This window comes from Neofelis nebulosa, chromosome 1 (genome assembly GCF_028018385.1).
Source record: "Neofelis nebulosa isolate mNeoNeb1 chromosome 1, mNeoNeb1.pri, whole genome shotgun sequence".
Classification (NCBI taxonomy): Eukaryota; Metazoa; Chordata; class Mammalia; order Carnivora; family Felidae; genus Neofelis; species Neofelis nebulosa.
The window spans coordinates 38182756-38254844 of NC_080782.1; positions in this window are offsets into that span (position 1 = coordinate 38182756).

Here is a 72089-nt window from a genome sequence, read left to right on the forward strand (position 1 = left end):
AGCATGTGTCTGTGCTGTGAGTCTAGAGTCCTTAGCCACACTCTTCCTCTTCAAGCTCAGAAGAAAATTTTGGACATTCTAGAAATTTTTGCATTTTAGCAAAGGATCCAGAAAAGCCAGTCAAATCTAAATTCACATTTTAATCCAGGAAAGCACTTTAAGGATGGCATTTCTCCGTACTGATCTGTCTCCTTCCCCTCCTCACATGACTTGTGTATCAGATTTGATGTGCTAATTCATTAAATGTATGATTTTTCTGGAATCCTATGTGAATCATTTGGTTTAAGAAATTTGTTATGGCTCAGTGGGTTAGGTGTCTGACTCTTGATCTCGGCTCAGGTCATGATCTCATGGTCCTGGGATCGAGCCTTGCATCAGGCTCTGTGCTGGGTGTGGAACCTGCTTGGGATTCTTTCTCTCCCTATCTCTCTGACCCTCACAAGTTTGTGTGTGCACACGTGCCTGCTATCTCTCTCAAAATAAATAAACTTTTTTAAGAATGTAAGAAATTTGCTTTCATTGAGATGTTGTTAACATACAATATTGTACAAGTTTAAGGTATACAATGTGTTGATTTGAAACATTTATAATTTGCAATAGGATTACCACTGCCACAGCATGGTTACCTTTTCTGGTTTCATGGTTATCTTAAAATCATTTCCTTCTCTTGGGTTGTTTGTGTATTTCACTCCCTCTTAAATATACAGCAAGAGGCATTTATACTTTGTTTTGTTTTTAGCCAAAATTTTCATAGTTTGACATATGTTGATCAAATACATTAAAGGAAAATATTCCCATTAAGATTAGCCCTATTTATATTTTCTTTACACTATTTAAATTTACAACTAGAGAAGAAAAAAGAATTATCAAGTGCATTCATTGTCTGCTCTTCGGTTTAATTCTTGTTTGATTTTCATATGAAATTTCCAAATTCTACATTGAAAAAATTAACGATTTAATGAAATGCATTTGAGTAACTGCTAAAACATTAAAAATGATAACAAGAAAGTCATGGAATAGATAAATATTATGCTTTTAAAATTAGCAAGAACTAAAAAGTATTCTGTTATATAATTTATCAAATAAGAATTATTAGACTTATTGCAAAAATAATTAGAATAACATAAGCCAAATATAACTGAATTGTACAGTTACAACTTTTAATCTATTTTCAGGTTATTGCTGATTTTAAGTTATATTAAACATATGAAAAATTAAAAGTGAAATTTCCTAATAGAAACTGAAAGTAAGCATAATTTTGTAAAATTTCATCTTTTAGTATTTATTTTTATTTTCTTATTTTTCTCTGAAAATATCAACATTAAAGAACAACACAAAACTGTTCAAACTTGTTTCTTAAATTACATGGGAGGCATATTTTGTAGTGAATAACATGCAATTAACTTTTGAGTTCTATAAATATTTGCTCACTAATATCAAAATATGTTTAGATGTGGATATACTATAATTCACTGTATTTACTGTTAATTTAATGGCAAAATGATCAAAACATTGTCTTGAAAATCTTCGTTACCATTTTAAAAGTCCTAACGTCAAGAAATAAAAATCTGCCATTGATGCTGACCGCTTCCATTATTTGAAAATACTGAATTAAATCCCGCACATATTGTGAATTGTTTCTGCTTCTTCTTTTTAGGATAGTTGTTAAAAGTAAAATAACCAGGCAGCCTTATCTTAGGTAAGACTGTTTCGGTTTGGAAATAAACAAAGCTCTCTCTCGATGAGCTAGGTTCATTTCATATTTGTGTAATACCCTGGAAGAAATTAGGTTTCAATAAAGTCCATTTTTGTCACTGCATGTAGCAATGAATATCACACCCAGCAGGGCACAGTGGCACCTGGCTGTCCAGACCCCAGTGGAGCACAAACCATCTGGGGGTAATTACAACAAGGTATTCTTTAAGGACCAGATGGGACCAAGGAACAGAAGCCCCTACCCCTCCCAGTCATTTACAACATAATTCCTTTCAATGATATACTTAATCCTCCCACCAGCTATGCTTTTCAGCTTGCTGTTGTCACTGTTCCTTTATGTTAATTCAGTTGCAAGACCGAGAAAAAGAGGGGGAGAGAGTGAGAGTGTGCGAGAAAAAAAGGGAGAGGGGGAGAGAGAGAGAGGCACCGCGCCTCTAGGGACCAAAAGAAATTATTCATCCCTAAATTGTTTCCACCACAGCAAGTACAGTAACAAATTTTTTTTTTAAGAGGGCTGAAATTATCCTAAAGAAGGTCAACGCGACAGCCCTGTGTGGCACCAGCTGAGGTTTACTCAGCCACCTGTTAGCTAGAAAGCTCTCTGCGCACGCTTATGATGCATTTAACCAGTTTAAAGGGTCTTTATTGACAGGCCAGCCACCTCCATTCAGCGGGCCTGAGCCATAGACCTGCTTTGTGGTCATATGTGGCACACAAGCTTTAATTCAATTACGCTGTAAGCCTATCCAATCTGCATCACTGGCCTTTCACTTTTGTGCCGTTTGTCTTGTATGTTGTAAAGAATTTTATTTTGAAGAGGGAAAGGCACCCTACAACCCAGTTGTCTTTATTTTTCATTTAAGGTTAGTGGCGCAGGTGCGCTGCCACCTTTCAACTCGCAAAGTGTATTCATCTCTAAGTGATATTTTGGATGGAAGCGTTATTTATTGTTTGGTGACAAGGCTTTTCTGGTGTTGCTGAGTTTTATTTTTTTTTAATTAGGTGTATGTTCAAACTCTCTGCCAGACCAACAGATAGCCTCCAAACTTGGGAGTTGAAAATCCCAAAGAAGGAAAACAGAAGGAAAAGTATAAATGATAGATGAAGATGACAATTAGCTTCGTTCTACGATTTGTTTTTATTTAAAAAGAAATCTATTTCTTGGAATGAGCAAATGTTAAATTTCAAATTTTTGATTTTCCTGAAGAGTTTGACTTACTGAATATATCGGTTTATATGAATGAGACTCAGTGAAGCTATGTTGCTTGAAAAATTTTAAGTTCCAGATGCGAATATTAAATGTATTAAGTCTATTCATTTGTTTTATATTCTGCTGCTTCCAAATTTCCTTGGCCTTGGAGCAGCGCATATCTTTGTCAAATACTTGACATTTTCATACTGATTTACGGACAATGAAAACAGATTTCTCAAAATCAGGGACTCTGATGTTTTCAAAATCATATTTTTTTTAAATGGAAAGTTTGTCTCTTTTAAACACGTTTTCCACTGCATTCTCATAACCAACTAAATCCTACCCCCCGGGGTTCAGTGTCCAAATGAAGTGTATGGACATTTCAAATCAACGTCCCCCCAAATCATTAAATGACTTGTCATGGGAGTTGAAAAGAACCAGAAGGAGGGAGAAAAGCGCCTTCTTGGCTATTTCATATCTATTTTCCACCCAAGTCAAGGAAAGGACAGTTGTGCTAAGTTACCACTGTTGCTCAATATGTATCAATTGTCATCATAGCTGCCTGTTTCTTTTTAATGAAAATTCACCTCTCGTTTACTGAATCAAAATCACAAATTTGAAGCTTGCAAAAGACACCAAAGCATTTTCAGTGGCAAAAAAAAAAAAAAAAAAACCAAAGAGATTTGTACCTAATCTTCAAAATAAATTGGATTTTAGAAACTACTTGTATACATACATGTAAATTAAATGTATGTGTTATTCAACAATTTCCTGCCCATTTCCTTTGTGTTTTCCCATACGTTCCCATTTTATTTTATTTTATTTTATTTTATTTTATTTTATTTTATTTTACTGTGTTTTGTTTTATTTTGTTTTGTTCTGCTCTGTTTTTTAGTAGGCTCTATGCCCAATGTGGGGCTCAAACTCCCAACTCCAAGACCAAGAGTATATAAATGACAAAAACTAAGGGTTAACAGAGAGGCTAAGTGGCTTGCCTAAGAGGTCAAAATTCTGATTTCCAACTGAAGATTCTTTCCATTACATCACAAAGGCTTTGCATGACCATTTTATAAACGTCATGATTCGACCCATCTGCACAGTTATCAGCACCCCTTGTCAATATTCTGTGCAGTGGGAATAACAATCGAACTTATAAAAGTCTAGAGCCACAACAAAACAATGAGAAAAAAATGACCTGGTCTTGTTACACTGAAAAAGCACTGCTAAGATATAGTCATTTGTTTTAGCCATTTTTAAACTCTTTCATAGAATTTTGAAGAAAAAACAAGCAATGAAGTCCAGTTTCACAATCTTCTATGTGAATCACTTCGCCTTTTTGTATTTTGTATCTCTATATTATAATAAAAAATATTTGACACTTCATTTTTTAAGGATTTTGGCATTTTGAAATTCAGGTTAAAATATCTAAAGGTATCTTTGATGTGAAATGTAAGAATCCAACTATGTAGGCTTTAAAACATTTTAGAAGAGAAGAAATATGGAAAGTTAGTTTCATTTTAGACACTTATTTTTTTTATCAGCATTTTACCATTTAAAGTATTTTTCCAAATTTCACGCATATCATATTCCTTTGAAATAATGGCATCTGTAATAACCCCATGCAAAAATTCACTATTATATATCAAAAGGATATCTATTAAAATTTAACTGTCCATTATACTTTTATTGGTAGCTCACGTCACACAATAAGATGGAATTATACAGGATTTATTTTGGATTCCTAGTTTCCAGTAAAAATCATGCACATAACATTTTCTAAAAATACTTATTTAAGGAAATGCTGAAGCGAAAAAATAAAACAATTTAGAAAAACCAAAATAATAATAACTAATAGTCAAAACTATAACACTGTGTGTGTATGTGTGTGTGTGTATATATGTATATTTTTTATATATACATATTTCAGAATCCAAACTTAATATGGCTCACCATCCAAAGGACTAAAGAATAATTTTCAATATGTGTTGTTCAGCTGCTAATATTCACAAAAAAATATTCAAAGCTGAAACTTGAAAATAGGTCATAAACAACACCAAATTTATAATACAGGAATTTTATTTATTACTTATAATCTCCTATATAAGGATAGTTATCAGGAAAAAAAAAACTCAAATGATAGGAAACTGGTGACCTTCACACTACTGTGAAACATGATTTCAGCTTTGCCTGCAAATTCTGTTCAATACGATGGTGCCTCCTGAGATTCAAATGTGCTTTGGAGAAAACCATGACTTCGTACCCAGGTCCTGCTCACGCAAACTTCCCTTGCCTTTCAATGGGATTTTCAAGCACACTTCACGGCCATGAAATGGGGCATATGTGAACCGCTCTAAGCCAATTATGCAGCTTGAGTTCAAATAAAATACTCCTTTACCAGATTTTTCTGGTTTCTAAACATGCATGAAACTCTTTGTCCATCTTGAGTTTCCAAAATTTGTCTAGAAAATTCATGAGATTTGTGTCTGTGTTATTTTGCCAGAGCAAGTCCAATATTTAGAAATGTCATCATGATGCCACTGTGTCCACAGGAAGTGAAAGCTTGTGTCAGCTGGCTTATTCAGTGTGCAGAATACCCAATCAGTGATTCGTGTGATTTTTTTTCTTCCTGAATTCACCACTGAAATATTATTTGGCAAAGTTACATTAACATTTTTGTTGCTGTGGCCAACACTTTTCATTGTGATATGGTAGCTAGAAACAGTAAATAATGTGTGGATTTCTTGGCTGGAGAATGAAGACAAGTAAATCCTATCAAATCCAAAGGGAGATGAAAATACTAGAATGAAAGGTAGAAATAATCTCAGTTACCTTTCATTTTCACTTCCCTTCCACCCCAGACACACAATGATCCTAGTTACCTGAGACAGAAAATGATGGGTCAATAATAAGTTTTCATCTTCAGAAAAAAGCTCCTGGGGATCCCCCTATTCATCCCTAAAGTGAGTTGTAAATGTGTTTTGGTTCAGCCTTCAGCTCTATAACAATTTTCTTGATTAATATTTGGTTTTGAAATTATACCTGAAGGCAGCCAGCATTGAATGTGCTCATGTTTCTTTGAGGTGCAGTAAATACAAATAAATAAATGTAAGAGTATGAAGCAAGGCTTGTGAGACGGTGCCCTTACTGGTTTGGACACGGGAGTATTTGTGGATGTTGAGTGTATGCCTGTGCGTCAGAAATGCACAGGCATCCACATGATGCAGGAGAAATTAGCACTAATAGGTTAATTCCAGATTTCAATGACATATTTACTCACTACACCAAAAAACCCCCACTGTATATTGAGAACTATTTGAGTAAAATCATTCAATCCCTGACAACCTGGAGCTTCACTAAATAAATGAGGGAACTGAACTTAGGAAACCAAGTAATTTATCCAGGGTCACATTGTAAATAAGAGTGAAAGCTAGAGTTTGAATCCAAGAATGTCTGAGTCCCGAGCCTGTGTTGTCAATCACTGTATTACACACTTATATCGAAAACCTCACAAATGCCAAGAATTAAACGTATGGTGGTAATAACTGTATGACATGTCTACTGTGCTGATATATTTACAAGTTCTCTTTCTTATCCTGTTATTCTGCCCATCATTAGTAGTCATGAAATTTGGAAATTATTACCGGGGTCACACCTGGGTACAAGAGGAGTAAATGATTATCTGTAGTTCTAGAAGCTTCCCGACATCTCTCTCTCACACTCTCTGAAATGCTACCTAACATAAATAATTAATTGGCCACCTCTTTTGAAATAGAAATATCTGTTAGAGTAAGGCTCTCGATTTCATCTAAGTATCTCTATGCCTGGAACAAATATAGAGTCTTCATAAATATTTGAATAAATGTTTAGTGAATGAATGAGTAAATAGTTAATTTAATTAGGGGCACCTGGGTGGCTCAGTCAGTTAAGCGACCAACTTCAGCTCAGGTCATGATCTTACCGTTTGTGGGTTCAAGCCCTGCATTGGGCTCTGGTGACAGCTCAGAGCCTGGAACCTGCTTCAGATTCTGTGTCTCCCTTTCTCCCTGTCCTTCTCCTGCTAGCACTCTGTCTCTGTCTCTCTCTAAAAAATAAATAAAACATTAAATCTTTTTAAAAATAGTTAATTTAATTATATAGTGCTCTTCACTAATTCTGGGTGAATTTACCCCCCTGAAAGAATGGAGTTTCAATTAGATTTTTCAGAGAAGGGGGCAGAGAAGGGAGCAGAGGTAAGAAATTTGGGGTGCTGGTTCAAGTGGAATGCCAGAGTAGGGAATTTAGGATGAAATTCCTGAAAAAAAGGGGTGGGTGCACGCAGGAAGTTGCAGGTGATCACAGTTTAAAAGAGAACAAGAGAATGCCAATGATCATACACACACACACACACACACACACACACACACACACTGCAATTTTGCAAAGGTTCTGTGGCCTTGAATGCACCTCTGATAATCTTACCTAGTTATAAATTCCAGAAAGGACATCAGTTTCCGGTTCTAAGAGTGAACTTGCGTAACCAAGCTGTCAACAAACAGAACAGACTGCCGTACAGACTTCTCTCTATGTCTCTATCTTTATTGTCCTCTCTTCTTGATGAAGTCAAGAAACATTCTGCTCTTTGTCTAAATTCCAGTTTTAGTATATTTTTCCCATATTGTTGCCACCCATGTGCAAAATGGGAGAGAGATGATACGTTATTAGGTCAACAATACCGACAACTAACAGATGTTGCAATGCTCCTCCTGTGCCAAATACCTTCATGTTTTATCTTCCAAGAAACCTAGAGGAGATTTTGTTATTATGTCCGTCTGACAGATAAAGAAGCTGAGGTTGAGATAATTGACCCAAGTCACACATGTAGAAAGTAGCACAACTGGAATTTGACTTCAAAGAGTCTGACTCAAGCATCATTGTAACCAGGGTACCAGACTCTCCCCATACGCTCCTATTAATAAACTAATTGACTCATCAAAACTCATTAAGCACTCGGTAGGTTCTTGGAATTATGCTAAGTCCTGGACAATACAAAACTGAATAGAACAATAGCTTCGGTCACACAGAGAAAATAACCGCCTGTTTTTATCTCTGCTAGTCTGGACATCTTCACCGAGAATGTAACCACGTGAATTTTGAAAAATGAATTAAGAGAGAAATGAGGGAAGTGTGGGAGTGGGAGACACAAATGGAGGCAGGTACAATGTCACACAAAAGAAACAGGGGAGAGAACACTCTATCTGGCCTACCTCAGGCCTTTCCTTGTACAGATGTGCCCTTTCCTCTGCTTCTGTCAGCTGAAACTATTCATCCTTTAAGACTCATCTAAAACTCGTCCCTTTCCTGAGGTCTTTGAGATTCTCACTGCTGAGCTGGATCCACTCTCCTTGGATTCGTTCTGGCCCTTACTTTAAATTTTTTTTTTTTCAACGTTTTTTATTTATTTTTGGGACAGAGAGAGACAGAGCATGAACGGGGGAGGGGCAGAGAGAGAGGGAGACACAGAATCGGAAACAGGCTCCAGGCTCCGAGCCATCAGCCCAGAGCCTGACGCGGGGCTCCAACTCACGGACCGCGAGATCGTGACCTGGCTGAAGTCGGACGCTTAACCGACTGCGCCACCCAGGCGCCCCTCTGGCCCTTACTTTAATGCAACTGATATTCTGATTACTTCTGGACCTGTTTTATTCTGTGTCCCAAGCAGGCGGAAGCATCAGACAGAACCTTTCTCATTGCCCTTCCTCGCTACAGGTCACAATTCCTCTGCTTGGCCTTCAACCCCAGATACTCCCCCTGCCCGATAATCCACTTCTTCCCTGAGCTCCTTTTTCTTATCACTTAAGTTCTTCTTTTAAAAAATCATTTCCTCCTGTGAGACTTGTTTAATTCTGTTAGATTCTGCTAGATGCCCCTCCTATGTGCTCCCATAGTACCTACAGCATGGAGCACACTGTATCTTGGCCTGTTCGCTATGCTGTCTGCTCAGTGAGGGTTAGAACCGCATCTGTCACGTTCAGGTAGAATGCGCTTAATGGGTATTTGCTGAACAAAACAAAGGAAGGGATTGACTTGTTGAAGCGGACTGCTCTCTTCTTCAAGTAGGGAGGCCGGAGTGGAGGATGGGAATGGTGGAGGCACGGTAATGGAGCAGAGGTACTATCAGATTGCAGAGACTATCACATTAAGCAATTCCACCACATTGATATCTTATCATGTGTCTTCTGTTCAAGACTATTTTAACCCTGATATTTAAGGAGACCAGCCAGGACCCTGACAAATAAGGTATTTCCCGGGTACCTGTCAGCATTCCCAGACTGAATTTCCCATCCTGAGATTTCAGTTCTGGCCTCTCCTTTTGCTGGGGAAGTGCTTATAAGGCATCTGTCTAGTCACTGGGAAGATGCGGTGTCCTGGTCTAGTGGTCAAATGACTGGTTCCAATTCTCCCTGGTTTGAGTATCCTGCAGAATGAGCAATATCTTTAAATTGCAAAGCTTGTCACTCAATTGGTACATAAAAATGTCCTCACTTACCATAGCCTGGTTTTATTATCTCTGCAGTACGGTGGACATCTGTTATTTTTGCCTATCTAATTTCTTCTCAGAACGTCCCCTCCTTGTCTAAAGTCAGGAACATCACCCAAATTAGGTCCTCTGCATCAATCTGGAGGAAAGTGTCACAAAAATGAAAACCTTTTAAAATGCAGTAATTTTAAATGCACCGTGGCACCCTGAAGGTAGCAGTGAGACTTTGGGCAGTTACTTAAGCTCTCTGTGCCTCAACTTCCTCATCTAGTAAAATAGTAACAAAAATAATAGTACCAAGCTTATTACCTTGTGGTGTGGGTTGCAGATACTGACATGTGTAGAACAGGGCCAGAGAAGGTGCTTAATAAGTATTATCTATTTCAGCATAGCTGGTAGAATTTTGAAGTTGCTCTGTTTCTGTCTCTTAGGAAGCCTGACTGAATGATTTTTTCCTTAGGCTTCTAGGTTACTCCAATTCCTTTCCCAAAAAAAAAATTTAGCTTAAATTGGCCTCAGCCAGTTTGCATCGCTTCTGCCAGAAAGCTCTAATGGCCACTCCTCTCACATACTGTAGGCCTTTTCTCCCCAAAGTGTTTATTAAACCCCAGAGGGCAGTAACTATATATTATGAATCACTACATCATCCAGAACACCAAAAGTAGTGCTTTGTATGTAAAAATATTCATTTTAGTGACTGGAAGACCAAATACATGAATAATACCATTGACCCCTTTCTTTGGGGCTTTATTGCGATTTTTCTTAGCAATAAAAATCAGGACTAAGAGCATCCTGATCTCCTTCTGAACTCTAAAAGTGGCCACCACCCAATATTTAACTTCCCAGGGAGGCAGCTGGTGCAAAGGAAAGAAAGATAGAGTCTAGTTCCCACCCACCACCACATACCTTCGCGAACTGAAGTGAATCAGTAAGGCTCTGAGTCTCCATTTCATCATGTATAAAACTGAGATAATCAAATGGAACCCACAGGGACTTAGAAACCAACAGAACAGATTATTCGGCCTGCAATGGATACTGTATTCAGCTACTTGTCTAGTTCGTCAACAGAAGAAAAGGAAATTAAACTTTTGATGAAAATAAGTCACTTATAGGAATATGTAATGTATTCCATAACTGAATGTAATCAATTCCTGCTAGTTAAAGGAAAACACTACATAAAGGGAACAGGAAAACTGTAAGATCATTGGCTTGGGACCTTAAAATGATGCTGTTTTACCATAAATGCAGAATTAAATGCATGGTCATTTTTACTATTGTTACTGATTCAGCACCTAGCAAATTCTATTTTCGTGCTGTTCTGTTTTGTATCATACTCATTTAATAAGCAACTTACCTAAAAATTATTATAGAATGACCAGTTTTGTCAAGAACCCAACTCTGAATAGTTTTATGGCCATATTTTAAGAATGGCATTCTGCTTGAAACTTTTTATCTTTTTCTGTTCGTTGTTTTCTGCTCAAAAATAATTTATTTATTTCATAATAAAGAATTAAATGATTGCATCCTAATGATACTATGTGTGAAATAAATTTTGTATTGTTATGCTTTTTCTTGTTGGAAATATGACTCTTATATTTTTCTCATTTACTTTTACTGATCTTCCTATTAAAATTATGTTTACAGTACGTTAGTGAATAGCTACCTCAGTGTCCCTATAAGTATAGAGAGCGATACATCCATAACCTATTGTAAAAATAATAAGTGCTATTTTTTAAGAGTGTCAAGAAAGAGCTTAAACTTCTTTAGAAGATCTCAATCCAACTGCTCTACATTAATAAATTACATTTAAACAGCAATGGCCCATGTAGAACCATGGCTGAAAATCCCCATTTAGCAATTATTAAGGTAGGAAAACTTGTCAGTTTTGTTGAAATTTGGGTTAAGCACAATCTGTTTATTAAAAATTGATTTGGCAAGTTAAACACATAATTAGTTCGAAGCAAAGGTTAGTATAAGGATAGGACTCTTAATTTTATTTTCGTTTTTAGTATTTTATGTCTTTCAGAAAACAATTCCATTACTATGTGTCTGAATTTCCATTAGAATACACTAATTACAAGATTTACATTGAGTTCCTTAAAATTGGGATGAAGCATTAAAATAGAAAATACTAAATATCTAAAATAGAAACAGGGGTGCCTGGGTGGTTCAGTTGGTTAAGTGCCCAACTTCGGCTTGGGTCATGATCTTGTGGTTTGTGAGTTCGAGCCCCGCATCAGGCTCTGTGCTGACAGCTTGGAGCCTGTAGCCTGCTTTCAATTCTGTGTCTCCCTCTCTCTCTGCCCCTTCCCCACTCATGCTCTCTCTCTCTCTCTTTCCCTTTCTCTCTCAAAAATAAATAAACATTAAAAAATAAAATAGAAACAAACTAATTCTTCATAGGATTGATTTAGATCTTAGAAAGTTCAGTCTTTTTTTTTTTTAAGTTTTATTATTTATTTTTGGGAGAGACAGAGACAGCACGAGTCAGGGAAGGGCAGAGAGAGGGGGAGAGAGAGAATCCCAAGCAAGCTCCGAGCTGCCACTGCAGAACCTGATGTGGGACTTGAACTCACGAAACTGTGAAATCATGACCTGAGCCAAAATTGAGTCAAACACTTAACCCACTGAGCCACCCAGGTGCCCCAAAAGCTCAGTCTTTTTAAACAAACTAGTATTTACATAGACTAAATTCAGGAAACTGGTGGGCAAAAATATTATCGAAGCATTGAAAATTGGACAGCTGGTTTGCATAGAAAGAATAAAAGATAGAAATACAGATTCGTTATAAACTACCACTAGGAGAGTTTGATTTTCATAGTTCCAGAATGAAAGGTTAACACTTGACTTTGTATTTATATGCCATATGGTTATTACTTTAGAGAACTGTAAGATCATGACCTGAAGTGAAGTGAGATCATGACCTGAGGGAAATTGAGTCCCAGGTTTACTGACTGAGCTACCCAGGAACCATGACACTAGATTCTCAGAATCATCTGAATGATTTCAATGCAGTCTTTACTGCTTTCAGGCCTCTCTCAAGTCCTTACTGCATACACTCCCCCCTACCCGCCCCCCTCCCCCAGCTGTGCTGGATTATACTCTCCCATGGTGCATCTCTAGTCACTTCCCTCTCCTGCACAAAATTCTTTCCAGTTTCTCTGTGGCATATTAAATTAGGAGCATTCATGAGAAGCATAAATTAGGCCCATCACAGTCTGGGCTCAGAATCTTTCCTGCCTTCTACTTAGTACCCTGTTCACATAGCTTACATTCCAATTAGACTAGACTAGTAGTCTCTAACTTTGTGATGGATTTTCTACATTTGGATTTTTTGTTTGTTTGCTTTTATTGTTGATCCCTTTGCTCGTTATGCTGTTCTCTACTACCCACATCTCTATCTCTTGAAATCCTACCTTTTAATCAAGGCCCATCTGAAAAGCCATTTATTTTCTCCTTGAGTTTGTTTCTGAAATTCTCAACAAGATGTGAGATTCCTCTCCCTTGACTCTTAGTGCATGTTTAGTTCATCATTAAGACACTTTTATTTGGCACTGTAAGATATTTATGTGCCTATTCTGTGTTCATATTTGTCTTTCTCCACTATAGCATCTGACAATACTATGATCACAGTAATATTTTTAAAATTTATATTGAATTCCAGTTAAAATTTAGAACCACTGAAATCTCTACAGATCATCTCAAAATATTAAATATTACATTTTTTTTGGTTTTCTTAGACACAGTAGAAAAAGTGGAGTGAAAAAGAACCCTAAAGCAAATAAATTTTAAAAATGTTAATTTTGTCTGTAGTGTCCCTCCATAGAACTGGAATTCATGGTGGAGTTACTTAAGTATTGATGTTTAATTATCCATATTAGGTGTCATGCTTTCATTCTAATGCTTCAAGATTCTCTCTATGAAGAACTGTATTAAGAATAAAATGTTGTTGTTATTATTCAAGAGAATCCTTTGTAAGCAGGACATTATTTTTCCAGTAGTGGAAAACACACACACACACACACACACACACACACACACACACACACTCAGTTCTCTGACATCAGAAGGGCAATGTTAACAGTATTTCAGAAACACACACACACACACACACACACACACACAGAAGATATGTTTTTAAAATATTAAATACAGTGATCATGTGATGAGTCAAATTATTATGACAAAATCTTTCACAGATTGGCCCAGAAAATGCTTTTTATCCGCCCCCCCCCCAAAAGCTGATTAATTCTGAAATACATACAACTAGGAAAGATTAATGTAGCATGAATATGTACACATTGCTCACAATGTCAACAAACTTCTCTTTGTCATATATATATATTTTTTGTCATATTTATATATATATATATTTTTTTTCCAATTCCAAAAATATTAGATTTACATAAAGTGTGTTCTGATTTCCTGTGGATATAAACGTACTTTTAATTATCTTTCCAAATAGAAAACAGTTGGAACTGTGAGTCTATTCATGTGTTCCTTCCTTTGGTGCACTTCTCTCATCACTGATTTGCTCATTCTTTCAATTGCTATGTATTGCACCCTTGCTAGATACTCTGCACCATGCTAGTTAGTAAATGGCATATAAAAATGAATAAGACACTATCCTGCCACTGTAAGTATGGCAGAAATGCAGCCCAAGACCCATTATGTTTGACAGTAAGCTTTGATGCAAGGTAATCATAAAGCCATGTTCTTAAAATTGGTAATATGCAATTCAGTAGGCATAAAATCATATTTCTGTATATTTGGGAATATGTGGGGAACTTTATTCATTAAGCCATGTTCTTTCATAGTAGGTAATATATGCAGAATAAAACTTAGCTGTGTTTATTTACCTTGACTTACTACGTACTGTGAGGTACTGTTAATTGTCGTCTGAGAAGTCCGACTGCCCCTTTCACGCAAAGAGGTTTTGGCCAGGATAACTCTTCAAAATATGCCAACACTGTGATCAAAGTCTTTATTCCGCTTACATTTTAATCCACTCACAATTGCCATTTTTGTTTATTCATCCTATCTTTTTGGATTCTTTCTGTCTTGGACAATATAGGTCATTCTTTCACTTTTGTCTTCTGAGGGTGCCCGATTGAGGCCACGCATAGAGAACAACTCCATCTTCTGTTTGCTGTCCTTTCTTAACATGTTCTGTTTGCCAGCTGATTAAAGACTGCACTTCTAGGCAACTCTCCACGAACAGTTGGTAGAAAACAGTGGATGCTGCTTTGTTCACAATCTGGAAAAACCTTTGTATGTTCACAAGTACCCATCCTGGAAGAACTACAGAAGTTCCCCTCGCTTACATCAAGTGCTTTTAACAATGGTGGTGTTGGCTCTTTAGTTTGCACACATGTGTGATATTGAGGAATAAGCCGAATCATGGTAGAACCACGTTTGTTCAAATAAACAAACACCATTATAAAATGGAATAAAACATTGAGAGAATCACAAAACCCGAAAGATTGTAATGATACATTTTATGTCCATGCATAAATGAGTGTGTAAAACTCCACAAACAGAAAACATCAATATGCATCTTTTAGTAAAGCTTGTTTGCTGTCCTTATTATTACCTGCTTCAGAAGCCCTGAGGACATCCCTTCCAAAATAGGAAAAGTGCAATCTGTATGCTAGGAAAACTACAAAGAAGCAATAAATTATTGCTGTAATGACATGCTAATTAAAATTTTGCTTGTAACTCATGTAAGTGTTTGAAGCCCAGCAAATTTCTCTTTTCATTTGTGAAGTGTGAAGGTAAATTGCCCAGTGACAGTGGGACATCGCTAACGAGTACAAATTGAATAACACGCTATCTTGCTCTATTAGCCCTGACTCGCATGTCTGAATTAGATATTCAGCACACTCCCCATTGAAGGCCTGATTGATAAATGCTAAGGAGAATTTGTCAAAACAACAGGGGCTACACCCAGTGGGACATCAATATGCTCCATTTAGTCACCCACACAGCACTTCCTACATAGGATTGTCACATAAAATTAAGACTAGCCGCTAACCAGCCATCAAGCTTGTAGCAGACGTCAGGCAGCCTGTGTTCTGTATGCATATTAGTCACATGCTTAACAATTTGGGCTGTCAGGACAGAAGCATGCAGTGACCTCTGGAGCAGAGGTTGAGTTTTCCAACTATACGGAAACATCATGCTCAGCTGTTCAAGATTTTAGGCCATTTCCTGCCAGATCTGTGCGCAGATGCAGTGCCCTAAGCTATAATCTGTGGCCGCGTCCAAATGACAAATGGCACTGAGGAGGATTATTGCATTATATATTGAGTACCACAAGTCTGTAAATTATAAGTAAACTACTGTTCAGACTGTCTCCTCCAGCTTTCAGGATACTTTCCATCTCCATTCTTTTTTAAATAAACCTAATAAATATTGGGGGAACCAAGAGATCAAAGCCCAGCGCTTGAATTAGCCATCTCCATTGCTAATTAGCTGCCTGAATATCAAACAGTTTTGGACCAGCTGTAATTTAATAAGCCATGATTGAGGTTGGTTTGATTTGGTTTCTCCATTGAAAATTCTTCTCAGGCGCAAGTTTGTATGAGTTTAGCATTCTTGGTGATAAGCTGTTTTTGGCACTTTCCTTGTAAACATAATTAGCTATAAATACAGAGTAACAATAATAAAAATCATTACATTCTAACAGAATCTTTAATTGTATCTGTTATCTTATTTCTGTTGCATTATATTTAAGCTCTATATATGAAGTTATCTGCACATAGAATAAAGAACTGAAAAATGGAGTCAATAGTTTGAAATAAAATGTACTTTCTGCAAAATTGACAAGCTTGTCATTTTCTAGTTTATATCCCACCATCAGGCATGGAAGCTAGGGTAACAATTTAAAAATAAATTGCTTAAGCTTCCCTGTACAAATGGTCTAAAAAATGTATTCGTAAGACGTATTAAAGAGGATATATCAAATAATTTTTGGTTTTGAAAATCGTATATCTGTTGACCCCCACAGAAAGCTATTCTAACCTGAATTTCTAAACACTTAACACTGAGTGCTGTTCTCCACATATTTTGGAATTCTTGCTTTGGTGCTGAGACCCGAAGCAGAATTACCCAATGAAACATCAGAAATATATTTCTTATGGCATATCCATATCATATAATCACAAGAAATAGAACATGATAAAAAATCACTTTTATACTTCCATAGTTATTTCTTCTTTCTAGGACATAAAGGCAAAGTATTTCTTTTTTCTAGGATGTAAAGGCAATCTGCTACTCGTATTCTGTATTTCCCATTTCAGAGAGAACACATGAGTGAAATCTTGACTATTGATACTTCTGGATTTTATATACCCTATTTCCACTTTTTTTGGTTTTTGGATACCTCTCACTGGTAGTACTGTTTATAATTATATGGGAATCTAATCAGAGGATTCTTTCTGTAAAATAATGATTTTCCACGAAAATAAAAGACATCGGGTTCATTAGCATATATAAAATCAACATTTAATCTCAAAAAAATTGGTAAGCTCAAATGTGCTCATTCGTTTATATTAAACTACATTAAGATTAAGCAAGAGGGCTGTGTCTCGAACCCGAAACAAAAATTGCACGATTGGTTCAAGTGACAACCAAAAGTGTAGCAATAGTCTAACCAATGGCTCGATACCATGCCATCGCGGGGGATTATTTTGATGGCATCCTGTGGCACGGAGGAAATAGCTGATCATTTAGTCGTGTTAAGCTGAGGGCTTTCTGTAAGCAGATATAAACCCTCTCTCTTCAAATATTTCTCTTTAGTTGACAGCTATCCCAGTGTTACAGGATATCTCACATTTATTAAAGATAGAAGCAGCAGCCAATTCTGTTTTTAAAAACGATCACTTTTAAATTCTTCTGCAGCAATTTTTCACTTAAAAATGTTGCTATTATGAATTTTATAAATTCCTTTTTCTCACCCCCCCCCCCCAACCTCCCCTAGATCTGCCAGTAGGAAGAGAAAACAAAGGACAACAGAGGCCTTTGCCTCAGGCAACTGTCTGCTGATGGATATTGTAGCAGCTGAATCGCTCCCCATTCACATTCTAAACCCTCTCTCCTAATTGTCATCAGTATCATCAATGTCACTGACAGAGACCACTGCACAATTCTACAGCCCTTCAGAGCAATATTGCCTTTGGCTTTTTCTCCTGGGGCTTGCTCCTTGCTTGGTGCAATCTGTGAAACCACTTAGCATAGGATCTACCCTGACTTCTAACAGGTACCAGATGATGCATCCAGACCTCTCGTCTAGTTTTATGCCCTTATGCCTGGTGCGCCTGCCACTGATGTGTATGTGTCCAGATGTCAGGGAATAGATGATGCTTTTGCTGCCATTTTCACGAAGAAGCTTTAGGTTGGTGGGAGTGAACTCAATAGTACATGAAAATACCTGGTGTGTAAAATAGTATTCTTTTTTTTTTTTTTTTTTTTTGCCAAGCACTTACACATTTTATTTCATTTAACAATCACAATAATGCTTTATGGTCCTTATTATAAAATAGTGTTCTTATTCATGACTTTGTGCATTCTTTTTTAAATCTAGTCCAAAATTCTCATGAAGCATGTTTGTATGCCTATGTTGCTGTGATGCTTGAGGAAATAAGATGGAAGGGTCTCTTCCCATTGATGTCCTTGATCTTCAAATACTATCCTTGTCCTCACAATTTATAAAAATAAGAAAATTTTTCATATTAACAAGTTATCTATAAGGATTTGGAAAGAAACTACTCTCAAGTAGCTTTTATAACAACTTTCATTAATAATACTATTATTCTTTCAATGAGAAAAAAATAATTTCTTTTTCCATGAATTCATACTGAATATTTCTTTCTAAGGGTCAAATTTGTATTAAATTAAAATTCATCCATAAACATACAGAAACAAACGCAACTGGAGGAAAATTGTATTATCTATGTAATTGTTATATTTCTCTTTCAAACGAATAGATTATAGATATGCAGACATATAATAGCATTCACTTTTCCATGTGGTGTGGATATAACTTCATAGAATAAATCGGCAGTTAAAACAATTGTGTAAAACATTTTCTGCATTTACATTTTTTATAGCTGAAGTTTCATCATTTCAGCTCTCAATTATGTTTTTACTGAGATTATTTTATTAATTACTGTCTTCCACGCGATTGTAAACTCCATGAGAGAAGGGATCGTGTCTCCTTTTTATTCATCTTATTATCCAAAAATAATAACAAAAAAGTGTCTGGCTTGTTGTAAGAGTGTCATGAATATTGGTTGAATGAATTACTATGTGAGCGAATGACTAATGAATGAATGAGTGGATGAATAAATATATAAAATTATAGGAATTAGCAGGGCATTTTTAGTACTTGAAATATAAGCATTGAACAGGCAGTCTAACATGAATGTAGTGAATTCTAGCGTTGGTTGGTTCACAGTGCTGTTCTAATTGGGATATCAGATAGCCTCCTGTATCCTCTGAATCTTTTAGCAGATCCAAATCTTGGGTCTTATCAATTTCAGAGAAAACTCTTACTTTAGGTGAACTGTTGAACCTTAAAACAAAATAAGGAAATCCCCAGGATAACTTACTCTTCAAGAGAGATTCTGATAACCTACTCTTTCCTTGTACCTAGGGAATGCCACTTCCTTTGGACTATCTTTTAAGAATTGGGCTTCTATATTTATTCTCTCAAAATACAGAAGGAAACAGGGCATTTTGAATAAAGAGAATACAGTGAAATTGAGTTAGACAGTAGTTCCTATATTTTTAGACAGAATATTACCAGGAATGTGTTTGCTTTCTTTTCTACATCTTGGCCTAGGAGGAGGCCATTTTTCTCTCTTGCTGGTTCTATGATGATTTGCTATACAGATTGGATTACAGCAGTACTTTTTGCCTACGGTTTCCCCAGAGGACCACCCAAGAGCTTTCCCTGCTACAAAAGGTAACAGCCTGTGACTTTAGTGGGTTGTTTGCCTAAAGCGTAGACTGCCTATAAAATACAAGGGACCTCTGTCCTGTAGTTCATATGGTATAAAATAAATCATTTGAAAATTATTTCCAAAGCTTTCTGGACAAGTTAGTTCAGTATAATCCTTTTGACTGATAATCAACAATGGTTGATCTTAAATCTATGTCAGTGTGTGTGTGTGTGTGTGTGCGCGTGCGCGCGTGTGTGTGTGTGTGTGTTAAAAGTCTTTAACACTAGAATACCTTTATTTATGCAATCAGTGTCCATTATGGTCATCTTACTGTGAAAAGCAACATAACTGGTTAATCTATTTTTCTTTTCTGTATATTAGAAGAGAATTTTCTAGGGTAATGAATCTAAATGTGTTACTGTAATAATACATCTTAAACACTAATCCTTTTTTGTAAGTACAAATTTAAAATAGTTTTAACCTTGAGTCAATAAATGCTCTGCAGAGTTAAAAACAATGTAATATGCCAGCAGAAATGGTTATTTTTGTGATGTTTACTATATACTAAGTTAATTTTCAGTTAGAATACATATCAAAAATGAAAAGAAAACATATACTTATGACTTAAGTTATACTTTCAATGCAAAAATTACACACATACACACATACAAATTGACTCTGTATGTGAAAGCATAATGGGTAAATAACTGAGAATGATGGCTTCTGCTACAGACAACAAATTAAATAATTTAATTCCAAAACCATAATTAAAAATTGAAATCCACATTAGATTTTCACATTGGTCAAAATAATGAGGCAATTATCCCAAAAGCACTTCACTTCATGGGCGTGGATTGATTTGACTATGATAAAGAAAACTTCCTGTGTTCCCCAATATCACTTTTAAGTCGCCATGCCTAAAATAAAAACTGAGGTTTTAAAAAACGTTTTTCTTCTTCTGACTTTTTTATTTTATTCAATATTGTTACTGTGATTTTCAATCACCCTAACAGCCCCCTCCCCTAATAGTTAATTTTGGAAGCCCCCTCCGTCATAGGCTCTAGGACTTGATAAAAATCAGTTACTTAGAAGTGCTGAAGATAATTTTTTTTTTATTTTTAAAAATATTTATTCACTTTTGGGGAGCCTGGGTGGCTCAGTCAGTTGAGCGTCTGACTTCGCTCAGGTCATGATCTCACAGTTCGTGAGCCCCGCGTCAGGCTCTGTGCTGACAGCTCAGAGCTTGGAGCCTGCTTTGGATTTTGTGTCTCCTCGTCTCTCTGCCCCTCCCATGCTCATGCTCTGTCTCTGTCTGTGTCTCAATAATAAATAAATGTTAAAAAAAATTAAGAAAACATACTTATTAACTTTTGAGAGAAAGAGAAAGAGACAGATCGTGGTGGGGGAGGGGCAGAGACAGAGGGAGACAGAATCCGAAGCAGGTTCCAGACTCTGAGCTGTCAGCACAGGCAAGCCAGGAGATCATGACCTGAGCCAAAGTGGGACGCTTAACCCACTGAGCCACCCAGTGCCCCTAATAAAGCGCTGAAGATAACTCTTACACAACTGCTCTCATGCTCCTCTCTTCTGGGCAGCTCCTACTGTCACTACTCTATTCCAAGTCCTTATACCTTCCCATCTCAATTCCTCTTTCAGAAGCCTCCTAACTTCCTTTTGAGTTCACACCTCCCACACTCACATCTCTACGCATAGACACTAGGTTAATCTTTTTAAAAAAATTCATTTTATTACTAATCTCATCCGAAGGAGGTGTTGGCTGCACAGAGCTCATAGGGTAATTCTGTAACTGCTCTGCTACAATTCAGGGTTTTTGGTCATCCTGTTTCAACCTCACTTTCTGTCATTATCTCCCACTCATCACTCAAGGTGGACCACTCTACTTGAAGTGCTCTGAATATTCTTACTTCGTTATTTCTGCCTAAACCATCATTATTTCTCATACTCGAAAAGACTTCCCTTCCAACCACACGGGAAACTGCCTCAGTCCACCTGCCTGATTTCCTCAACTGTAGGTGTTTCTTCCTCATCCCTGACACCCTGCTTTTCGGTGATCATTAGCCCCTGCACTGTGTTTCATTGTATTATCATCATGTTTGTGATTACATGTGTTTTATCCACCAGTTAGTCTCATGGCTTTAAGAGCAGGGTTTCTATTTCCTCTTTCTTTACAGGGCACACCATAAGGGTAGATTCCCCAAACTATTCACTGATATAAGAAACTTCACACAAGGGTTAAAGTATTTTAACTCTAGAAAAAACTTACTTGATGGAACCAAACACTTTCTGGCCCATTAGAAAAGTAAAATGATCATACTAAGCAGATGTTGTGTATAAAGTATGTTTCTTTTGATGCTGAGCATATGAAATTTCAGTAAAATTAGGAAAACTGAAATTTAACCCTAATCAAAACTTATCTTTATCTTTGAGAAACACCCACATATATCTCTCATAAATACTCATGTTATTTGACAGCAGAGAAATTTTAAAGATTATATTTAAAGGCACCTGGGTGGCTGAGTTGGTTAAACATCTGACTCTTGATTTCTGCTCAGGTCATGAACTCATGGTGGTGAGATTGAACCCCGCATCGGGATCCACACTGGGCGTGGAGGCTGCTTGAGATTCTCTCTCTCCCTCTGCAACTCTCCCCTCATGCACGTGCACTCTCAAAATAAATAAACACTTTAAAACTTATATTTACATATATATGAAAATTATTAAGAAATGCAACTGAGGGGAACTTCATTCATATATTTTACTCAGAAACCAGCAGAGTAGCCTGCACATAAGATAGGTTCAACATTATACGTACCAGGAAATAAAGTGAAATATAAATGACCAACACCTCACAAACCTATAGTCAGAAGCTTGTCCAGATTCACTATGAATAAGTCAGCTCCTTCCAAAACAATATAATGGTATTTTAAAAGCCATAGCCAACATAATACTATGAGTTTAAAAATTTAAGGATCATATTTGCTTTCATATGTGACATTCTGCAAGAAACTTTATCTCCCAAAACTCCTCCTACCCAAAGCTCAGAATCTATAGGAAGGTATATATATTTAGGGTTTTGTCTTTGACGTTTCCAATAATTCTTAAAGATCTGAAGTGTTTTTTTCAAATTTGTGCTGAGAAGTACTAATCATTTAGTAGAAAATCACTAGAAAATTTACATTTGCATAAGGAGGGACACCGGGGATAATACATTCCTTTCCATGACTTGAACAAATCATTTTATGGAATTTACTATTCTGTCACTACGGAGTTGTAACATCATTTTTAAAGCAAGCTCTACACTCAGTGTGGGGCTTGAACTCATGACCCTGAGATCGAGAGTAGCATGCTGTACCGACTGAGCCAGCCAAGCACCCGAACTTGTGACACTATTGGGTAAATAAATTTTTTTTTAGTTACTTTTCAATTTCTAAAATCTTCCGGCAAAGCTGATTAGATCAGTTAGTTAGTGTGTGACCAAAATAAGAAGCCTGTTCCCCTAAATCATTAGATAGAGTTCCTCTGTTACATAATCACAAGTAAACTTGTCATCCATTTAACTTCTTAGTATGTGCTTTCAGTCAGAATAGGATGGAGAATTACTACTTGATCTATCCTGATCATTGGATAGAAAAAGTAAATCAATCTTTTAATGATTGAATATTTATCAAATTATTGATTTAATGAGAGGTGCCAACACCAACTTTAATTAAAAGGAAAAGAGCAAAATTGGGGCACCTGGGTGGCTCAGTCGGTTGAGCGTCCAACTTTGGCTCAGGTCATGATCTCACGGTTCGTGAGTTTGAGCCCCACGTCGGGCTCTGTGCTGACAGCTCAGAGCCTGCAGCCTGCTTCGGGTTTTGTGTCTCCCTCTCTCTCTGCCCCTCCCCCGCTCATGCTCTGTTTCTCTCTCTCTCAAAAATAAATAAACATTCAAAAAAAAATTTTTAAAAAGGAACAGAGCAATATATATATATATATATATATATATATATATATGTATATATATATGTATGTATAAATATATATATGTATATATAAACAGTAGAACCTTGGTTTGTGAGCATAAGTTGTTTCATAAACATGTTTGTAATCCAAAGCACTTGTATTTCAAAGCAAATTTCAAAAACCTGTTGTCTCAGTTGTGATCATGTGATGTTTGGTGTCATGTATTGGAAGAAAACACTCATTTCTCAAGTTAAAATTTCTTAGAAATGTTTTCTTGTCTTGCAGAACACTTGCAGAACAAGTTACTCATAATCCAAGGTTTTACTGTATATGAAAATAAGTTAATATCTAGAGATTATTATTAAGTACAATACTACGCAGAATTATATATTATGTTTATGTATAATATTAATTAAGCATATAACCTACGTATGCATGCTTTTGTATATTATATGTTATACATATGTAAATATATGATGTACATGCATATATATCTATTATATATCCACATTTACATCTGTCTATATATTTGATAATTCTCTATTATTGAGCTGAAATAACAGCACAGGTGATCCAAGTATGAGTTATTTTTTATTTAGGATTAAGACAAATACACTTTTGTTAACAGACTTACCCTTACCTTTCTGACACATGCCAGAACACATAATTTGCTTCCTGAGTAAAATTTTACAAGATAAATTGATGTACTGTTCTACAGTTCCTCTTGTCAATTTTATTCTCTTTAGCATTATCTAGATAGTTCATATACCCAGTCACCATATTACATCTGAAGGACATTTGGCTTTTATTGACAATAAAATACATTTTTGGAGAATCAAGTTTCAACATTATTGAGAATAATCAAAACAGGAATTCCAAAAATATTTGACACCTGATTGTATCACTATTAGAATAAGTATTTCTCCTCCAAAGAGCAACTCCCTCACATCCTTGTCAAGATGGACATGCTTACTGGAAATCATCTGCCATATGTGTGTGTGTGTGTATGTGTGTGTGTGTGTATGTACATAAGAGAAATCCAAAACTACTTAATTTTTTACAAGGCTAATAGTACTACCTACATTTTATGTTTTTGTGGATAAGAGTTCTAATTTTATACCATTATTTGGTAATTAGCTGTCATAAAAGATACTGGGTGTTGTATAAAATAATGGTGTTTTTCTCAAGCTATGTGTAAAAATCTATTTATTTTACAATCTATCCCTCACATGTTCTTGGTAATCCAAGTGATATGAAACATGATCTACACTGAGCTCAAACTTATATTAGCTATAAGCCCTTGAGCAAGTCTTTGAGATAGTTTACTCATTTGCAAAATGGGTAATATCTTGTTACATGATTTTTTAAAACTATAAAAACTAGTTATTAGTGAATATTCTTATAAAGTAAAAGTACTATATGAAAATATATGATCTAAAAGTAATGAAATTCAAGAGCAGAAATTAAATATCCAGTAATTAAATTTTCACTGATGGTGACAATAAAATCTGAAAGTTCTTTCCATTTCTAAAGTGTGCTATTCCATTGGTTAAGAAAATATTTTAAGACATATTTTTGTCCTGATCATGACATTAACATACAGAATAATATTCAAATATGTCTTGTTTGTTAATACTACAGAAGGAGATCTACTGTGGTGGATGGAAATTTAACTAAAACTAATGAAGGGTCATATCTTTAAAAGACATATTGCCATTGAAAAATATGGTCGAATCACACTGGTTGACTTTTTCTGTAAATGGGTTAAAATTTACACACCACTGGAGATCTGTTTAAGAGCATGTGGGTTAAACACACTGAATCTCCATCCCAAACACAGTAAGGCAGCTACAAGTCAAACATAATGACAGTGCTGATTAATTAGATACTCCTACCCCCAGTACTTCAGAGTGATTTATGGAGACACATCTCTAGCCTGATCCATTGTGCTGACTGGATTAATGGAGTGAGCTAGAAAAATTCACTGGCAACAGTATCTGGAAGCCCAGCAAACATTAACCCTTGGAGTTTTCTTATCTACCCTATTGACAGAATATTAATTATGACAAAACATACATGTCTCACCTAATTATCTTTTGATAACTTGGTTTATATTTGGTATATAAATATAGATGTATGTATTTTATGCTGAATATTTGTATATATTGAAATTCCTTGCATTAGAAAGAAATTACACATAAACATTTAAGAGAACAGAATTAGATGAAGTAGTGTTTCCATTATGGAAACGACACTATGTAAGCATATCTTTTTCTTCTTAACCATATGCTCAGAGACACAGAAATTTGTTACAGGGTAAAAAGAACATAAAAATTCTTTTCAAACAAAAAACATTCCCATTACATTAAGAAATTATCAGGTGTAGGTTGCCTGGTAGTAGTGAATTTTGGAATAAAGAGAAATTCTGCTTGGGGGAAAAAAGACATCATTGATATATAAGCAATTAAATTAGAAATATTCTGAAGTGTGCTTAATCAGAAGTGAGTATATCAGCACATAAATTGTTTTTGGTACATATAAAAGTAAGTAAGTATAAAAGTGTATATACTTATAAATAAGTATCATATCCGAATCTCAAAATTAAAAAACTTTTTGTAGCTATTTCTGCACCATATTTAAAGCTATGTAACACTGAAATTGAACCTTTCCTAAAGAAACAATTATGAGATATATCAGTAGGTTCAGCTTTAGCTACTTTTGTGGTATTAGATCCATCCCAGTAACGTTTGCTGTATACGTATTATGTTAAACATCTGAAAACACAGTTTTTAAGTAGACTTGTTTTAAAGTTCTCTGGGTAAAAAATATGTCGTTCGGTTAGGAACAAAAGCTAGAACCAAGTAATAAACTCCTAATCAAGCAGCTCTACCTTGCAGAGACCAAATAAATAAGTTAATTAATTAAAATATTTGTAAAAGCTGTGTTAGCATAACACTACAGTAAGGATAATATAAGGAACGTTGTCAAACTTTGGATAATTTAAAGAATACTTCTTACCTCTGTGGCAACTCAAGGCTCATACTTAGAGGAATTGGATTGTTTGTTGCAGATTTTCTTCATTCTAATGATGGTACAAAAGAAAGGAAATGCAAAACTGACTAAATCTAAGTTCATAAATTTTTATTGCCCAAGTCATCAAAAACTGGAAACTTAATATCAGGCTTTAATACCCATACGTATACCATGCCTCGTGAAACCAATATGTTAGATCAAAGCTGCTGTCTTAAATTTGCCAAGTTGGAGTTACTGACAAGTCTGCAAGGACAGCCCTAAGTCAGTGGTTCTCATCTGGGGGCAATTTCGCTCCATAAGGAGATGTTTTCCAATGTCCAGAGATGTTACTGATCGTCCAATGTAGGAGAGTGCTCCTGACTACCGGCCAGTGGAACTCAGCTGATAAATATCCTATGAGGCACAAGATGGCCTCCCACAACAAAATTATCCAGCTTCCAGAGTCAATAATGCTGAGGCTAGAATACATTTAAATAATTTTAACTGAAGCTTTCAAATGAACTTACTAATGGTGAGAATCACATCTATGAATAAATGTTAAAGCTTGCTGATCAGCTATTACAAAAGGTGTTATTATCACTTAAAAATCCAAGAGTACCTTGGAAATTGGCAAAATGAGCATAAAACTATTAATGCTCTCACAGAGTGTCATCATTAAAACAGCCTCGAGATATTAGGAGGCCCTTAAAGTGGAACACAGACTAATCAATCAGTTCATTAATAATGTTCCAGATATGAAACTTTTGAATTTGAATAACTTGAACTTATAAGTCCATATATTACTTAAGAACATTATTGAGTACCAGAAGAAAAGTTTTTTTATGTTATTTAATAATGCTGACACTATGAATAGTATTTAAAGAAGAAATTAATGACCCTTCTCATGCAAAGTTTTGTAAAATATCAGAAGTTAATGGAGTAAATATCTCAATTGGAATATATGACTGAGGTAAAGTTGTGTATACAAGGTCAAAAAGTTTCAGTTTTATTTTTCAATTAACTAAAACATATTGAGGCTCAACTGCTCATCTCTTACATCATTCAAAGGCTCTGTTTGGCAGAAAATAGACTCCAGAGAAAGTGACTTCCCCTCCGAACCACTGCAAATAAACAATTTGAGAATTTTCTATGACTCCTGTCTTCAAGCCCTTGAATTTCAACATTAAGATTTTATTATCAACAATAATAACAGCCTTTGAAAATGATCGTTTCTCACTTGGGCAGGTTTTTTTATATTACAAATTTATTTAAAATTTTCCAAATCCAAGTCTAGCTCCAACATAGTCAAATCTAGCCCTTTGCAGCAATTCTCACTCACAAACCTCTTTTCTGCTTAGAATGGAAAATTTAAAATTCTGCTTAGAATTAGGAAATTTAAATTTTGTATCGGTTATTTTGGCATTTCATGACATACTGCCTCACTTTTTGTTTTTCTTGACCAATTCTTTTCCCCTTGTTTTTAAATCTTCCCAGAATATAAACACCCAGTTAGATTATAAACACTGTATCATCAATATCTCTTCTAGTGATAAATGCTTAGTAAATATTAGCAAAATGAAAGAAAGAAGGAAAGGAGGAAAGAAGAGAAAGAGGGAGACAAAGGGAAAAACGCCAAAAGAAAGGAAGAGAAGGGAGCCTGGGAAGGGAGAGAGAACAAGTCCTTTATATCATTCTTCTTATGTTACTAAGGAGTAAATGTTCCTTGACTCCTCTTTAAAAGCAAAGTGACTTCAGCTGGTTCACAGATGATGAAATTCATCAATTTTAATTCATCAGTGACCACCCTCATCATTTATGGCTAGACATAAAAGTATTTGAGATTTTTCTAGGTTTTCTCATTCAAGATCAGTCATTCTAAACTCTGCTCACAAGTGCAAACCTGCTCTTGGAAAATGTATTAGAGGGTGGGAGAGGGTTAACTTCAGAAGCATAATATGTTTAGCATAATCACCTATTTAGAAAAAAACCCCTCTATTTTCATAAAATAAGATACAGAAAGCAAAGCTGTTACAGTCAAGGTAGGCTTCTTAACCCAAATATGAGCAAATGATTTTCCCCTCTACACCCTTCAACATCTTCCCATTTCCTGGAAGATGAATTCCAATTCTTAAATTCCATAGGCTGTCTCTTCTACCTCTTTCATGTCTTCTCTTTTTAGTTCCTAATTCAGACTTTGAGCTTGAGCCAAAGCAGACTTTTTCCTCTTTTTCAAATGCACCATGCCGTCTCTTTTCAACTGCTCTTTGTACATACACGTTAGCCTCAACCCAGTTCCCAAGCCTCCTGGCCACTAACCCACACATGAGCATGTATGTGCACACATACACATGTGCATTGGTATCTACTTCCTACTTGACTTCCTTCAAGAATTATTTCCGCCGCAAGCTGCTTCCAGGTCCGGGGTCAGGTCTCTGGATTCCCCCTGCGTATCCTGCACTTCCTCCCACACTTCCTCTCTCCTGACACAAGCCACACTGGAATGTGGTGAGTGAGTGTCTGCGTGTAAACTCTGTGAAGACCTTTTTTCCTCTCTTGTTATCCCAGTATTCCTAGTACCTAGTACTGAATCAGGAAGATATGTTTTTCAATAAATATTTGTTAATTGAACTAAAACAAACTGAACTGGATAATACTAAATAATTTTAAGTTAAATATATGGCTGGAGCTACTCAGAAATTTTTCATTTTGATCAAAAGGGGATTTGGTTTTTTGTTTTGTTTTAAAAGATTGATAAACACTGTGTGCAAATCTCCATAACTTCTCAATGCCTTTCTTTTGTAAGGAAATTCACTTTATGTTTCCCCTAGATCTTCTTATTTACAAGAATTAGCTTAAGACAGATGTCAGATGTCCAAAATTCCTATGGTTACACAGTGGTTACATATCTGCTATTTCATGACTGACCTTTTTTCTCATCTTAAGAACTTCTTCTCTTAAACGATAGTCTCCTCTACTCAAAATACAAAAAACAAAACTCCACCTCAAATTAATCTATAATATCTTCTGTTTTTAACACTGAAGGACGTTTTACTATTCAATTCAGTCTACTCCTTTTTCAAAATTTCTTCTAATAGGGGCGCCTGGGTGGCTCAGTCCATTGAGCAGCCAACTTCGGCTCAGGTCATGATCTCGCGGTTTATGGGTTCAAGCCCTTGTCTGGCTCTGTGCTGACAGCTGGGAACCTGGAGCCTGCTTCAGATTCTGTGTCTCCCTCTCTCTGTGCCTCCCCTAATCATGCTCTGTCTCTCTCTCTCTCAAAAAGAAATAAACATCAAAATATTTTTTTTAATTTTCTTCTGATAAAACTTTTCTTTTCCTTTCTGAAAATTGAATTAATATATAATCATTGATAGAAAATTTGAAAGACATAGAAATAGATGTAACAAATAGTGATCACACACATAATATCAATATCCAGAGATGGTCCCTGATAACATCTTGTTGAATTTACTTTCCATTTATTTTCAATGCATGTACTTTTAAACAGTTAAGATCCATCTGGGCAAATAGATTATATCCTGCATTTAAAAAATAATTTTATACCATAAGCATTGCCCATGCTGTTATGCCATTATCTTTGTACACTTAATTTTAAATGACTATATAATATTATTATGTGAGTATATCACAGTTTACTTCCTCATTTCCCTATTAGTGGCCATTTAGATTTCTCTCTGCATTATAGCTGTTCCTGCTTTCAAGAAACAAAGGCTGCAGTGCCCTAGATAGATCACATGTGCCCTTGTGCTTGGATGGATCTTTTCTTCCTTCCTTGTTCATATAACTTGCCATTCAGCAGTTGCTTCGTAAAAATGATTTTAATGAACTGTTCTGTAAGTGCACGAATAACATCATTGGGAACTTGGGGAAAGAACCATGCCTTCCTCTGCCTCATATATTGATGATAAATACAATCATGACTCAGGGAATGATAATGAGTCACTTAATTTGCTTAAAGCACTTCCTCTCAGATTCAGGAGAATGGCAGGCTTAAAATTGCTGGCAGTCAAAGATGTAGCTCTTTATATTTAAGAGAGTAGGAGTATTTTCTGCTCTGCTTGCCTGAGAATTGATCATTCCAGAAGTGTAAAAGGCATAATGACCATGTAGCAGTAACTTGGGATGGCAATAATACCAATAACAATGTTAAAATGAATAGGTTTCAGAGTTCCAAAGGTGTGCAGACACAGAAGCGGGTATTCCTACAACTTGGTGACTTATAGGACAACCCATTAAAGTGCCTATACAATGAACTTTTCTAGGTGGACGTACTCTCAGCCAAAAGGTCACTAACATGTCTGTTAAGAAAAGTCATTTATGCCAACAATTTGCCTCCAGTATTGATGAGAGATAAAAAGTCAAATAACTGGATTAAATGGCTTTTGCAGTTTGACCTTCCGGAACAGGAAGAAAAGAAACCCAAGTGCTCTAAATGTTCAATTATAAAGTGCTTTGATGATGAAATGCCCTTCCTCAGTCCTCAACACTATATTCCCATGAAACCATGAAACAAATAATTTCCATGTTAAGGAAATTTTGGTTAGGATTGTTTTTATCTACTTCAGAGATACTGGATTTTCTCATCTATAGAAAGAATCCAAGAAATAGGTAAGAAGAACTCCAACCTCATTCATACAGTTAGGCTAGCATTCAAGCTCTCTATTTCTTTATTAAAGAGAACAACAGAAATAATGGGGAAATCCTAGGTCTTAGATGTAATCGTGGGAATTTGTCCCTCTCGTGGCATAGACACGGGAAGGTCTCACACAGGGGGGAAGAGAAATCTAAGTAGGAATTCAGGACAGAAGGAAGAAGCATCCAGGAGGAGTCGTACCAATACCAGCACTGGTCCAGATAATAGGTGCCCCAGAGATTGGCTGATGTGCAAGACTGGGGATTGTTGCAGACTCTGTGAGTGCTGACTGCAATTTCCGGAGCAGATGGCCAAAGTGGCAGGTGGGTTTCTGAGAGGGAGCTTCTGGGCCTTTACCCACATTCTCCACGTACCTGGGTTCACAGATGGCCAATGAAGAAGATGAAGTTTATGTGTTTTATGTACTCTCATAAATTATAGAGGGCAAAGTCCATCTTCTTATATGTACAAAATTAATTCTCAACACTTGTGTATATTATGTAACTCTGCTGATTCTATTTTCATTGAAAACAGTTTCAGGAGTTATAATTTTCTACATTGTTTGTATAGACTATCCAGGTTTCTGAATGACATGATGTTTTCGCCTCAGTAGCTAGGAGAATGCAAACAAAATTTCCAAGGGCAAAGAAATAAAGTCTCATTTTGTACTTAAATTCTCTAAATTCACCAAAAACATGGTTTGAACTGAAAAATAAAAAAAAAACCTTCAGAGATTTAGAAACTGTTTTCTAATCACTAATAATTCTCATTAAATAAATTATTATCTATTTATTACTAAAGTATCATTATATAAAAGAATGCTTTTCCAAATACTTAAAATAGTTTTTATTAAACATTATATTATTATAAATTATATTATTATAATAGTAATAAATTATAACACAACAAATTATATTATTATAAATAATTATATTTATAATATTTATATTATATTATAAAAATATATTAAATGTTAAGTATCTAATATTATTTTATATTTTAAGTGTGTGTATGTTACATATATATATGAACAGAAATACCATTATGTGAAATAGCATAACTTTATTTTAATCAAATAACATTTATTGCCCTTTCTGGAAGCATACTTTTAGAAATGTGTTTCTAAGGAAAAATGCGATCAAGAGGTTTATAGTTTGGTTGAAGAGAGAGAACACATATAAAGGAATAAGGATATGGAGAAACAGAACAAGGGGAAATTAATAGAGAATAAAATAAAACTTGCTTTAAATGATGAAGAAACCGTGAGGGTAGCTGAATTAGCTGACTTGTTTGTGACCAATAAAACCATTATTTCCAAAAACAGCAAAACTCTATTATGTCTATCCTTTCCTTAAGATAGAAGTTCAGAGTTTATGAGACCAAACTGCATAGCATCAATATTTAACTGTATTTTGCAATCCAAATAAGAAGTTTTTGAAGTGGTTCCGCACTGCCATTTATGTACCCTGAAACTTCCTGTCACAAATAGGAATATATTATGCATTTGAGTTCAAAGAGGTAAGGTTTATCCTTGAGTTTCTTCATGGGGGTGACTTTCCTCCTCCAGGGGACATTTGGTAACATTTGGAGACATTTTTCCTTGTCACAACTCAGGGCTGGGGGGCAGGTACTACGGACATTTAGTGGATAGAGGCCAGGGATGCATAGAACAGTGCCCAACAACAGACATCCAGACCAAAATACTGACAGTGCTGATGATGAGAAAGCCCCAGTCTATCCCCATATATATTTGCTAAACGCTCAAAAGAAAGGTTGGCTCAAAGGAAAAGACTGGCCCCCAAATTATGGAGTTTGTTCTTCAATCGTATGTACATTTTAGATGAAATCAAATATTTTTTTTTTTTAGATTTCCAAATCATTCTTTATTTGAATCTTAGTATTTGAATTAGTTTTCAAAAGCTTCCTCAATATGTACCTCTTACTATGGTCCAGTGAATGTTCTTAGTGTCTCACAAATAGGGAAAGGTTGTATTTAATACCATACTATTGCTTTTATTGTTTTTTTTTAACTCCAACCATTTGTTTACCCTATATCTTTCATTCCTATTTATTGAAATATTTTACACCCTCTGATAATTGGGAAAAATGCCTTTTCTAAATATAACTCCCAAATGTGAACATTTGAACTTTGATTATCTCTACCACATACTTTATTTTTATTTTTAAAAAAAATTAAATATTTTATTTATTTTTGAGAGAGAGAGAGAGAGAGAGAGAGAGAGAGAGAGAGAGAGAGAGAGACAAAGAATCTTAAGCAGGCTCCAGGCTCTGAGCTGTCAGCACAGAGCGAGATGAGATGCGGGACTCCAACTCATGAACTGTGAGATCATGACCTGAGCTGAAGTCGGACGCCTAACTGACTGAGCCACCCAGGTGCCCCTCTCTACCACATATTTTAGCATTTAATCATTTCTCATTGTCCTTTGTTGTTTTATGCCTTGCTTTTTATCTAGACTATATGCTCTTGAGAATAAAGATGAGGCATCCTTCTTAAACTATGTGATTCTCTTGGTATTTTATACCTACATATGCAGGATACAGACCAGCATATAAAGACCAGCATATACACATATATAGACCAGTATATACTGTAAACATTGATTAAATTCACACTTTTTTATTCTTTTTTTATTCATTTTTTTAGACTGATAGGAAAACAAAGGGTGAAAAAAAGATAAGAAGGAAAAGAATAAAACCAAGAGAAGAATGGGCCGTGCAACAAGTTTAATAATTTTTTTTCAGTGATCTTTGAACATGTGAGTTACACCCGAATTAACTTCCATTTTACTCTGTCTCAACCTGTACTTATGAAGGTTGGAATAAGTTACTGTTTTCTCAGTAATGCCAATTGGGTAAGAGGCTAGCATTTTCTCTATATTCACTGGAAAGAGCAAACTCTATTCCAACACTGGCAGTGGCTGCCCTCAGCTCTGGAGACAGTAGACCTGGGTCTGAATCCTAGATTACCCACTTATCAGCTGTGACGTCAGGATCAGGGAAGTCATTTAACTTTTCAGACTCGGAACGCTGCATCTATTACATAGGAATATTAACAGTGCCCAGTTCAGATGTTTGCTGTGATGGCTCAACAAGCTAAGTGATGAGGAGGGCTCAGAACAGTGCCAGGCCAAGAGTGAGGGCTCAGTAAATGCTAGATAGCCTCACTACTAAAAACATAACCTAATCCTGTGATCCCTCAAGATCTTATCTGTTAACATGACCTTAGATCTTAGATCTTCAAATTTTCTTAGCATTTCAAACATATGTTATAATGTCTTTTAAAGGAGATTATTTTCTTCCACAATTACTCAAGAAGTAGCAACTTACGGTTTATTATTGTGCTTCACACTGAGCAGATTCACATTATTCTCACGTGTATTTTACATTTTTAAATCTATCTAACCTAAAAATCCAAAATAAAGGATAAAAATGTTCTTAATCTCGCATACTATAAATCTGCTTTTGTGTGTTCGTAAACACTGGGTTCATGGTGAAATAAATTAGCGCTGTAAAGTACACATATGTCAACAATTACTGAGTGCAGTAATTTAAGGCCTGATTCACTAAACTTTCCTTTGGCCAATAAGCACTCTTGCACAAGAAATGTGATTTAGGGAGGAAAAGGGCTGAAATATAAATATTGCACTGACTCCATCTTTCATATTCCAAAGTGCTATAACTTTCAGGGTACCACTTCCTATACTTATGGCATACCCAATTAGCTCCCTCCCACCGACATTTATTTATGTCATCATTTTCCCTGGATTAGTTCTGATTTATAAATAAGCATGCTTGTTGAAAGCAAAGTAGAAGTGTGATTTAACCCAAGGTAAGAAAAATGTGTAGGTTTAGTTTATCAAAATTTATAATAAGCACTGCTGAAAAAACTTCATCCACACAATAACTGGCAAAGTGTTTAAGCTTAACCTGTTTGATTTAGAAGGGTTATTAATTTGGAATCCATTCTTCTGTTTTGAAATGTAGAATGTTCATTGACAAATGCTGACTTCCAGTGGTGTAACACAAAACTCCTCAGCATGGCTGGAATATCTGACTTCCTAATATTTCACCTGGATTACATTTTTTAATTTATGGAAATCATTTTGAAAGTATGACTCTAGAAGTATGGCTCTAAGAACTTTATATGTTAAAGATAAATAGCATATGTGCAATCCTACATATAAAAGGGAGGAGGGGACATCACAATATTATTCTAGACTAAAGGGTACTTGAAATCAGCAACAAACTCGTCTAAGTCAGCAACTCAGGTAATAGATCCTTTATAGGTACTTATTTTCCCTCACTGCAAAATAAACACAAATATACATACAACAACAGCAATAGCAACAAAAAACACCCAGAAAATAAAATGGTTGGACTGTGTGGAATTTATTGTTACAATTTTTTACTACCAAGAGAATTGGAAAATCTAACTTAGTACTCTAACCACAACAGCAAATACAGGTTAATTCATGGCTGCCATTAATGAATTATTGCTGTCGCCTCTTTATTTGTAATCTTTACTTACCTGTAGTCTATGCAGTGTATTTTCCCCAGACAATTTTCCCTGGAAATGTTGATTTCATTTCATTCTTCTGCTCTAAACATTTACAGCTTATTGTCTGTGTAATCTTGAAAAAGTTACTTTTCCTGATTCTCCATTTCTTCATCAGCAAAAATCTCCTGTAAGGGTTTAATGAGATAATGTACATGAACATTACAAAAGCTCACTAAATGTGAGCTTTATGTGAATCTGAAATATTTCCATTTCAAAGAGAAGTATATTACCCTGGCTAATCAAGAATTCAAATAGGCAGAAATCCAATAGAATTTGAATGAAATGTACTAAGTTGCATTATAATGGTGTCTTATAGATATCTTTTTCCCATTTTTCTAACACCACTGATCTTGATACTATTTGCAGATTAATTTTCTTAAGCGATGTCTCTACAAGGGCCAATCCTCTATATAAAACCTTTCCATGGTTGCTTTTAAATTGCTTAAGTAATGAAGACAAACTCTTATCAATTGTAGTCAAGGCCCTCTATAATATAATCCAACTCCATCTTCCATATCCTCTCCATAGAGTCTAATAATTGGAGCCATATTGTACCACAGGTTGCCCTCAAATATTCAGTATTTTCCTGCCTTTGCTTATATTCCTTCCTCTCTGCCATTTGGATCTGTTGAACTTCTGCAGAAGCAATTTCTTAATAACTATTTGATGAACTGAATGAAAATTAATGAGCTAACTATAATTTGTTCTCTATGTCTATAAGATAATCTGTTGTATTTCCTAAAGATTTACAATCCATTGACTCTGAGTGAAAACAAAAATCAGTTTAGTATTTTAAAAAGTTCAGAATTTACTTTTGGAGTGATTGACTAACCATTTAACTTTTCAGCCAATTGAGCCTGTATCAAAAAGACATGCCAATTTACTAATGTGTCACTTCACACTTCTCTGGAATTGCCTTGGGGTCCATTTACTGCTATTAATAAATATAAAATATGGAAATTGTGTAGCCCATTTTCACTAAGATTTAGGACACTGGAGGTAAATAACAAACTCATCTTCTAAGCAAACTCATAATTTTATTAAAGCTACTTGCAAATACATGTGTTCTTTCTAAATTTGGATTTTAAAATGAAAAAACATTTATATATACATATATATGCATCTATATATACATTATATAGATGTATATATATATATACACATCTATATAATGTGTATATATACATACATCTATATAATGTACATATATACATCATATATAATGTACATATATATACCTCTATGTAGATGTGTATATATATATATATATATATATATATATACACATCTATATATATGTGTGTGTATATATATATATATATAAAATACGAAATGAGGGGTGCCTAGGTGGCTCAGTCCATTGAGCATCCGACTTCAGCTCAGATCATGATCTCACAGTTCGTGGGTTTGAGCTCTGCGTCGGGCTCTGTGCTGACAGCTAGGAACCTGGAGCCTGCTTCGGATTCTGTGCCTTCCTCTCTCGCTGTTCCTCCCTGCTCTCTCTCTCTCTCTCTCTCTCTCTCTGTCAAAAATAAATAAAGATTATAAAAAAATTTTAAAAAATACAAAATGAGATTGAGAAAGCAAGAAGCAAGAAGTCTGGTGTGAAGGTCACATGTAAGCAGTCTCATTGCTATGCTCTGATATGATTTGTCCAAAGAGATCACAAATTGAAAATTGAGCTTAAGCTAAAAATTAATCTGAAAATACTGCTCATATAATTCACAGACAAGAATTCTGGCATGTTGAAAGAATACTGCATGTGCAACATAGCTTGATCACATTGAATAATTATTATTTAGATTATATCAATCCAACTCTCTTATGGTCTGGTTCCCTCCCAGGCAAGTCCCTTATACATAAGTCTGCATATGTTTAGGAAGGAACAATTGAGTGTGTGAACAGCCATTTAGCATTCTGGACAGTAATGATTTAGTTATCTTACTCGTATATTTAGTTCAAGATAATTTATAAATAAATCTGAAAATCTCTCTCTCTCTCTCTCTCTCTCTCTCTCTCTCTTTTAACAAGGACTGGATTTATTAATCTAACTCTTACCAAATGCCAGACAAAATGCTAAGGACTAAGGATAAAAATGAATAATAAGGCAAAGTCTTTGCCTGCAGGAGCTCACAGTCAACTGAAAAGAAAAACACAAAATTTGAGATTTACAGCATAGTTGTTTCAGGAAATCATCAATCAGGAAAGAAGTTCCATTGAAATTTAGAAGATACAGATAGGGAAATGCTATTAGAGGAAAATATGAACATCCTGGGCCACTGAAACATTTTAACAAAGATATATGTACCTATTTTGCAATTTTTGATTTTTTTTTCTCAAATACAGAATTTAGCAAGCTCAGTGAATATAATCATGAGACTACTACTTTTGGCTTTCTGCTAACAAATGACTAGAACAATAAGATTGAAATTGTCCTTATTCTCAATTCCCATTCTTGCTTAACCATCAACACGGAAAAACATCAGGTTAGAATTTCAGAAGCATTATTTCCCTTATTTTAAGATCCTAAGGAAACTGATTATTTAAGATAGTCTTGAGTTTTGGGGTGCTTGAGTGGCTCAGTTGATTCAGTCCAACTCCTGATTTCGGCTCAGGTCATGATCTCACGGTTTGTGAGATAGAGCTTGCATTTGGCTCTGTGCTGACAGTGTGGAGTCTGCTTGGGATTCTCTCTCTCCCTCTCTCTCTCCCCCTTCCCCCCACTCTCTCCTAAAATAAATAAATAAACTTTTTAAAAAAGATAGTTTTAAGTGGGATCTTAAAATTTTGCACTTATTTTCATATTGAAGGTTATCTTTGGCCAAAAATGTTCCTAATAAAATAATCCAAGTTAAAAGCTATTGTTAATGCTAAGGGATTTAAGGGCATACAGAGAGGAAACTTCATTTTCTTATTTTACCTACTTCTGTATTTTTATAATGATTATGTAAACTTTTTGTGATTAAAAATATTTTGTAAAGTGAACATAACACAAAAGAAGGTGACCACTCAGAACTGACATAAAACAATGACACTAACTCCTCTCATTGAAAGCAGACTGGCCTGCAGAAAAATGAACCTGGATCACTTTCTTACACCATACACGAAAATAAAAAAATGGATGAAAGACCTCAATGTAAGACAGGAAGCTATCAAAATCCTAGAGGAGAAATCAGGCAAAAACCTCTTTGACCTTAGCCAAAGCAACTTCTTATTCAACATGTCTCTGGAGGCAAGGGAAACAAAAGCAAAAATGAACTATTGGGACCTCATCAAAATAAAAACTTCGGCACAGTGAATGAAACAATTAGCAAAACTAAAAGGCAACTGACAGAATGGGAGAAGAGATTTGCAAATGACATATCAGATAAAGAGTTAGTATCCAAACTCTATAAAGAATTTACCAAACTCAGCACCCAAAAAACAAATAATCCAGTGAGGAAATGGGCAAAAGACATTAATAGACACTTCTCCAAAGAAGACATCCAGATGGCCAACCGACACATGAAAAAGTGCTCAACATCACTCATCATCAGGGAAATACAAATCAAAACCACAATGAGATACCACTTCACACCTGTCAGAATGGCTAACATTAACAACTCAGGCAACAACAGATGTTAGCAAGGATGTGGAGAAAGAAGATCCTTTTTGCACTGCTGGTGGGAATACAAACTGGGGCAGCCACTCTGGAAAACAGTGGAGGTTCCTCAAAAAACTAAAAACAGAACTACCCTATGACCCAGCAATTGCACTGCTAGGTATTTATCCAAGGGATACAGGTGTGCTGTTTCCCAATGTTTCTGGCAGTGCTATCGACAATAACCAAAGTATGGAAAGATCCTAAATGTCCAGTGACAGATGAATGGATAAAGAAGATGTGATATATATGTATAGTGGAGTATTACTCAGCAATCAAAAAGAATGAAATCTTGCCATTTGCAACTATGTGGATGGAACTAGAGGGTATGATGCTAAGAGAAATTAGTCAGTCAGACTAAAATGAACAAATCAGGAGACCATAGATGCTGGGGAGGATGTGGAGAAATGGGAACCCTCTTGCACTGTTGGTGGGAATGCAAACTGGTGCAGCCACTCTGGAAAACAGTGTGGAGGTTCCTCAAAAAATTAAAAATAGAACTATCCTATGACCCAGCAATAGCACTGCTAGGAATTCTCTCAAGGGATACAGGGATACAAGAGTGCTGAAACATAGGGGCACATGTACCCCAATGTTTATAGCAGCACTTTCAACAATAGCCAAATTATGGAAAGAGCCTAAATGTCCATCAACTGATGAGTGAATAAAGAAGATGTGGTTTATATATACAATGGAATACTACTTGGCATTGAGAAAGAATGAAATCTTGCCATTTGTATCAGTGAGGATGGAACTGGAGGTTATTATGCCAAGTGAAATAAGTCAGTCAAAGAAAAACAGGTATCATATATTTTCACGCAAATGTGGAATTTGAGAAACTTAGAAGACCATGGGGAAGGGAAGGGAAAAATAGTTTCAAACAGAGAGGTAGGCAAACCATAAGACACTCTTAAATACAGAGAACAAACTGAGGGTTGATGGGAGGGCGGGGGAGAGGGGAAAATGGAGGGCACTTGTATTGTATGTAAATGATGAGCACTGGGTATTGTATGTAAGCAATGAATCATGGGAATCTACTCCCAAAGCCAAGAGCACGCTGTATGCATTGTATGTTAGCTAACTTGACAATAAATTATATTTAAGAAAAAAATAAATTCACAGCCACTTTTCTTGCCCTTTGACTTCAACATTCTTCCTCTCTTTTGTGTCTTTTTTCCTAATTCTCCATGAACTAACTCTTCTTCAAAATATTATCTTAAAGGTATACTTTTTATTTCCTCACTTTCTGCTTTGTTCTTTTTTTAAAGCATTTTAAAGTACAATATTTATGCATATAACACAATAAAGAAAAATACATACTTCCTAAGAGAACAGCTTGATTAATTTGTAGAAAGTAAAGGCACCAGAGAAACCACCTGCAAAAGAAATAAACATTAACAGCATTATCTACCCAAAGATATAACTTGCTCTACTGACTTCTGTCACTTTAGATTTATCTTGTTTTGAACTTTATATGATTGGAATTGTATAGCATGTACCTTTGGTTTCTAGCTTCTTTTGCTAAAAATTGTGTTTGAGAGTTTTATCTGTATTGCTTTGTATAATGATAGTTCATTCATTTTTGTTGCTATATGGTATTCCACTATACCATAATTTATCCACTTTATTGTTGATGGATGGATATTTAAGTCTCCTTTTTTGGTCTATAAATGAATGAATAATGCTGCTATGAATATTTTTATAATTGTCTTTTGGTACATATACATGCATATTCTTATTGGATGTGTACCTAGAATGGAATTGTTGGGTCAGAGTATTTGTCTCTCAGCTTTAGAGAAACTGTTAAATTGGCTTTGCCAATTAACAGTTTTGTCAGCAGAGTATGAGAATTCCAACTGCTCCTCAGTTTTGCTGGTACCTAACACTGTTAAATGAAAAAAGAAAACATTTGTATGTCAGTTTAATGGTATTCCAGTAGGCTGGTTTTAATTTTAATTTCCTTGATTATTAATAATGTTGGGCCCTTTTCCATATCGGCCATTTAAATACCCACTTATGTTAAGTGCCCATTCAAGCCATTTGCCCATTGAGAATGTAGGTAAGTTGGTTCTGTAGTGTCCTTACTGATCTGAGGAGTTTTGTACATATTCTAGATTCAGGAACTTTATTAAATATATATATATATATTCTAAATAACTTCTCCCACCCTGTGGCTTGTCTTTACTCCCATAATTATGTCTTTGGATGAAAGGTAGTTTTTGATTTTAAGGAAGGCTTATAACTGATCCTTCATAATTAAAATTTGTTATCCTATTTGTTATCTATAAAGTAAGGAAGCTATTCTACTATTTAAGCTTTTGTAGGCTTCATTCTTTTACATTTCACATTAGTTCTATAATCCACCCGGAATTTGTGTGTGTGTGTGTGTGTGTGTGTGTGTGTGTGTGTGTGTGGTGTGTGAGTTAGGAGTCGAGATTTTTTTTCCATTTAATATCAAAATCTTCATTTATTGAAAAGTCCATCCTTCCCTTGTGAAACTATGGAAACACATTTGCCATATATCACTTAACAATACACATGTCAGTCTGTTTCTGGACTCCATTCAGTTCCATAGATCTAATTGACTATCTTGGCACCAATTCAAGCTGTCTTCATTTCTGAGTTTAGAGCAAGTCAGTATCTGGTAGAATATGTTTTTATATCTGCTATTTTGTTTTTCTTCAAGATCATCTTAGCTTTTGTAGCCTTTACATTTACATATAGAATTTAGACTCACCTTGTCAATTTTCACTAAAATAACTTGCTGAGTATTTGAGCAAAAATTTTATTTAATCTATAAATTTTGTCTATACAGTATTGTCTGTGTAGACCATGTCTGTAGATTATTTAGCACTTTCTAAATATATAATTGTATTAACTGGAGATAATCATTTCATATCTGCCTTTGTATTACTACATATGTTATTTATTTTTCCCATCCTATTGCACTGGCTAGGATTTTCAAGACACAGTTGAATAGAAGTCACAATGTCAGTCTCCTTGCCTTGTTTCCAAGTGCTAAGGGAAGGCTTTCACTTATTTGTCATTAGATATGATGTCTGCTACATACTATATAATTTAATAGATTATAAGCATCTGCTTCTATTCCTGAACTTCTTAGACTTTTTTTTTTTAATCATGAATGGCTATTGAATTTTATCAATGGTTTTTCTGCATCCGTTGAGTTGTTCATACGGTTTTTTTTTTTTTTTTGGTCTTATGTTAATGGATTGAATTAAATTAATGAACATTTTAATGTAAAAACGACCTGAATTTTTGGAATAAATTCTATTTTATTATCTCTTTATGTCCTTTTAAATATATTGCTTGATACAATATGTTAATATTTTGTTTATAACTTGCATCCGGGTTCATGAGAGTTGCTGATGTAAAATAGTCCCTTCTTTTAATGTTCTTTTCAGATATTGGTGTCAAGTTTGTGCCAGACTTATGAAAATTAGTTGGCGAGTGTTTCCTCTTTTTTATCATTTGGGAAAATTTTGTTTGTATTTTGTTATTTCAGACTTACATGTTCTCTGGAAAAAAATGGTTAGGTTAATGTTATACCTTCAGTACATGTTTGAAAGAATTCACCTGGGAATTCTAGGTTAGCTTTCTCTATGATAAATTCTCAGTGTCTGTGATAAATACTGGATTATTTTAATTTTCTACTTCTTTTTCTTGTTACTTAGGGTAAGTTGTTATTTTTTTCTAGAGTTTTTTTCATTTCATCCACATTTTTATTTTTATTTTTTTTATTTTTTTATTTTTTAAATTTTTTTTTTAACGTTTATTTATTTTTGAGACAGAGAGAGGACAGAGTATGAACGGGGGAGGGTCAGAGAGAGGGAGACACAGAATCGGAAACAGGCTCCAGGCTCTGAGCTGTCAGCACAGAGCCCGAAGCGGGGCTCGAACTCACGGACCGAGAGATCATGACCTGAGCCGAAGTCGGCCGCTTAACTGACTGAGCCACCCAGGCGCCCCTTCATCTACATTTTTAAAGTTATTTGCCTAACTCTGTTCTTTTTTTTTTTTTTTTTTACCTATTAAAAGGATCTGTAAGATGTCTACTTTTTCTTTCCTATTATTAGTAATTTGTATGTGTGTCTACACCCCATTTTACCTGCATGCCCTAAAATTCTAGGTGTGACATTTTCATTAACATTCAGCCCAAAATATTTTATAAAATTGATTGGGTTTTCTTCTTTGATGCACAGGTAACCCATAATTCTATTGCTTAATTTCTAAATATTTGAGCATTGTATGAGCTATCATTAGATTCTTATTTCTAGCTTAACTCCTCTGTAGTCAGAGAAGGTACTTTGCTGGGTTTTTAATCATTTGATACATGCTGTGATTTGCCTTATTGTCTAGAATGTCAATTTTGGATATTGTTTCCACCTTAAAAAAAGACTATATGAAAAAAGATGATAATATGTATATTCTTTTTAATGCCTTTTATTGCATTTTCTCAACATCTGTGCTTCAATCTCTGATTATTTTCCTTCTATCTGAAAAACTCCCCTTAGTATGTCTTTCAGTGTGGGTCCACTGGTAACATATTATTTCAGCTTTTGGGTTTTTTTTACCTCAAACATCTTTATTTCACTTTAGTTTTGAGATGTTGGATTTAAGTCTCGGTAGGCAGAGTTTTGTTTTCTTTCAGCACCATAAAATATCATTTCATTGTTTCCTGGTTTCCATCATTTCTGATGAGAAGCAAGTTGTCAGCCCTGTGATCCCTGGAAGGTAATGTGTTAGGTGTGTGTGTGTGTGTGTGTCTGTCTGTCTCTGCCTTTAAGTTTTCTCTTAGATATTGATGTCCAGCAGATTGCTATATGCATGTAACTGTAGTTCCAGTTTTGTATTTCCTGGAGAGCTTCTTAAACATTGGACTTCATGATTTCATCAGTCCTGGAAAGTTCTGGCTCATTCTCTCCCTTTCTTCCCCTCATTCTGAGACTCCAACTGTATGTACATTATAATTTTTCATCTGGTCTCACTTATCTTTTATGTTCTTTTGTACATTCTCATCATTTTTTCACTCTAGCCTCATCCTTCATGATTTCATCTGACTTCTCTTTCTGTTTACTAAGCCTCTCTTCCTCTCTAATATGCTGTTAGACCCATTTATTTAGTTCTTAATATTAGGTATTGTTTTTTCAAATATTTACCATTTCTTTTTATGCTTTTTTAAGACTTTATATTTTGGCATTTATTCTTTTGAGCATGTTAATCATAGCTATTTTGAATCCATATCTGATAGGGCCTCCTGGATGGTTCAGTCTGTTAAACGTTTAATTCTTGGTTTCAGCTCAGGTCATGATCTCACGGCTCCATGGGTTTGAGTCCTGCATTAAGCTCTGTACGGGCTGTGGGGCATCTGCTTGGAATTCTCTCTCCCCCACTCTCTCTCTGCCCCTCCCCCATTCATACTGTCTCTGTCTCTCTCAAAATAAATAAACTTAAAAAAATAATAAATCCATATCTGATAACTTCAAATATATGGATGATAAGTTGTTCTTCTTTTTTTTTCTTCATTGAGCTTGGGTCACTTCATCCTCTCTCAACGAATGGGTTATGTCCACTATTTTTTTCCACAATGACAATCAATGCCAATAAACACCTTGAAACATGTCTTCTTGTGCCCATAAATAATAATTTAGAGTCAGTATAAGTACAGCAGAGTTGCTAAATAAAAATATCACGCACATTATTGCTTTTCTAGAGACTGATTTGTTATTTTCCATAGAAATTGTACCAATTTACATTCCCCCCAACTGTATAATGTTTTACATTTTTTTCCATAATCTCAGCAACATTTGCTTTTGTCAGACTTTTAAATTGCTAATCTAATACGTGTGATATATTTTTATTATGATTTCCCTTCAATTCCTGATACATTCTTAATAATTATTGTTTCCAAATATTGTGTTTCTGCCTCAAAACTGTATAGATACTTTCACTTTGGTTAACATGTAAGTAAATGGGTAATAATCAGTAAAACAATCATGAAATATTTTTATGTTGCTTATGGTTGTATAAATTTTATTAAATTTGCTACTTTTGTCTTTATTATGAATTGTGTTTTCTATGTTATATACTATATTATGAATTGTCTTTATTATGCACTGTATTTTCCCCAAAGTCACTAAGATGAATGGCTCAAAATTGGTTTATTGAAGGGCAAAGTAACACCAAGAATGACAACAAAAATACTACTCAAAGCTAATTTTGAAAATATAGAAAAGATACATAGTATGAATTTAGAATTAGACTCAGTATAATATGGAGTAAATAAATCTGAAACGTAAGGACTTACATGAGTGGACAAAAAGAAGAAAGAGTGCTAACAGGAATCATAACCTCTGAACATTGGATTCTATAGGATTGTCATTCCATTTTCCCCTTAGCTCCATTGTCTTGTATGATAAGATAGGGCATCAGGACTTTTGAACAGTAATGCAAATAGATAAATTGCCAAGAATTTGGATTTTTTTCTAATATTCTTTATTCTACATGCACTTTTCTCTACCAGAGTCTAAGGCGTGATTCTATGTAAATACTTGCCATTATCAATATTTTATAGATATGATCACCACTAAGATTGTGAAAGCAAAAAACTAAACAATGGTTTTAAATCTACTCGTTGTCTTCTTGAGCTATTATGCCCCATGAATTATCTGGTTTAACCTACAAAATGAAACTATTTTGATGTAAGTAAAAGAAAATTACTTCGCATATTTCTTCTATATGTACCTTTCTAAGTCTACATATATAGAAAGCAATAGATTTATTACGAAACTATTTCATCTGAATTTATTCTGAGGACTCTAACTGGATATGAAGTGGGAAAAAAGTGATGGAATGTATTTTAAATTTGAGACTATTTTGAATGATTTACCTTATATTGAGCAGCATTTAAATACCTGTAACAAGTACACAGTCATCTTCCCCTCCTTCTGAGCCAGTGCTGAGTAATGTCTAAAGATTTTTCAGAAGCATGTAGTGTTTACATGCTGAAATCTACTTCTTATTTTCATGCTCCCTGATTTCACTTGATGTGTTCCTTGGCCTTCTTTTCAAGTGTATTTGTTTGTGCTGGGCAAGAAGCCAGTGGTTTTAGTGCATGGAAACCAGGTAGCTGTCAGAAGGACTGTGGGAGCATGTCTAATTTTGCTATATTAAACCTGTCACAAAGCGTTAAGTAAGAGATTACAGGAAGTATGCATAGGGCACATGGTTTATAACTTAATAAACTTGTAGTATTGGGAACCAGCTAAAACCCCTCTCTTTTATCTTCTTTGCCATTTGGGTTCACCAATCTCTTTAAACCACTACTAGAAGAATGGGGGAAACTATAAAAATATTTCATGACCACAAGAAAGCTCATTCCCAAGTAATAGCCACACCAACAGTTAGTCAGAAATACTTGAGAAGCTAACAAGGATTTTCTTTTCAATCCACACAAATATCTATTTCATATGCCATGAAAGTATGATGAATCCTTATAATTGCTGATGTCCAAATATCTTTTTAACTTCCTAGAAATCAGATTCTTTGTATAGCTAGCAGTTTCTGCTGCAGAAACCAGAGGACATCCTAATACATTTTTTTTTTTACGACAGAAACTCTTGAGCTTAGAACTAAGTAGTACCTGCTGATTTTTTTTTTTTCTAAATGAGCACAGGTGGATTTAAGTATTATGGTGCCTGAAGCATATATGATTTGGAGGACACTACTGAAAAGGAGAGAGAAATAATGTACTACTTCAAATTAGGTACAAGAGTGAACACGTAATTAGAGTGTGAAAGAAATCACAAGCTACAAAGTGTAAAAAGCAGAAAAACACAAAAATTGCAAAAACAACATAATATTTTTGAAGTAGCTATCTCACATATCTGCGGTCATGTACTTTGATACTTACTATGTGACAGGGTTTATACTATGATCTTGGAATGGCTACGGCTCACCTTGTTTCCTCCAATTTTCTCAGAGGCTTTTTTCACTCTTCAGAGTCTAGCACATAATAGGCACAAAAATATTTGTAAAATGAAAGTGGTCTAAGAAATGATTTCAAATTTAAAAAGATTACTCTTCCTGTCTTCCTACCTTATAAATTTACAGGTTTGTCAAGGCCACAAAGAATAACTAAAACAACCAAAGCATCGTGAATGGGATTAACACATGACATTTTGCATGATATGAGGAAGAATTTTTCTGCATTGGGAAAACAAAAGCTAATGAAGACGTATTATTGGAGCCATTTAAGGTAATTTAACCTCTGAAGAAAAAATGCTGCAAAAAGCAAAATGATTGCCTGACCCCCTTTTCAATAATGTGTTTGCTTTTTAAAAATGTGAGGGAGGCCAGAGGCTCCATCCTCTACATAGTAATCCTAAAAGCAAATGTAAGATATAGCAATTAGGAACCATGAGATAGGCTTTACCCAGAAGGCAGATATTGAAAACAACATTCAAGTATGGAAAACTAAGTTGAACGGTAGTCGGGTCAGTTGGAATGCAAGTAGGAGAAGTTCACTGTAGGCCACCTTCATGAAGAACAATAGGGAGAAGACCAAAGACAAAAATGGACCAAATGGTCAGGTTTAGGAAAAACAAGAGGCAAAAGAATCAGGTGAGGCCCAGAAAGTATATAACCATGTAATGCTGAACACAGAGAGGTCCAAGCTGGCAGATATGTATCTTTCAGCAAGGTAACATCTCTGGAGTGGTGCTAAGTGGACTAGAGTCAGGAAAGTTCAGTCCCAGGTTTGTAGATGTCACATGGCCTTCAGTTCAGCAACATTTGCAAGCAGTCCTTCCTCTTTGAGGTAGCTCAAGGATCTTCCGGAGGTCCAAAATGGTGTGCATATTTCCAGAATTTCAGTCCATTACTATTTAAGTCATTCCTCTTCCTCTCCCCTCCCAAGCCAAAGCACAGAACTCTCTATGTTCCCTTCCTTTATATGGTGACTAACTGCCCCATATCACCCAGGACTGCAAGGCTTCCTCACAGGCAGGACTTTCAGTTTTAAAATTAGGACAGTCCTGGGGCCCCTGGGTGGCTCAGTTGGTTGAGAACCCGACTTTGGCTCAGGTCATGATCTCGCGGTTTGTGAGTTCGAGCCCGGCATCTGGCTCTGTGCTGACAGCTCGGAGCCTGGAGCCTGTTTCAGATTCTGTGTCTCTCCATCTCTCAGCCCCTCCCCTGCTCGTGCTCTGTGTCTCTCTGTCCCTCAATGATAAATGTTAAAAAAAAAAAAAAATTAAAATTAGGACAGTCCAGTCAAACCAAGATGAGTTGATAACCCTAACTGTGGGTCAAATGATTTTTCAAGTCAGCTCTAATTTCACAATGGAGTGGTAGTAGGGGCTAGCTCATGCTCTGAACGTTAGATTTCTAGTACAGTGCACCTTTTATCACAGTTTGTCCTGAGAAGATATTAATTGGATAAATGTGCTGGAATTTGTTTTCACATTTACATTTGTAGCATACATACGAAGTCCTAGGCTGATAACAAAAATATATTCCTTTATGCAAGAAAGATTTGGGATGCTAATATTGAGATTTTCGTTTTTATTGCACAATTGCAATTGTGTGTGTGCATGCGGGTGTTTAAATTATAGTGCGCCGAATGGGACAGGATGAAATTTATTACTAGATACTCAGACACCAGAGAACAAAAATTCTCATTCTGATAACTAGTCAATTTTCTTGGAGTGGCACTGCCATGGAAATTGAGCCATTGAGCTACTGAGAGAAAGCATTTTCTGAGCTCTAAAGCAAAGTAGATCTTATGAAACCCATAAATTAACATTTGGAATAAGATTAATGCATCATAATCTCACTCCACTTTACAAATTCAATCCTCTATTTCACATACAGGCAAACTGAAATAATGAAGTGCATGAAAAAGCCCATCTCACCTTAGAAATGCTGAGCCTACGGTGTTTATTTTATGCCGGCATTTACAACTATGTGTGTGTGATGCAAGGTGGGAGAACTGGAAGATGTATGGATGTCAACTTGGTCTTCCTAAAAGGTAAGAAGTAAATTATGTATTTTGAATCTACTTGGATGTGTGTCAATGACGGGGCTCAGCATTTGGGGGATCTTAGCATTTCAAATGTGAACACTCTGTGTTGAGATTTCATTGGGTAGTTCTCTTCCATTTCTTTGTCAATCATGTTCGGCATTGGGGGAAAAATGCAACCCTGCACAGAAAAAGCTGCTGAAGGATTTCTGAGAGAATATGGGTTGTAAAGTCATCGTGAAATATTGACTGTGATAATCCAACAGCCCAGAAAATGATGTATAGAAGCTATGGAGAGTAAGGCATGTATTCATCATGGTGTTGACTCCCAGGTTCTCAGCATGATACATAGGGAAGAGCATTGAGATGGAGGACCTGACTGCTAGTCTTTTCATACTGATTGAAAGTTTATTCTATTTGAGACATTGTACTAAATGCTTTAATATTAATTACTTTATTTAACCCGCAAAACAACTCTACTAAATGGTATTTTCTCAGTTACAAAGGAGGACATGTTGGGTTAAAGAGTTTAAGCATACAGTGGCCAAGCCAGGATTCAATCTCAGGCCACACAGTCCAGAATTCTTTCTCTGTGAATGAATCCCTTACTACATACTGTGAGGCTACATGTTCACTAGTCTACATATCTTTTGCTTGGTGCACATGGGATTTGCTAGTCCTACAGGTTCCGTAGAGATAATTTTAAATGTAGTACATATGTAATAGAAACCTTAAAAGGCATTCCATTTATTGGTTTGGAAAACAATATAGTTTTTATCAAGATGAAAGAAAACAAGCACAGTATTCGTACCGTGATTAAAATTTAAATGACATATTGATGTGAATGGAAACCAGACATGTAAAATACCAATATTGTAACAGTATCACTTTAGGATGGTAGAATTATGAATGCTTTTTCTGAATTTTCTATAATGTGATATTGTTGTAATGATGAAAGATATAATAAATTTTCAAAATTAAAAAAAATTGACTAACAGATCACTGGGGGAGAAAACCCAAAGCAAAGTCCTTTCAGAAATTAAACCTACAATAGTCTTCAATCTGAAATGAAGTTCATTTCATATGCCGGGTGAACTATAGAATTATGTTTTAGTCCACAGATTAAAAAAAAAAACCATTATCAGGGCGCCTGGGTGGCTCACTCGGTTGAGCGTCCGACTTCGGCTCAGGTCACGATCTCGCGGTCCGTGAGTTCGAGCCCCGCGTCGGGCTCTGTGCTGACAGCTCAGAGCCTGGAGCCTGTTTCAGATTCTACGTCTCCCTCTTCCTCTGACCCTCCCCTGTTCATGCTCTGTCTGTCTTGAAAATAAATAAATGTTAAAAAAATAAAAATAAAAAAAAACCAAACAAAAAACAAAAAACATTATCATTAGTCCCTTTCAGTCTTACCCGGGATGAATAGTAAAGGGTGTGAGCCATTCATACATGAAGTAAATATTAGTGGCTGACTGAGCATATAACACCTTTGCCTTTTTTTCTAAAACATGCACCTACAACCTGTTTTCATATAACGCTGGTCAGAGCCCAGAGCAGTTGTTGTATCTGTGTGAGATTATCATTTTCTTACAGGAAAAATTTCATTCAGTTGTGTGTGTTTAATGTATCATCTTTTCTCCCTCTCCGAACCTTGGAATCATAGAGGACTCTTTGCTAACACTTATAATTTATCTTGATTAATATTTCAAAGGAAGAATTGCTTGGCACTTTGTTAACCATGACTTATTAGGCTAATGTCATTTTCTAATAACAGGCTTGCCACGCAGATTAAACCCTGGTGAAATGTTTTAAATTTTAAGTGGTCTGTTAAAGTATATCAACAGTTTGATTATCACACATAAAAGTAGATAGGTTGGATAACAAATATAAGGTGAAATGATTGAGCAATAGACATTTCACAACTTTACATGTCTATGGTATGGTCAGCTTTGATGTGAAAGCTCTTAACTTCAATACCGCCTCTAAAGCAGTCACCTTGTGAAGCTGGTAAAATTATGTTGCCATCACTCAAAACATTGCTCTTATTTGAGCTACTTTCATAGAACACCAAAAATTAAATTCTGTTCCTATATAGGCCCCCCTCTCTATTTTAGCTGACTTTTGTCAAACCTTTGGCTATTTTCCAAAACATTGAATCGACCCAGGAAGAATAAAGATCCCATTTCAGTGGGTGAAGAAACTACTCTGAAGTCCAATCCAAAAGATAATGTTAAATATTTTGAATAATGTTAATAGTGTTAAAGTAGACGTACAGCCTTCAAAGATGGAAACTGATGGCAGCACACTCACTTGGAAATTTATGTTTGATTTGTGGAGTGGACAAATGGTTGGCATAAATGCCTGTAAAAATTTCAGAAACTTAAAGTGTTGACGATAAACCCCTTTGAACATATAAATATTCCCTTTGATGAAGCCTATGTTGAGATTAGTTTTTATTTAAACCCCTGTGTGGAATAAGTTAAATAATTGATTTATATTTAAACTAAACAAGCAATTCAGTAATATTGCTGTTAATATTCAGGCCACAGGTCCTTCCACTATGGATCCATCATCTGTACCACTGTCCTCTTCACATTTCTCCATCTTGTCTCCAAAGATTTTATGAGATCCTTACGAAAAGCCTACTCAAGATCCTGATGCATTTACTTTTCAGAATATTTCTGGTATATCCCTGTGTAAAAGCTAGTTTATGCGTTTAGTACTAGCAGTGTTCAGGAAAGGAAACAAACACTATTAACTGAAGTAGTTCTGAATGTAATTTCTGAAGAAATTGGGACTTAAATTGAACTTGGAAGAATTTGAAGAACTAGGAAATTTATGGATTATTGATAAAAGAGTTAACACACCTAACTACCGTCTATCTACAGTACTATGTGTATATAACTGGGTGTGAATTTACAGAGATTTGTCTTTAATTTTTTTTCAATATTTACGCTATCCTCAAACTTCTGAACAGAAAAGTAAAACTAGATCTATCTGACACAGTCTTCAGGGCCCCACTTAATTCTCAATTTCTTAGTAAGCATCTCTCTAATTAAAGCAACTCTGATTGTCTTTCCTTCTCTAAATATCTCATGTAACATCCTTTCAAGTCCTCATTTTGGCATTTTATGAAACATCATCTTTACAATGTCACTAGCTCTTTTATTATGTTTTCCATCTCCCCAAGAGAGATCATAAGTTTCCAGAGGAAGATGGCCGTATTACATACTTTTTGGATTCCCTGCATAGCAGCTATCACAAGAGTAGGCTCTTAATATATACTGGCTGAGTAAATGGGAATAGCCAATACGGTTGTTTTGTTTGTTTGTTTGTTTGTTTTTACTATAGCAAGGGTTTTGGTATTTCTACATAAATGTAGGTGAGTGAATGCGTACGTGTGTGTGTGTGTGTGTGTGTGCTTGTGCACGTGTGTTGAAATTTATAGTTTCCCAGTGTGACTTTTAAACAAGAATTTAAATGAAGAAAAAACCAAAAGCTCAATTAATATGACACGTATAACAAATTGTAAACCATCAGCTTTACATATATAATACTAAATATCATTAAATTAATTCCAACATTCATTTGCATTTCTGGGGTAAATTGGCTTTTTCGTGCTTTTTTATGTTTATCCTATCCCTGTAGTAAGTTATAAAGTTATTGGGAATGAAAGTTGGTCTTCAATGTATAGGTTAATTTTCAAAACAAGCAAGAAAGTTTTCTACTTTCAAAGTGTGCTGAGAGCGTTTGATGAGCTTCTGTGGTCATGAGGATTAAATAGAAACGAGACTGCCACTCCCCTCACTAGTGACAAAGGCAACCTGGAATCCATCCATGGTCCTCTCTTTAGGATAGAGTTTGTTGATTTATCAGTTTATTTTCAGTCTATCTGTTTGATGGTCATTTTCAAAAGGACCTGCTGCAAGTCAGTGTTCCCTCTTCCTCCTTGATTTACACCTGCGGTTCTGTAATGAGATATCAGCAGGTGGAATACTGCTGAGAATTATTCTTCAGAATTATCTCAGGAAGTGTTGGCTTCCCACAGCTGGAAGGCAGACACTGAGGTATGTCAAAGAGGAGAACTTCCTGGATTGGGTGTTAAAGGACCTGGTTCTATTTCTGGCTTCACCATGAATTAGCATGTGACCTAGGATAAGTCACTTCGCCTCCCTCGTTTTAACTTAATTTTCTATAAAGTTGAGGTGGTGGGAGTGGATTCCTTTTGAGATCCCATCGTGGTCTAAAACCCTATAAAGCTGGTTCACAGGTGAAATTGCTCCTTTAGAGAACTGAGACAGACTCTAATAACAAAATCTTCAATAGGCATGAAAAATCAGTGTTGCTTCCTCTTTTTGAAGGCCAGAAAACCTGTACCACCCCCTTTGTTTTTCACATATCTTTTTTTGAAAATAGTGAAGCCTGAGAGCTTTTAGGAAAGAAACTGCTTATGGTTTTTCCCCATAATAATAATAACACATAAAAAACAAAAAATAAAGTGTACAAAGCCACTCAAAACATGGCTGTCTACCATTCTAGAATTACCAGCGACATCACAGAGAATATAAATCCTCAATTCATGTATTTACATGTAAGGGTGAAGATTTAAGCTTTGCTTTTGTTACTAAAAATTAGAAACAAGTATTTAAATGGTACAAAGTTGTAGGACTTGGGGATCTCTTCGAAGCTTTTTCTAAATACAACTGTAAAATGAATTTTTGTATTTAAAAAAGCGTGCTTACAACTAGGGCATATGTCACAGTTTGGCGACCACAGTTTGATAAGTTTTGCCCCTGGGAAAGGCAAATGGACTGCATCCAAGCTGTCACACAGAATGCCACTTTGTGTCCCCAAAGAGGGTGCTGCTATTTGACACACTGGAAAAGTCTCTTGTAAGAAGGATGCTGTATGGGATTGCAATGTGTGATTCAAGGTTTTGGTTCCCTTTGGGTTGGGTCAGGTTTCTTGCTACTCTGTTCATCTCCCCATTTGTCATAAACATAGCCACTTCGTCAGTTTGGTTAGTTGAATAATTAGCACGAAGAAAAAAATCATCAGAATCATTTTGGACTGCTGGGAAAACCCAAGCAATGCTGGCTGTTAAAAGCTGTTAATTGCAGTTTACAAAAGAGAAATCCCTTATCTTTGAAAGTTCACTTGCTTGAGTGACTCATTCTTCCTGGGAGGGATTAATGCTTAATTAGAAAAAGATGCTAAACAATCTGATGTGCTTCCTGTATGAAAACCTTACCTTAATTTTAAAGATTCTTAACAAGGTAACATGTTAATTATTTAATGAACGATTTGTGCTGAGAACTAGAGATATGTGTTAAAATAGCAATGCTTATCGCATTGGCACGGCTCCCAGAAATCCATGCACCGACTGTTCTAGGTTTTGGTGCCAAAAGCCTGTTTGTTGTTGTTGTTGTTGTTGTTGGTGGTGGTGGTTTTGTTTTCATGCCTCTGAGTGTAAACATGTTTGTTAAAGTACACTGTCGGGAGGGGAAGCCAGGAGGACCAGGGTCGGTGAGCCTGGTGGTCAGGAAGGTGAGGATGGGAGAAGGACAGCAAAGAGGACGAAAAGCAGCCAGTGGCCATCCTACTTTTGGAGTGTGACTGCATTCTACGTACAAATACCTGGAAATCACTGGACGCCAGCCTCGCTGCAGGATAGAAGGAAGTTAGAAAGAGGAGCATGTGCACTCTGGAGGAAGGTAACAAGGCATTGCAAGCCCAACTTCACACTTTGCTTGTCTGTCAGGGAGTTTTCTCCTTCACAACAATACCCCAATGTTTTGGTAGGCAGACTCCAGTTCACTTAGTAAGTGAGAGGCACGGGTGGAATGCCAGGTATGTCTACAGAGCGAAGGAGTGCAGGCAGGCTGACGCCAGGAGAGAATAGGCAGGTACCTATTGAGTTACAGGATTTCTACAAATCTAATCCGCATGTAATGTGAGACTTATTACAGAGCCAGCCTCTGCTAGGGCTGTGAAGTCTGAGCCTATGAACGGTCTCTGAAGCAATGATCCCAGTTAACCCATTGAAACCCAGCCTCGCTTGACCAAAGCCAACAGCCTCTTATCCTTGTAATGCTGTTGAAGGGTGATAGTGATTACAAGCTGCCTCCAAATTGTATAAAAAAAGAATCCTCAGAGTAAGATATTATTGAACTGAAACAGAGATATTTAATATGCCTGCAAACAGTGAACACATGATTACAACCACAGCAACTAGGGCTATTTTAAGGTACTCTCTATTTAATATGTCTGACACTGGATAGTCTATACATTACTAATGATGGGCATCTATAATTTATGGTACATTTTTTCACGTGATAAATTTGCTATGAAAATTTTAAATAGCAAAATTATTTGTCAGTATTTAAAAAGCATCTACTTAAGGGAAACATTTTTTTCCCTAGGTCATCTTCATTAATTATTATAATAAATTGATGATAACTTTATTAAGGGAAGGAAATCAGAATTGCTAATACAAATAGGAAAGAGACCCAGGCTCTAGAGTCTCAAATATTCATGATGTATGTCATATACTTTTCTTGATCATCAGCTAACAAACCTCCTGGGAAAGTGGGCAAAAGAAATGAAAGCATTTCTATACCTAACATATGATCTTAAAAATTCCCTAAATGAGGCTTGAAAGGTTAAAAATGATCAGTCTTCCAGCCCTCCCCTAATTACACACAGATAAGAAAATTAAGACAATGGTTCTTACATTATCAATGTAATTGGGGTAAAATCCAACCATAACCCAAATAATTCACATTACAAGATAATCTTGAGGCGGATTCACTAATAAATAGCATTTAAGTTCAGAAATATTCTACGAAGGCATGGCTCCAAATTACTTTTATCTGGTTGATACCTTCTTGGATATGGTTATATCCATTACCATATCCAGATAGCTTGAATATTCCTGCAACATTAACTTTCGAAAGTTTTATCTATTAACACAAAGATGCTAAAATCAAGGATTTAAAAGTCTGTGCACTGATCTGAGAATTCATATCTGTTGAGCATCTTCTGTGGTCCATGTATTCCAATAGGTACTTTCGGTGTGTTAACTTATTTACACATTTTTATGATTCCTACTTTTTGGATGAAGAAAAGGAGGCTAAGATCAAGTAGCCAGTGAGAAACAGGTGCAGAATTTGACCCAGGAATGGTCAATTCAAAGCACGTATAGAGTGGAACTAAATGTGGGAGATAAGACAGCAGTCCCCCAAAGAGGAGGAAAGTCTAAAACTGAAAAGAACAGTAGATTTGTTAACTGGAGATCTGGGTCGAAAAAAGCCTCTGCTACTTCCTTGTTTCTGAACGGACATACATTGCTGAGTTCCTGTGCGTCTAAACATGCTCACTTTTGAGTAGGGATGGGTAAGTTACATCATCATGCTTTTGTGAGGCCTGAAATCACAAGTGACCACAAGTGTATAGAAGATGTGTGGCGGGTGATATTAAAGTTAGCTTAGCTCTGTGACATATCGCACAAATCTCTCTATGTGCCTTGAACCATGTGCTTAATGATTCTCTATGTGGAACGGGTGGCAGAGAAAGGGATAAAAAATGAGGCCATTTCCCCTGCTCCTGGATGAACTGCACAGCTCGGGGAGAATGTATTGAAGGAGGCTGCCTCAGAACAACATTGCAAAGTTTGCTTTTAAGTTGATCTGTGACATTAAAGCCAACCCAATCCTAAATTTATTCACTCCCCTGCACTGCTTATTTCTTTCAAGCTATTGCCAACTTTATCCCTGTTTAACCTTTGTGGTAGATAAGAAGATGCTATTAAATTTTGGACTACTGAGTAGGCCTCTTGAAAACAGCAGTCAGATTTAGAAAAAGCATGTACAGTGATGTTCTAAGCAGCTTTTTAAAAAGCATAAAACACTGATTAAAACATAAAAGGCTGATTAAAACACTGCAGAAGACATTTGCAGAAATAGCATCTTTTTGATGCTGCTTCTAATCCCCAAGTTATTAATATCTTTAATATTTGGTAAAAATAAGAATTCTCTAATGTGAATGAATGGCTTTACAGAGTGATAATACCTTATATTAATTGTTGCTTTGACTTTGGTTTTAATATGTCATGAACATTTAGGCCAGATACATATTTAAAATGCCGAAATATCTCTATAATTAGGTATATTTCTATATTTTATAGGTTACATTGAAAATTCCCAACGAAAGTAAGGCTTAAAAGAGTTCATTTCTACAATAAAAGCAGCATTCATGCTTGTAAATTAATTTTTTAAAGAAATGCTTCAAAGTTTAAAAGCAAACATTAAAATCTTAAAAAAATAGTATCTAGGGGCACCTGGGTGTCTCAGTAGGTTATGAGTCCGACTTCAGCTCAGGTCATGATCTCGCGGTTCGTGAGTTTGAGCCCCGTGTCGGGCTCCATGCTGAGAGTTCAGAGCCTGGAGTCTGCTTCAGATTCTGTCTCTCCCTCTCTCTTTCTGCCCCTCCCCTACTCGTGCTCTCTCTCTCTCTCTCTCACTCTCTCTCTCTCTCTGAGAGTCAAAACATAAATAAACGTTAAAAAAATAGGATTTAAATCTGAACTGTTTAAAATTCAACCTCCTGATATATTTTCTGTGTGTACTTTAAAAATGTGTATTTTACCATTATTGGGTGGGTGTTTTACCAATATTAAGTTGTTGGGTAGTGTTGTTCAAATTTACCATATACTTGTTGACTTTTTGTCTACTCATCCTATAAATTATTGAGAGGGCAGTATTGAAACCTATACCTATACTTGTGGATTTATCTGTTTATTTATCTGTTTAGGCACATCCTTGTTTAAGATTGTTATGAATTGATGCCCTTTGCATTATAAAATGATCATCTGTATCCTGGAAATATTCTTTGATCTAAAATCTACTTTGTCATATACTGATATAGCCACTCTAACTTTCATTTTATGAATGTGAGCCTAAGTTTAATTTTTTTTCATCTTTTAATCTATTTGTTTCCTTTTACTTTAAGCGCATTTCCTATAAGCAGCATACAGTTAGTTGGGTCTTGACTTTTGCATTTAGTCTGACAATATCTGACCGTCAATTATGTAACCCACTTAAAAGTTAATATGATTATTGATACTGTTAGGTCAATTAATGTGCTTATTGATATAGTTAGCTTTATATACATCATGTTCCTATTAATTTGATATATCCCCTCTCTTCTTTATTTCTCCTTTTCTCTTTATCTGGCTTCTTTTAGGTTGGGTGTTTTGACGATGCCATTTTATCCTCTTTGTTGGTTTATTATGACTCTGTGTTAATTTTGTGAGGTTGCATAGTACATATTTAACTTACCACAGGCTACCTTCAATGAATATTATTCCACTTCATGTATAGTATACAATCATTTCTTCTTTCCGAGACCTTATACTCTGTTATGCATTGTATTTTTGTCTGTATTGTAAACTCTAAAATATAATGTTTTGATTGGACAGTTCTATTTTACAGGGATTTAAATAATAAGAAAATAGTCATATATTCTCCTTCTTTGGTAATCATTTCCAATATTCTTCATTTCTTTGTACAGCTCCACAAAGGATTTCATCTAGTGATACTCATCTGTATGCCACCTCATATAATTTTTCTTCTGTTTGAAGGGCTTCCTTGAACATTCCTTGCAGTACAATCATGCTAGTGATTAATTCTTTCACTTTTATGTGTCTATTTTTCCTTAGTATTTGAAAGGTATTTTTGCTGAATATAGAATTCTAGGTTAACAAACTTGTTTTCCAGTACTTTAAAGATGTTGTTCTACTATTTGCTCATGTTTATTGTTTCCAATGAGAAACCTGCTCTCATCTTTTTTGTTCCTCTGTATGTAATATGTCTTCCCCCCTCCGCCCCCCGGCTGCTTTTAAAACATTCTTTCTATCACTGTTTATTAGTACTTTGATTATGAGGGGTCTTGGTGTAGTTTTCTTCATGTTTCTTGTGCTTGGAGTTCATTGAGCATCTTAGGTATATGGATATATTGTTTTAATTAGATCAAGAATAATTCTGGCCATTATTAAAAAAAAAATTCCTGTATCCCTGCCCTTCTTCTTCAGGGACCCCACGCACATTCATATTAGGTGGCTTGAGGTTATCCATGAAGACACCGAGGCTGTACTAATTTTTAAAATTTATTCTGTTCTGTGTTTCATTTTAGATGGTTTCTATGGTCATGTTCACTAACCTCTTCTGTGATACTTAATCTGCTTAATCTGCAATACTTAATAACATCCAGTTTATTTTTTTTTCATCTCACCCATTATAGTTTTCATCTCAAAAATTTGACTTGTTCTTTTTTTTATGTCTTCCAAAATCTCCAATTAACTTTTTGAACATATGGAATACAGTTAAAATAACCGTTTTAGTGTTCTTGTCTGCCAGCATCCCTGTCAGGTCTGGGTCAATTTCCGTAGATTGATTATTCTCCCTTTTATGGGTCCTTTCTTTCTGCTTCTTTGTGTTTTTGGACATCTTTAATGGATATCAGACATTGTTAGGTGAGAGATATTTTGCATTCCAGTAAATATGCTTTTTTATAAAAGGTCTATTTATTTTTGAGACAGAGACAGAGAGAGAGAGAGAGAACAGAACCAGGTGAGGGGCAGAGGGAGAGAGGGAGAGAGAGAACCCCAAGCAGGCTCCACACCCCCAGTGCAGAGCCCTACACAGGGCTTGATCTCACAAACCATGAGATCATGACCTGAGCAGAAATCAAGAGTTGGATGCTCAACTGACTGAGCCACCCAGGTGCCCTGCATTCCAGTAAATGTTCTTGAACTTTGTTTTGAGATGCCATTAGGTTACGTGAAATAGTTCAATCATTTTGGGTCTTGTTTTATAATTTTTTTAGGTAGGTGTGGCTCAGTGCTCATTTTAGGGGTAATTAGCCTTCATTTCTAAGCAAGATCTTACCGAGTACTCTACCCAGTACTCCTTGAATTATAAACTTTTCCAGTATGGTAGAAACAGGCATTCTCCAGGCTCTGTGTGAGCTGAAAGTACTCTATCTTTGAATCATTTTAGGTGGCTCTTTTCTTAGCCTCATGTAGTTTCTTTATGTACATGTGCTGATCAGTACTATGCTAAATATTTAGGTAACTTCTGTAAACCTCTGAGTTTCTCTCTCTGTGTAGTGTCCTCCTCTCCAGTAGTTGACCTGTGAACTCTTGCTCCCTTGGTCTTCCCAGATGCTCTGCTCTGTTTTCTCAATTCAGGGAGATCCCAGACTCCAAGTGGCTTTTCTTTTTCTGTGCTGTCGCCTTGCACCTTTTCAAGATAGAAAGCTTGGACAATCATAAGGTTCACCACACTCTCTGTTTCTTCAGGATTTCTATAAGTTGTTGTGTAGTGTCTCGTGTCTTGAAAACCACTGCTGTATTTCATGAGTTTTGTCTTTTTGTTATCGTTTCATTCTAGAAGATAAACCTAGTAACTGTTTCTTCATCTTGGTCAGACACAGGTAAAACTCAATTTCTAAACCACACAGAGTAATTTAATAATTCTAGGAACTGGAATTGTTCTTATCAATTTCTAGTTTCTCATTGAATAGTTGAGGACATTATTGCACAAACAAATAAGTAGTGTTTATAATATCATACAACTAGTTATATTGAGAGTATTTTTTTTTTAATTTTTTTTTTCAACGTTTTTTATTTTTATTTTTGGGACAGAGAGAGACAGAGCATGAACGGGGGAGGGGCAGACAGAGAGGGAGACACAGAATCGGAAACAGGCTCCAGGCTCTGAGCCATCAGCCCAGAGCCTGACGTGGGGCTCGAACTCACGGACCGCGAGATCGTGACCTGGATGAAGTCGGACGCTTAACCGACTGCGCCACCCAGGCGCCCCAAGAGAGAGTATTAAGAATTTATGTATTCTTATGCCCATATTCTAGAATTTGTATATGTTTTAGTCATAGATACATTTGAAAGGAAACCCAAAGTCATCCCTTTTTCCATTCCCACTTCTTAATATTCAGATATTGTGCAGAAACCAGAGACTACTGTGGATCTGGGCAAAGAAATAGAACTAGTTTAACTATTTCTTCTGTTTCCTGATATGCCTAAACTAAAAGCAGAAAACCAAAGGTTAGCCAGGGAATTTGCCTCACTGTGCTGATTCTCCTTCAGTCATAGTTCAAAACTAAAACAAAAACAAGAAACCTTCTATGTGAAGAGAAATCCCACAAGACCATTTAGCCTAAGAGAGTTAGAAACTTAGAGTCAATGTGGACTCCCAAACAACAGATTAATTATCAGTGGCATTGCCCAAAGTAATCAATAGCTCTCCAAGGAAAGGTCCATGTTAACCACATGGAAAAGGTTAAGGATAGGTGGAAGTTGAACAAGTGAATGAGACATTTAAGGACAACACTCATACTACAAAATTAGTCCTTTTATTACCTTGTTATTCTTTCAGTTCTTTCTTCTATAATACCACCTATAAAACAATCTCAAAGAGGTACCGATTCATACTACAGATTAAATCTCTGATAGATAAACACTGGTGTTATCCAATCTAAGGTATTTATAATTTAAGGAATAATCTTGGTAATTCTAAGGTAGCATTTCTGAAAGTGTATGCCATGATCATTAATAAATGCTCATGAAATTAAAAAAAAAAACCTTTTGAGTTAAATATTTGGCCTCTCAAAGTTAAGCAATTTTCTTTATTGTGGGCTCTTCAGTCTCCAAGTCAGTGATGGACAAGTACACATCTCTAAGAGAGCAAATAAAATATTCATCATTTCCCATGGGGACATTATTTCAAAACTAGTGTTCTAGTTGAGAAAGTTAACGTAAGAAATAAATTCTATGGTTACATTTTCAGATGTTATAATAGTTTGGTGGGAAAGTATTTTTGAGGCTAAGAACTCTTTTTTTGAGATCTAAGAAAGTTAACAACTTCAGTCCTTCCAAAGGTGACCTTATGAATTTTTCAAATCAGTTTGTTGAATACTATCTTTCTAGAAGGCTTGCATAGAAACTATGCTCCAACAAGAGAAATTAACAGACATTTTCTACCCATGATACTTCCCAAGCAGGAACCATTACCCCTTAATTACAGAACACTGAAATTGTATTTTGGGGAACAAAGAGGAAAAACCTTAGATGGGTGGCATAAGGAGGAGGAATTAGGGGTTCATTTTCATTTCCTTCCAAACTAATTGCCTAAAGAGCTTTTTATTTCATCAGGAAGTACACTAACAAATGGCCTCCTTGACTTTTGCTAATCACTTTATTAATGCTTTAGCCAGATTTTAAAATATGCAGTAGTATTAATATCTGAGGAGAAAAACCTTTATTGTGCATAAATTACAAATTTACTATCTCAATTGCCGTTGACTTTTAATGTTTCCTTTCCAGAAAAGCCCTAGTGCATATTCTTCAGGGAGCAATTCTGCACTCTTAAGGGAATGAACTGAATGACCTAATAGGTCCTTCCATCTTTAATTTCTGTAATTCAGGAAAGCCTCATAAAACACAAGCTTCCTTTGTGAATTAACTTTTCTCTGAAAGTATTGAAACCACTTTCTTGCTTTCTTTGGAAGTACTTTAAAATGTTTAACAATATTAGAAATATTTACTGGACTTACATTGAAAAATATCAGCTAAGTTATACTTGATGCTTCAAGTGTACTTCTTCTGAAAGATACAATATATGACCCGTGACCTCTTCACTTCTTTTCCAATTATAGGAGGCCATCCATTCACAACAAGAAAATGATTTGGGGGAGAAAGAATCTTTAAAAAAAGTCAAATGAAACTAACAACTAATTAATTACCTTTTTTGCAGAAAGTATGGTGCTAAAATACCATTGTTAAAAGAGCAAAGGCATTTATAAAAACTCAAAAGTGGTATAATATCCCTGTTTTAAACTTTCCAGAAAACGTAATAAAATATATATAATAATTGTTATTGAAAATAATGTGTGTTAGGGAGCATGAAAACTCCAGAGGAGATATAGACCTTGAATTTTTACCATAAATGTTTGCAATTTAGGAGGAAAAGCAAAACTTACTGTTATAGAATAATTAGTCGCAACATAATGAGTCATGAATTTTATGAATATGAGTGTTCTGTTGGAGCTATAAAGGTGGGGATATGCATAAAATCGAATGAGTTGAAAGGTCATGTGCAACTCCTATCTCTACCTCCCAGAACCTGTAGTCAAATACCTATCAAGATAAAAATTCTCTACCTTGGAATTCAAATTTCAGAAAGGTTTGGGGTGCCATGAAACACAATATCATCTGCAAAATTGTGTGTTTGTGTGTTTTTGTGTTACCAACTTTTATGACATATTCACGGGTGCTTGTGACCCTAGAATGTTTAAAGAAAGTAGATATTGTCTTAAATGGTTATAATTTTAAAATGGCGTAAAAATTCATTTAAATAGCATAAATTATAGCATTCAAAATAAAATCTATTTAGATGATATCAGTAAATTAATAGTAGCCCCATTTTGTTACTTACTTGGTAGAAAATGTGAACTTATTTCCAACTGCATATTATTGAATATTTTTCAATATCATTTGATAGTGGTAAACCACATAATAACTTTGTTTTTAGCACATATCTCCCCAAAGTTCAGATATAAAGCTATACCAAATAGACATGAACTTTGGTATTGACTTTGGAAGGACATAGTACTAAAGAATGGCGTTTCCAGATTTAAAACACAAGTCAATCAATAGATGATTAGATAAACAAAACACAGTATATAGATCAAATGGAACATTATTCAGTCATAAAAAGTAATGAGGTTCTCATGGATGCTACAACATGGATGAAACTTGAAAACATTATGCTGTGTGAAATAAGCTAGACACAAAAGGACACATATTATATGATTCCACTTATATGAAATATCTAGAATAGGTAAATTCATAGAAACAGCAAGTAGATTAGAGGTTACTAGGGACTAGAGAAAAACAGAAATAGAAATTTATTGGTTCATAGGTATAGACTTTCACTTTGGGGTGATAAAGATTTTTAGAAATAGTGGTAATGCTTATACAGCTCTGAATGTAATTAATGCTGTTGAATTGTACACTTAAAATGGTTAAAATGGCAAGTTTTGTATTATGTATATTTTACCAGAAATGTTTAAAAATAATTGAGAATATTTTCTTGCTTTGCCTTTCTTATATGGATCTTAGAGTTTAATTATCTTCACCCTGAAAATCCAGGGGTTATAAAACATTTACGCAAGCCAACTACTCTACAGATAGTGGCATTAAGAGTAACTTGTTTTGATTAGTAACCTATGTTTGTAAAAGACAAGATGAAATATTGACCAAGATATGAGTATCAGTGAAAAATAAAATAGAAGACAAGTAAGCAAAAGACCTTTGATCCATGTTAGCAGTGGATGAAGCACCACAGTTATACCCATTTCTGGGACATTGAGCTCTTTGGTAAAAAGAGGAGAAATGATGTGGTTGATGGAGAAGAGAGGGTTCTAGGATAAGAATCAGGAGATCAACATCTTAGTCTGAATTCCATTGTTTCTATATATAGTAATTCTGGAAGCTTACTTCTCTGTGTTTTCCTTCTCTTACTTGTAAAGTAAAAGGGTTAGTTGACTATTTTTAGGTATTCTAGCTGTAAAATTATATAGATACCTAATTTCAGGCATGTAATTCAATGAGAGATCATTTGTTGAAGCCAATTCTTTAAAATAAAATGTTGATGATTTTTAGAATTCTATTTCTTATTTATCACTGTCAGTACTGTCTAGAAATTTGACATTATCATTTGAGTCTAATAAGTTAATTTGTGTGTGTGTGGATACATTTTATAATTTAAAATAATGACTTGATTCTATCAAGATGCTCTTATGAAATTCTCTATCAACATATTCTTCTAAGAATAGGGTGTGACATTTAAGCTTGGAGACTACAGAGAGTATAACCAAACTATGTACCATGAACTCAATTTGTACTTTTGGCCATGTTAATTAATTTGAAAAATAATTGTTGATTTTAAAATTCACTGGAAATTATTAAGTTCTGAAAAAGTTAATTGAAGACTCCCTTCTTGCTATATGGCAAATATCATTTTCTTCTTTTTCACAAAAGAACTACAAAGGTATCTTTAACTTTACAAATAATATTCCTTTTGAATAGATCATCCATCCTGTGTAGCTACCATTCCTCGTATTCTTTCAGTTCCATCTCAAAATCCTTCCCCAGAAAGTTTTCAAAACTCCCACCAAATTAGACACTTGTAGAAGGTTGAAGCTAGGATGTGTTTTCAAGTCCATGCATGACCTGTCCATACAACTTTTACAAAAGCCATGTCGTTTTGAGGTTGAAAGTGGCAATGGTAAGAACAATAATCCCATACAATTTGTAAGCACAATTCTTAAAAATTTTCCCTTTGAATATACATCTTTAATGTGTAAAATTTATTGTAAACATTTAAAATATTTTACCACTTTTAGATGAATCACTTTGTTTAGATATTGGGTTCCCCAACATATTTCTAAAAGAAGGAAAAGATGCCTTCTAGTTACTATTTGATCCTACCCTAATATAGTAGCCATTAAATCACATGATAGGCATTAGTTTTGTTTTTCCTTCTTTTTTTTTCTCCTTTCATTGCTTTCCTTAACTTCTTATAGCTATTTCTTGTAAGAAACCTCGGTTTCTCAGTGAGTTTGAAGTACACAAGGTATATCAGCAAACTCACAACTATGGATTATGGCATAACTTTTACTCATGTTACAGCAATCCCAGGGTCTAGGTTCTCCAGCTTCCCCAAATGCACTGTATTGTCAATCATATCTAGGGATAAGCATGTCTAAATGGCCTCTCAGTTATGGCGCAGGGTAGTATTTGGACTCAGGTGATCCAGTCAATAATCTTCATTGACTTACTACCTAATGTCTCAGAACTTGTCCACTCTCTTTGGGACCAAAGCTTTACCTTTACTGCCCTTGGGACGTTTGAATACCATTAAGTCCTCCTAGACTCCTTTAACATGGATTACATTATGTATCTTTCACCTAGGGCACACTACAGTAATATGGGCAGGTGTTCTATTGAGTAAACCCTAACTTTTTTTTTTCCAAATTATAGTACTTGGTTATATCCTTCACTACCATGCCTCACCCAAAACTTTAATCCTCCTAGAATATATAGTAACTGATGCAGAGTCATTGTTCATTCACTGTGCAATAAACAGGCATACCTAACAATGTATCTACAGTCCTTTAAATTTCCTCTATAATAGTGTTCTTTTGGTGATACAAGAAAATGGTGAATTATTGTTCCTGTTGGGACAAAAAGAGGTGCAAAACAACTTAGAATTAAACAACTTTGAAATAGACATTTTATTTTTATTCTTTTTTTTTAATTTTAAGTAATCTTTACACCCAACGTGGGGCTCAAACCCACAACCTTGAGATCACGAGTCACATGCTCCACAGACTGAGTCAGCCAGGCACCCCAGAAATAGATATGCTAAAGAGTAAACACAAATTTAAAGCAATTCCTTTAAATAATCCAGTAACTTGTTAATGGAAAAATGTCTTAGTCATCCGAACATATAATGCCATCAAAGGGCCTTTCCATTTAGTAGATACATTGTCATAGGGAAACTACATTTCTAGGGACATTATCTACAAATGTTTCCCAGAAAAAAGATAAGGAAAGCTATTCGTTTTTAAACAAATATGTCTTCTCACTGGTCCTCTATTGAGCCTTACATTAGTGGATCAACAACTTTGTGAGATTCCAGATTTGTCTTCAAAACGATATACTCACTGGTAATCAGCTTACAAAATGATTTTATAAGCACTGAGGAGGGGGCGGGGTAAGGCAGAGGAACACGTATTCAGCTTGCTGTGAGTACACTATGTCATCCCATCCAGCACTGTGATACAGCCTTCCTGCTTTAAAGTGCAAAAGCACAATCTGGGAAGTCTTCCAAATCCGTTTTAAGAAAGAGGAAGCACTTGCCAGGATACAGGAAGCACTAAACACAGTATGGTATTTTGTTGTGTTCTTTCAGCAAGCATTGCCAGAACTCTCCAAGAACGTTTAGTAATGACAAATAATGGGAAATTTGAAATTTGAAATGGGAGATTAACTTTTTTTTTAAGTTTTTTTTTAACGTTTATTTATTTTTGAGACAGAGAGAGACAGAGCATGAACGGGGGAGGGTCAGAGAGAGGGAGACACAGAATCCGAAACAGGCTCCAGGCTCTGAGCTGTCAGCACAGAGCCCCATGCGGGGCTCGAACTCACGGACCATGAGATCATCACCTGAGCCGAAGTCGGCCTCCTAACTGACTGAGCCACCCAGGCACCCCAGAAATGGGAGATTATTTTAGCCCAATTCCAACGAACTATTTTTCTCTGGAGGCAAATAGTAATTGTCAAGTATAAAACAAAAGTTTCTTAGGAATATGAGGGCATGTACGGGCATAAGATCTGATCCTCAGAAGTCTAATATATATGTTCATTAGTTTTAAATTTCCTGTTTAGTTTCAATAGTGTGGTTCCAATATTAGGTTTATAAGAAGCGTTAAATAGAGGTTTTGTGTTTTTGCCTAATTTCTAGCTCTTCACAGACTTTGGAAAAGTATCCTTGATTAAAATTTTAAATAAATAAATAAACTTAATGTGGTTTTATTAGATGTTAGCTTACCTAGTCTATGATTAAATTCTTTTATTATTTTACAAAAATTTATAAATAACTGTTACATTCATTGTACCCTTTTCAGTGTAATTGGGGAACTAAAAAAACTTAAAATAATATTTATTATTATTATTTTATGTTCTTAGAAGGAAGGCCTTTTGAAATAAGTATATGTACAAAATAAGGTTAAAGAGAAGGTGAGGTTATTATCACCCCATTGAGGTTAACGATGGGATTTTTGTCTTTGCAAGTTCTAGAGTAACTGCAGCTTTTATACATCCAATTGAGCATCAGTATTTGTGTGGCCAAAGTGATTGACTTATACTCTTCTTGAAAAGAAGCCAAAGATTGCAGGCAATACAAGTTAGGTAATTGTTGATTTTTTTTTTCTAATATCTTATGGAATTTGGAAATGGTTCCAGAAATACTAAATTTCTGAAATGTCATTTAGGGAAGAGTAAAATCATCTGTAGTGGAAATAAATTAACACAGTAATGAAAAGTCTACATGGCTTAGCTAACATATTAAGAGGGTTAAGATTAAAACTGTCTGCATCTGCCTGAATTTTAGTCATTCTTTTATAACCTATTTCTTACTTGATACCTTCTTCCCATTCAACCTCTCATTGCAACTAGACCAGTTCAGACCCACATTACTTCATCCACAGAATACTGCAATGGTCCTGGCCTTCGTCATCCCAATCCATCTTGCACAGTGCTGTTAGAGTAAACTCCCGCAATATCGCCAATGTTCTTGTCACACTCTGACTCAAAAATACTCAATTACTTTATCTATTAATTTGATTCCAGTATACCAAATATTTCTGAGAACTCTTTTAAAACAAGCCTCTATACTTCAACTGGTCTACTCAATCTATATCCTGAATACTCCTTATAATTATATTACTCATTGCCATGTGCTTGTTCACAGTCACCCTTTCAGTGATGGCTTTTACCCTATAGACAACTAATAAAATGACAATAAAAATCATACTTTTAATAATAAAATATACATCTTTAATATTTAACTCAAAGGTTACCTGTTTTATGAAGAGTTCTATGATGTACTCATAATCTTTCCTGAACTCCCTTTAAGCCTCTAATGCCTATAACATTCCTATGTGCTAACGATCACCTGATTCTCTAACTGTCCTGAAACAAAGTGTAAAGGTATTATTGCTTCTTCAACTGTCTTGGTATTGCTGCCCTGAGTCTTAGGATAAATGGGATGGCAAAACCAGTTTTTAAGGCAGTGGAGGCAGAGAGGGCATGTCAGAGACATTCTCTTTGATTCAACAGCTGATGGCAGACATGTTGAAATGTGCCCTGACTGCCCCACAGCTGAACGATTACGGGTTGTCTCCTGGATTCTTATTTTGACACAAACAAATGGAAAGCCAAGAAAATCCTCCAAGGATTTTTTTTTTTTTTTAGAATTCTTAGGAATCTATAAAGACATTCAAAAGGGCTTAAAATTAAACCCTTTCATAAGCAACTTACACGAACAGCAAAATTTTACTCCAGCAAATCTCAGTGGAAAATGTTAAGCTTAGTCCTTAGAACCAAAAGTGGTTTTGGGTTATGGTTGCTCATAAAATGGATTCATTGAAACAAAGTAGAGGGTACAAATTATTTCAGGATGACTTGAAGTATTTATCTCAATTTAATAACCTTTAATTTAAGAGCAGACCCGAAGAAGATTATTGAAGGGATTTTAATAAAGAGACTATTTGCAAAGATTTGAGGTTTATGGCACCAACAAGAAATGGTGCAGTACCCCAGAGGTAGCAATATCAGAGAGCCTTACCCATCTCTAGGCCTGAAGAGGTAAGTGGAGGGAGTTGTTACCATAACCTGGAAAGAGTTATAGCTGTCATTGTAAGGGAGGACAATCTGCCTAACAGGAGCTGTGGCCTATAGAAGAATACAATCACTGACAAACTGAGGACAAACAAGAAGGAAATATAATTTCCCTGACCTTTCTCTCTTTCCACCCTCCATCTTGGGTCAGGAGGACCCAAATTGATGAAGATTATAGAGTTCAACCTCTGGGGCACAGGATAAAGTGGAGAATGGATATGAAGGGACAAATAGAAAATATCTAGCATATCCCCAAAAGTCATGCCAAATGGGACCTAATTACCCCAGTCACTATATCACATCTGATTAATCACTTTAAGTTAAAAAAAGACCTTAGGTGCAATCTACTAAGACTATTTAAAATTTTCTCTGTGGTATGGACACTCATACCCTGCATACCCCTTTACACTAATTCTTTGTGTAAAGTCTTTCACTCAAAATGAAGATTCCCTAAAGTTAGGTTGCAGAATTTTGCCCGGTAGAATCATAAAAATTTACCTGAGAGTACTCTTCAGGGAACCATTCTTTAATTTACTAGTCTGTATGATTATTAGATTTCACAATTTCACAGCTAAGTTAACCTATTGCTGTATTCTATTATATCCAATTAAGAAAATGGATACAAGTAACTTAATATTTTGTATCATTGATTACTAGACTTTGATTCTGTAATTTTTGTGGGGAGTATCTGTCTTTGAGCTCAGTGGGATGAGTTCTATGTGGGTTCCAGGCTTTCCATGAAGCTTTGAATGCTTACCATATGCATTTACTCATTCATTATTTATTTACTCATGGTCCACTACATGCCAAGCATTCTGCTAACTGCCGAATGAATGACAGAATCAGAATAAGAAATGCGGTTTTGATGCATCCTTAAACAGTATGAAGTTTTCATATGTTCAAGTTTCCTTCTCTTGGGCAAGATCTCATGAGAGCTTCCCAGTATTGACTTCAAACATCACCTATGTTCATCCCCCTCTTCAACACACTGACCCATGTGTTTTTCTCTATACTGTCTTCTCCGGTCCTAGCACTGATTAGTTTTTATTAGTTGGAATATGCAAAATAATTTATTTAGAAAAAGTATAAGTAGCACATTTTATGAGTTTGTGTTGTTTGAAATATTAGTAAATCAATATTACTTAATATATTCCACCTACTTCCTTCAATGAAATTATGTCATAAATCTATAACTCAAGATTCTTTCAAAAAATTTTAAGCTTTTTACATTTTAAAATAAATTTATGCCCTGTTTACCCATTTCTCCCACCCCACCCCCCAACCTGGAAACCACCAATCTGTTCTCTGTATCTATAGGACTGTTTTTTGGGTTTTGTTTGTTTTGTTTTTAGATTCCAAATATAAGAGAGATTATCTGATATTGGTCTTTCTCTGTCTGACTTATTTCACTTATCATAATGCCCTAGATCCATCCATGTTGTCACGAATGTCAAGATCTTAAACTTTTTATGGCTGAATTATATATATATATATGTATATATATATATATATACACACATATATATATACACATATATATTTATTTATTTTTTATAATTTATTTATTTTTGAGGGCTCAAACCCACTCATTAATTTTAAATTTTTTTTTTTCAACGTTTTTTTTTTTTTATTTATTTTTGGGACAGAGAGAGACAGAGCATGAACAGGGGAGGGGCAGAGAGAGAGGGAGACACAGAATCGGAAACAGGCTCCAGGCTCCGAGCCATCGGCCCAGAGCCTGACGCGGGGCTCGAACTCACGGACCGCGAGATCGTGACCTGGCTGAAGTCGGACGCTTAACCGACTGCGCCACCCAGGCGCCCCATCATTAATTTTATATATATATATATACACATATATATATACACACACATATATATATACACATATATATATGTTATATATCATATGATATATATATCAAAAAAACCCCCACTAACTCAAAAAGATGTATGCACCGTATATTTATTGTAGCATCATTTACAATAGCCAAGATATTGACAAAACTTAAGTGTCTATCAATGGATGAATGGACAAAGAATATATACATATATATATATACACACATATATATACACACATATATATACACACATATATGTATACATACATATATGTATATATGTGTGTATATATATGTGTGTATATATATACATATATACATATATGTGTATATATATACATGTATATATGTATATATATATATATATATATATATTCTTTGTCCATTCATATATATACACATATATATGTATATATATGTATACACGTATATATGTATATATATATGT